Source organism: Episyrphus balteatus, chromosome 2 (assembly GCF_945859705.1).
Source record: "Episyrphus balteatus chromosome 2, idEpiBalt1.1, whole genome shotgun sequence".
In the NCBI taxonomy this organism is placed as follows: Eukaryota; Metazoa; Arthropoda; class Insecta; order Diptera; family Syrphidae; genus Episyrphus; species Episyrphus balteatus.
The window spans coordinates 55001018-55072498 of record NC_079135.1 but is presented as its reverse complement, the minus strand read 5'-3'; the positions used below and the strand labels follow the sequence as shown (position 1 = coordinate 55072498).

General features: G+C 31.4%; 6 protein-coding genes across 8 annotated transcripts; 1 reads left to right on the top strand and 5 right to left on the bottom strand.

Moving 5' to 3' along the window:
* Positions 1–1021: 1021 nt before the first annotated feature.
* On the bottom strand, positions 1022–4569 carry LOC129909122 (zinc finger protein OZF-like). Of its 2 annotated transcripts, XR_008771410.1 has the most exons (6): positions 4231–4569; positions 3895–4170; positions 2714–2945; positions 1714–2300; positions 1460–1650; positions 1022–1170 (listed from the first exon to the last, which is right to left on the bottom strand). XR_008771410.1 is itself a non-coding variant. In XM_055986093.1 (5 exons), exons 1-5 carry the CDS (start codon positions 4345–4347, stop codon positions 1528–1530), a joined length of 1335 nt encoding a protein of 444 aa, XP_055842068.1. In that variant the 5' UTR covers positions 4348–4569; the 3' UTR covers positions 1264–1527. The 2 variants fall into 2 exon arrangements, 1 of the variants encoding a protein (XP_055842068.1); XM_055986093.1 differs by lacking the exon at positions 1022–1170 and having other exon boundaries at positions 1264–1650.
* A 17475-nt stretch (positions 4570–22044) lies between these two features.
* Positions 22045–22674, bottom strand: LOC129909128 (bis(5'-nucleosyl)-tetraphosphatase [asymmetrical]). Its single transcript, XM_055986101.1, has one exon. It carries the CDS (start codon positions 22552–22554, stop codon positions 22132–22134), a length of 423 nt encoding a protein of 140 aa, XP_055842076.1. The 5' UTR covers positions 22555–22674; the 3' UTR covers positions 22045–22131.
* A 6686-nt stretch (positions 22675–29360) lies between these two features.
* Positions 29361–30611, bottom strand: LOC129909126 (uncharacterized). The gene is made up of 4 exons (XM_055986099.1): positions 30521–30611; positions 30090–30451; positions 29875–29985; positions 29361–29575 (listed from the first exon to the last, which is right to left on the bottom strand). The coding sequence occupies exons 1-4, from the start codon at positions 30581–30583 to the stop codon at positions 29428–29430; spliced, it is 684 nt and encodes a 227-aa protein (XP_055842074.1). The 5' UTR covers positions 30584–30611; the 3' UTR covers positions 29361–29427.
* Positions 30612–31905: 1294 nt separating this feature from the next.
* LOC129909124 (uncharacterized) lies at positions 31906–39149 on the bottom strand. Of its 2 annotated transcripts, XM_055986097.1 has the most exons (5): positions 38789–39149; positions 38658–38722; positions 38269–38567; positions 33926–34036; positions 31906–32119 (listed from the first exon to the last, which is right to left on the bottom strand). In XM_055986097.1, the coding sequence occupies exons 1-5, from the start codon at positions 38796–38798 to the stop codon at positions 31933–31935; spliced, it is 672 nt and encodes a 223-aa protein (XP_055842072.1). In that variant the 5' UTR covers positions 38799–39149; the 3' UTR covers positions 31906–31932. The 2 variants fall into 2 exon arrangements, with proteins under 2 accessions (XP_055842072.1, XP_055842071.1); XM_055986096.1 differs by having other exon boundaries at positions 38658–39149.
* On the top strand, positions 39059–56137 carry LOC129909125 (uncharacterized). The gene is made up of 5 exons (XM_055986098.1): positions 39059–39228; positions 53697–53810; positions 53875–54047; positions 54658–54768; positions 55792–56137. Exons 1-5 carry the CDS (start codon positions 39082–39084, stop codon positions 55955–55957), a joined length of 711 nt encoding a protein of 236 aa, XP_055842073.1. The 5' UTR covers positions 39059–39081; the 3' UTR covers positions 55958–56137.
* Positions 56138–58579: 2442 nt separating this feature from the next.
* LOC129909129 (thymosin beta) lies at positions 58580–71206 on the bottom strand. The gene is made up of 4 exons (XM_055986102.1): positions 71032–71206; positions 61825–61962; positions 59829–59942; positions 58580–59625 (listed from the first exon to the last, which is right to left on the bottom strand). Exons 2-4 carry the CDS (start codon positions 61952–61954, stop codon positions 59486–59488), a joined length of 384 nt encoding a protein of 127 aa, XP_055842077.1. The 5' UTR covers positions 61955–61962; positions 71032–71206; the 3' UTR covers positions 58580–59485.
* Between the last annotated feature and the right edge of the window lie 275 nt (positions 71207–71481).

Sequence of the window (71481 nt, the reverse complement as noted above, 5' to 3'; positions counted from 1 at the left end):
TATTATGATTTTATATACCAGAAGTAAAGTTTTCCCTGGCGTTATGTTTTCTCCGTGATATAAATTTGCTAGTCTTTGGGTAGAGACAAAAACTGGTTTCATCGCCAATTAATATCATACTCTAGTCATAAATGGAAATATGTTCCTGGTCAATACTTTTCAAATAATTTTAGAGCTATTCAAACTATTTTATAATGCTCTCTTGTCTAAAAACTGCTGTTCCTTGCCTGCTAATGTTTTCAGCTTCTCTCAAAGCTAGAATTGGATTTATATAAATCCTTGTATCCTCTATGGTCTTTGATCTGTTTTTTGAATTCATTCCTTATAAGATAGCAAGTTTAAAAGTACAAAAACACTTCAAATTACATTAAAAACAAGGGTGTCCGGAAACTGAATCTAGTTTTTCAGTATCCGGACACACATATTTGAACTTAGATAACCCTGTCCGAATACTGAAACATTGAGATAGAAATGCAATTCTTTTGCATTAAAACCCAAAATATGTTCCAAACTACAATTTAAAAGCTTAAAAAAGCGATTTTTCCTTTTTCCTCATATTTTCAGTATCCGGACACTGTGTCCGGGAACTAAAAAAAGTCTTAAATTTTAGTTTTAGTATCCGGACACTAAAAAATATAATAAAAAAAAACTTTTTGACTATTTTATTAATAAATTATCAAAATGTATCATATTTACTCAAAACTAACAATTTCCTCTTATAATAAAATTAATAAACAGGTCTGAATTTTCTTAGTTTTTTAAAATGCTTCCACTATTTTTTTCTTACAAAAAATCATTTTCACAACCTCACCCCTGATGTCGGACACTTAACTGAAGTATATCTCTTAAACCCGTCAGGTCATCTGCTTGAAACTTTGCATTTATATGTGAAATACATCAGAGAAAGTATATTTGTGGTTATATTTGAATTTATTAGGATGATTTACCTATTAATCGCAAAAATATCACAAAGTGTCCGGATACTAACACTGTCCGGATACTGGTGCCTTTACCCTAATTATTATTTATTTTTCTTCAAAATCTTCAAAATAATTGAAATGAAAATTTGCATCCATCAGAGAAAAAAAAATCGCATTCAAATCCGCAAATCCTCTTTGGACTCCCTCTTGCGAAAACAGTTGGGACAGTTCTTAAAATTTCATCCGTAATCTGAAATGTTAGGTCCAATTTTAAAGCATTTACATACGTATACATATACATACATTACATATATATTTCAAACATTCGATTTTTTCATTAATTTTTGTATGTAAGTCCCTATGTACATTTAAATTTAAAAAAAAATGGTCAGATGGCTGTTTAATGCATATTTATTGGTTTTCTAAGAACTAGATATAATAGAACATTCCTTTTTTAAATATTTAATTTTAATCTTTATTGATCACACTTTTTATTTTCAACATAAACACAAAACGAATTCACATTTACACTGAATTACCTTAGACGCGTTTCGATAGAACTTGTCTATCATCATCAGCGCACACGACTGAACATTCCCTATTTTCATTAAATTGAAACTAAAGCAGCGAGTGTCCAAGCTTGATTTAGTTCGGAATGCATTGAACACTGATTTTCTTGGTCAACATGATCTGTAACTGAACCGATGCAGATTTGCTTGTTTAATTGAGACTAAAAAGATACAAATTTGTAATTTAAAAAAAGGTCAATATTATAAGAATTAGAACCCCTTACCTTTAAGTTCGTTTTTGAAGAAAATGTCGATGCATATTGATTACATGCAATCGGTTCCTCATAATTGCTATGATCCCTGGAGTAATTTGAGTTTTTAAACGAGTTGCTGAATTTTTGCCCAGTATGATTTCTTCGGCGAATCGCTAATTTATCGATTTGAGAAAAACTCTTATCACAATTTTCAAACTCACAACTATTATCGTGCAATCGCATATGCGCATGTAAACTCTTGGCATTTGCTAAACCTTTCCCACATTGGCTACAAAGGACATTCTGTTCTTTGTTGTGGATTCTTCTGTGGATTGTTAAGTAATTTCGTTCTCTAAATTTTCGTCCACATATGTTGCATTCAAATGGTTTCTTATTACTATGTGATCGTACATGTTTTTTTAAATTAGATGAATTTGTAAAGCTTTTATTACAACTAGGACAAATAAAAGATCGATCTCCAGTATGACTTCTCATGTGATTTTTTAATGTGGTATTTTCTAAGAAGAACTTCGGACAAGAGGGGCAGTACAAAAGGTTTTTTCCCGTATGAAGTTTAGTGTGCTTAGAAAGTGAACTTGCATACTTAAAGGTTTTTCCTAGAAACAAAAATTAATTAAGGTAAGAATCAATGCGTGAAATTTCCAAAAAGTTAAATAAAATCTATAAAAGACAATCCGTATCATTGTATCTTGTTGAAAAATATAAATACATATTAAAAATCACTGCAAAAATCACTGCACGTCGCTAGCATTGAGCATCAATGCTAGCGACGTGACCCTTCCTCTAGAAAAAGAAAAACTTTTCAATTTCGGATGTTCTGGAGAACAAAATTTATATTAGTGTATTCTTCTCTAAATGCCACTGCAACAATCACTTTGTGCCGAATATTGGTTGATTAGTTCTTATAAGGTCACATAGACATAAAACATTAAATTAAGAAAATCTTTTAAAAAAGGATTTTTTCTCTATTCTCCGAACAGATACGATGATAAGAATGAATACGATTTACCGCAAACTGAACACATATTATTTCTTAGTAAGGCTGTATTTAATCCACCAATATGTTTGAGCTTATGATTCTTTAGATTACAGCTTTGTGAAAACGTTTTATTACACTCTAAACATTTGTGGGCCTTATTGTTATCGTGAATTTTCACATGGCGCACACGTTGCTTTCGCGAATTGAATACTTTGTTACAAATTTTACATTTAATTATATCAATTTCAGATGTAGCAGTTGTCTGAAAATATAAAAAATATGAGTTTGAGCTATAAAATAATACATTATATTAAGAGCCACAGCATACTACAAATTTTTATCGGTCGATATTTGGGACGACACGGCTACAATTGTGGGCAAACAGTTCCTACTAAATCGTGGGGTAAGTAGTAAATACTTTTGTTTATAGAAAATTGTATAGCGTAATAAACTTTTTTAAGGTCCGATACTAAATCGTTGTTGCCCACTTACATACGTTTTCATACTGATTTAGAGTTTGACTTAACTATCGGCCGACAGAAGATTTGTAGTGTGTGGGCTCTGTAAATAAATAAGCTAATTTTGTAATTGCTTTTCAGTCTAATTACTTAAGTTAGTTATGGAATGCCCCCCTTATATGGTTTTAGAGCTCACTATAAAATCTCCTCACTCTCTGTCTAAATGATATTTTTCAACATTCAAGAAAGCAAGGTGTTACGCCTTAAAGCCTATTATGCAGATCGATCTAAATTTTAGCTCCCATACAAATTATAGAAAAAAATTAGCCGAGCTAAAAATTATCCCATACAAATTATCGAAAATTTGTAATTTGTTCGATCTGCGTACCGCGGTCGAATTACGGCATACGTTTGTTAACGTATGGTTGCTATGTGTCCCTATCTTTTTCTACTAATCAAATATAGACAGCAATATTCAAAACGTTAACGTATGATCGTAATCGTGTGCCGTGATTCGATCCCAGGCTTACCTATAGCTTTAATTGTGGGATCTATAAAAGTATTTTTAAAGGTTTTCTGATATTTAAGTTATAGTGCGTTTTATGACAACGATTTGTTTTTAAATCCCGAATATTATGTAGGTATGTAATTTATAATTTACCTGAATATGTCCACAAAACCTCATTCTATTTATAACGTTTAGTCCACAAATGTATACCAACAAGACTTTCTTTATTTATAATAAACACTCACTTGATCTCTAAGTAGATTTTCAACTGACGAATGCCCTTCTTGTTTGTTTGAAGTCATTTCAAAACTTTTATCATCTTCAATATTAGAAACTTCATTGTCATTTTCATCGCAACAGCTTTCAAATTCTGCACCATGTCCATCGGTTAGGGCGTTTTTGATATGCTCAAGTATTGTTGTATTCGATTTTTGGCATTGCGTTTTAAAACGAAAAGCTCTACTTAGCTGAAGAACGCACTGAAAGCATATAAGCTCAGGCAAGCCATCATTAGGTTCTACCTAAAGAAAAAATAATTCATGAATTGATAGACTAAAAATAAATGTAGGTGATAAATCCACCTTTATACCAACAAGAGAGCGAAGCATTTCATCTAAAGAAAATCCATAAAGTGGTTTCATTTGACCATTGCTTTGTAAACAACATCGACAGATTTTGTCTAATTGGTATGTTTCCATTATATTCCTATTATCAATTGATTGATTTTTATTTCTGTGACACCTTTTGGTATAAACCTTATAGAAATGCCATTTTTCTACTACCACTTTCTGTCATTTCAGCATCAGGTAGCAGTATAATACTGATGAAATATCTATATACTTTGGAATTTATAAATGTATATACTATCACCATGGTGTCGTAAAACCTTTTAGGTTTGTTCGATGCTCATACTTAGGTGCACAAAATTCTTTTTTTTTTTTCTGAGTTTGGGTACAAGCTAAGTTCTACCACACCTAGATTATTATTTTTATTTGATATATTATAAACAAAACATTATTTGCTTACATAGGTGAAATTCACAAATTAAATTCAGATCTAAACGATTTATCAAGCTGATATATTAGTTGACTTATAGATTTTAAGAAAATTTTAATTTCGTAAAAACAGCTTTCACAATTCCATACAAATAAATACAAATTTGAAATAAATCTCTAAACTCGTTCAGCTTGTGGTAATGTTTAGAGGTCGACACGGACGGAATTATCAAAACCACTTTTTCGGACTTCTGATTGAACTCGCGAGCTAATTCCAAAAAAGTTGGGTCTCGGGATTCTAACTGATTGATTGATTTTTTGTTTTTAAAGCCTACTACCCCGATCGAGCTAAATTTGATTCCCATACAAAATTATCTCCAAACTTTAGAGAAGATCAAATTTATCTAAAAACATTCAGCCAAGTTAAGCTCAGATTTTGTATCGGTCACAGTTAAGCTCATGGGAAAGAAGTGAAAACATACGGAGAAAAAAATAGTGTAACGTTTTATTACGGGTTCACAATAAAACTTATTTAATTTCCACTTATATTTCCGTTCAAATAAGAACACACTTTATTTCAACTCAGCTTACTTTTATTATTCGCTCAAACAACACACACTTTTAAATCACTTTATTTACTACTAACAATTCGCAACACTTTATTTCACTTCGTACTGTACTCTTTCACTTTCAAGATTAAACTGTCCCGGTCGGTGTCCACGCTGCCCTTTTATACCTGAAATTCGGAATTCGAGAATGTCTTCGAAGGTTCTCGTCTTTGCTTCTCGAAGCTTCCTTTCCAAGAGGGGGCGCTTCATACTTCCAGTCCAGTGGGATATTTTGGGATATTCAGCAGTCGAGGGAATTTCTTTGGATGCGTTCAGAGGGTAGTTTCTTAATTACTAAAGGTCCGTTCACATTTCTACCTTTACTGTAGCAGGTAGTGTGTTCAGACTTTTATCTTAAAAGTAGTTCGGTAATTCATCGTTACATTGCCCCCCTCTTAGGATTGTTCGTCCCGAACAACTCCATTGCTTCTTTCACCATTATAACGATGTAAACGGTCACAATGAACTACCTTTAATTTGCCTCTTACCCCTCTCTGTATACGGTAAACCACGTCGTTGATTCTGGTTATTACTGTGTAAGGGCCTTCCCAGTTTTGTTGTAGCTTCGGTGATAGTCCCTTTTGTCGGTGGGGGTTGTAAAACCACACAAGTTCTCCTTCTTGAAACCCTGTTGCTGTCGCTCGCGCGTCATATCTTGTTTTCATCCTGTCACTAGACGCTTTTATATTTGTCCTTGTCCGTTGGTGAATGTCAGCCAGTGTTTCTTTCAGGTTATCAACATACTCATCTATTTCCTGTGGCTCATTTGGAACACATCCGAATTTTATCTCACTTGGCAGCCCAACTAGCACAACAGCTTCTATAAATTGAGATCTCGCAGGTTCTGCTTTGTATACAGCTTGTATTGAGCTTGCTTCAGAATTTAATCGCTTATAGAAGTTCGGACTTGTTTAACAACTTCTAATAAGTTGTTTAAATACTGTTAAAGAAACTGAAACGAAGAAAGCTTGTTTTTTGGATAAGCTTGCTTAGTGAATTTATAGAGGCTTTACAGAAATTACCAAGTTTTTATTTAATTTTTGGTTTTGATATTGAATAATCTAGCTCGGACACTTTTTGGTTTTGACATTGAATAATTTATCTCGGACATTTTTTTCTTTGACATTTCTGCTATTTGAACTGATTAAGTTTTTGATTTCATTAATGAATATACTAGGATGGCCGAGTGGGTAGAGTGATGGACTACTACCAAGCAGATACGAAGTTCGATTCCTGGGTGTGGTAAAAAAAATTATCTACTTTTCAAATTATTATTAATAGATAAACTAAATACTAATATAATGTTATATATAATGTCAGGTCAAAAGATAAAATTCATGATTTAAAACCTGCTAAAAAAGAATTCTTTTTGGTTTTTGTAGTTGTTTTTTTTTTTTTAATTTCGATAAGACATGTATTAAAGAGCTATACAGGCTGTTCCGAAGCTATCTGTCAAATCTCAAAGCTTCGGTAGAGCTTCGGTAAAGCTTCGTTTAAGATCCTTATAGAGAGTCAAACTTGTATAACGTTCTCCTTTTTCCATGCCCAACAAACTTACTAAAGTTTAAAAGAAGCTGAAATGTAGCTTTTGTAATACCTTAACCGAAGCTGAAATGTTAGTTGGGAGCCGTATTGTAGAACCAAAAAGGACTTCCGATGGTGTATGTCCAGTGGAACTATGTGTTGCACTTCTATAAGCCATCAAGAATAATGGAATATGTCGATCCCAGTCTCGTTGATTATCGTTGACTACTTTTGACAGGTGTTCTTTAAGTGTCCTGTTAAATCGCTCAACCATCCCATCAGATTGTGGATAAAGCGGTGTTGTTCGCGTCTTCTTGATGCCAAGGAGTGAGCAAACCTCTTGAAAAATCTTAGATTCGAAGTTCCTTCCTTGGTCGGAATGAAGTTCCATGGGTACTCCGAACCTGCTCACCCAATGAAAGACAATCTTATCCACAACTGTTTTGGTTTCCTGGTTTGGGATGGCAAATGCCTCAGGCCACTTGCTGAAGTAATCCATCACTACGAGGATATATCGGTTTCCTTTGTTGGTTTCGGGAAAAGGACCTGCCACGTCTATTGCAATCCTCTCAAAAGGTGTGCCCACATTGTACTGATGCATCTTGCTTTGCATTTTTCTAGCTGGTCCTTTGCTAGCGGCACAAGTATCACATTTTCGGCACCACTTTTCAACGTCTTCTCTCATACGTAACCAGTAGAATTGCTGGCGTACCTTTTCCAGCGTCTTGTTGATGCCTAAATGGCCTCCAGAAGTTCCCTCGTGCATCTCTCGGAGAACATCATTAACCTTTGACTGAGGTACGATTAGTTGCATTACATAAAATTTACCATCTGCGGATTCCCACTTACGCCTGAGTAACCCTTCTTGCACATGAAGTGAGTCCCATTGTGCCCAATATGCTTTGAGATTGGGGCTTCGGTCGGAGATGTCGGCCCATTCTGGTTTCTCTTCATGTTCCTTCCATGCAAGGATGGGTTCGATGTCCGAATCTTCCTGTTGGGCCATCCTGAGTTCTTCATTACTCCAGCCGCAAATGGGATCAGCTCTCGTTCTTCTTACAGCGACAACTTCCTTTTCCTCTAGCCGTGTGCAATGCTTGCAGTCTTGCTTGCACGGGCGCCGAGATAATGCGTCTGCATTTGAATGTAGCTTTCCTCTTCGATGTTGAATCTGACATTGATACGTCTGGAGTATCTCGATCCATCTTGCTACTTGACCCTCTGGATTTTTGAAGTTCAAAAGCCAATTTAGTGCACCATGATCTGTGCGAAGAAGGAACTTCTGTCCATAGATGTACTTATGGAAGTGCTTTGTTGCCAATACCAGAGCTAGAAGTTCCCTTCTGGTCACGCAATAGTTTCTTTCTTGTTTCGAGAGTACCTTGCTGAAATAGGCAACGACCTTTTCTTCTCCGTCATGAACTTGCGATAAAACAGCACCAACTCCAACATTACTTGCATCTGCGTCAATGATGAATTGTTTGCCTGGAGTCGGATAGGCCAACACAGGAGCTTCACATAACCGTAGCTTCAGTTCCTGAAAGCTTTTCTCACACTCACCTGACCATTTAAAGGGTTTACCCTTCTCCGTAAGCTGGTGCAAGCTTTTGGCGATTCTCGCAAAATCCTTCACGAACCGTCGATACCCAAGTAACAATTTTATTTGCATAAGGTCCATTTTCTTCGATTCGGCAAGCTATAGTTTGTATAAGTTTAGTTTAAGGCTTACTTACGCAAATCATCCATTTTGGAAACAAAGGAGGTCTCCTTAAGGCTATCTGGAAGTGTTTAGAAGAAGCCTTGTAAATATAAGTTAAAGAAGACCTTCATAAGACCTGTTTGAACCGTTTTAAAGAAGCCTTCTATTTTCAAGTGACAGAAGGCTTTCATAAGACCTGTTCCAAGAGGTTCTTGTAATTATGCAATGTTTTCATCTCTCAAGTATGCAATGTTTTTCACCAATATGTATGCAAAGCTTTTATCCTGCAGATATGCAATATTTGTAACACTTTAGAAAAAAACATTGCATTTTTATGTGAGGTTTCAATTAGCTCCCTTTTTGCCACTCATCTTTAATATTTGAGTATGGTCTACTGGTAAGTTGCTGGCTTAGTATGCAGAGGTACGTGAGATCGATTCCTGGCGGGGCCATTTGTGAAATAAAAAAAAATTTGTTCTTTTTCAATTAAAATAAAATTCTTCCCATTTCAGAACGACAGGAAAAGCATTGACATGGCCAAAAAAGAAGAAAAAACAAAATAGAAAAAAATTAAAAGAAAAAAAAAATCAATAAAATCTCTTTTTTTTATTCATAAATTCAACATCTTATAACAACCTCCATAAGGCCTTATTATAACATCCAATGCAAATGATAGTTTCCTTAGCGAAGCTATAGTTTCCCTAAAATGTTTCATTGTTTTATAAAAAGGCCTGCATAAGGTCGTTTTACGCTGTTCGTCACAAGCTATTAGCTTGTGGATTGCCTGTGGAAGAAGGTCTTGGGGAAATTCGGTAATGTGCGCCAAAATGATTTGCATAAGACCTGTCCTTCTTCTTAAACAAGTAAAAAAATAGCTTGCATTGACCCTTATGAAAGCTAAATTGTTACTTGGGTAGTACGTTGCCAGACCGAGGAAACTCCGAAGTTGATGCTTGTCCTGAGGGGTTGGCCAATTCTTCACAGTGTCAACTTTTTCTGGATCAGTCATTACTCCTTGGGATGAGATGATATGCCCCAAATATTTAACCTCGGTCTTGAAAAGTGCACATTTCTTTGGATTCAACTTAAGATGTGCTTCTCGTAGCCTTTGGAATACAGCCTTTAGGTTTTCACAATGGTCATCAAATGTTTTCCCGTAAACGATGACATCATCCAAATAGACTAGGCAAGATTTCCAGGTTAATCCATTTAAAACGCACTCCATTAAGCGCTCAAAAGTAGCTGGGGCATTGCATAGCCCAAACGGCATGACATTAAACTGCCACAGACCATTTCCTGTGGAGAAAGCCGTCTTCTCCCGATCTTCTGGATGAATTTCTACCTGCCAGTAGCCACTCTTCAAATCCAAAGTCGAAAACCATTGTGCTCCTTCCATTGCATCTAGAGTATCGCTGATTCTTGGCAGTGGGTAGCTGTCTTTCTTCGTCACATCATTCAGCCTGTGGTAGTCGACACAAAATCGAGTGCTTCCATCCTTCTTTTTGACGAGAACTACCGGTGATGCCCAAGGGCTTTTGTAATTTTCGATTAGCCCGTCTTTCTTCATTGTTGTTATCATTTCTTCAACTTCACCTTGTTTGGCCAAGGGGAGACGTCTTGCTGGTTGACGAATCGGCCTAGCGTCTCCTGTATCGATTCGATGCTGCACCAGTTGTGTTCGGCCGTATTGCCCGCTGGGTGAAGAGAAGATATCAGCATATTCATGAAGAAGCCTTCCAGCAACATTAAGCTGATGTTGACTCAAGTTGTCTGATTTGAGAATTTGTTTCTTTAGTTTCTCCGAGTTCATAGTCATCTGTGTATCCACCTCGTTGATCTTAGTTATTGCGGCCACAGATTCACATTGCCCAACAACTTCTCCTTTCTTAAGCTTGATTGGGTACGGTTTGATGTTAAGTATCCGTACAGGTACCATGTTGTTCTTTGGTGCCACAAGAGTCTTCCCGATGATGATGTTTTCGGAACTTTGCTCAACTTCTGGTTCAACCATGAGGTATCGATGGCTTCCAAAGTTCCCTTTTAACTTGGTCCACACAAAAACTTCTGAAGAAGGAGGCAGGCACATGTCTTCTTTGATGACAGTTCTAATTGTTGTCGAGTTTTCGCTGCCATAGACCATTGGAATCTCTACATTTCTGTATTTCAGGACTTGATTACCGATATCCAAAATGATTCCATGCTCCTTCATAAAGTCGATTCCAATGATGCACTCGTCACATATATCTGCCACCAAAAACACATGTGAAAACTTTAGTTCTGCTATACGGACCTCAAGACGAACTTCTCCGTACACTCTTGCTGCTTCTCCTGTGGCGGTCTTCAGACGGTAGCTGTTGGTGTTATGTAGCCATGTCATCTTCACCAAGTCTCTTCGTACAATAGAGGCAGTGGCACCGGTGTCAATTGTAGCCACGTGTTGGTTGTTGTTTATGGTTGCCTCCACTGTCAGACTTTTGTTGTCTTGTTTAGTCTGTGAGACTTGAATTGTGGTTCTGGGGCCATCGATACCAGAAACCAGCTTCTGCCCCTCGAAGTTGGTTCTTACTCGTTTCGAATGGGAATCAAGTTGGTTGTATCGCTTACCTGTTGTTGGGCAATATTCCTGTTTCCACAGTGTGTGCAAGCAGTTCTTCTTGGTGGCAATCTGCACTGCCGCTGGAGATGTCCTGTCTTGTTACAGTTCCAGCATCGAGCAGCTCCGTCTCGTTGGTTTCTTTGGAATGCGAGTTTTTGACAAGAGCATTCCTCCACTGCAACTTCTCTTAAACGATGAACGCCTTGAGAAGCCTGTTCTACTGCTTCCATAGTTAGTGCGAACGCTAATGCTTCAGGAAGGGAACGTTTTCCAGCTGTTCGTATAGCTCGCTGAAGATTTATGTCAGATACAGCACGAACAAAGGCTTCTGTCGCAAACTGATTGATAATGTCGTCTCCTGCTGTCGGATATGCAAGATAAGCTAACCTTTCAATATCAGCTTGGAGTTGTTGCAGAGTTTCTCCTCTTTTCTGGACTCTTGTATTGAGTTGGACGCGGAAGACCTCCTGCATTCCTTCTACTTTCTCGAGTTTTTCTTCAACTTTCTCGATTTTTTCTTGAGATTGTTTTGCAACGTCTTTTATGGAAGCATCAAGAGCAACAAACTTGTTTTCGATCATATTTAGCTTACCTTGGATGAGGGTTTTCTGTTCATCTAGAAGGTTCTTTTGTTCTGTGCGTTGTGTCTCTATTATTTCTAGAACACTACTCTGTTGTTTTTCTATTTGTTCGAGAACATTCTTCTGTTCATTCTTTTGCTCTGTGCGTTGTTGTTCCATTTGTTCTCTCTGTTCTTTGCGTTGTGTCTCAATTTGATCTTTCTGTTCTTCAAATTTTGCAAGGAGAACAGCCATCATGGATGACATATCGGAACTAGTACTTACTCGTTCTTCCATCATTTCAACTTCGAATTGAAATGTATCCAAATCTTCGTTTTTCTGGGTTAAATAATCCTGTAGACGAATAATGAGATCATTTTTCGATCCAGCAGTAGGAAGACCTCGCTTAGTTAATTCCGCCTTCAGCTCAGTCAAACTTAACTGATTTAGTGTTTTACCCATTTTAACTTTTCAAAACGCGAGCACTTTTACTTATTTCAAAATGTTTTACACTTTTTTTTTTATTGTTAAAACACACGCGCACTTTTTATTTTATTCGCGAAATTATCTGATTCGCACAAATAAATAAGTTTTATCCCACTTCTGACACCAATGTAACGTTTTATTACGGGTTCACAATAAAACTTATTTAATTTCCACTTATATTTCCGTTCAAATAAGAACACACTTTATTTCAACTCAGCTTACTTTTATTATTCGCTCAAACAACACACACTTTTAAATCACTTTATTTACTACTAACAATTCGCAACACTTTATTTCACTTCGTACTGTACTCTTTCACTTTCAAGATTAAACTGTCCCGGTCGGTGTCCACGCTGCCCTTTTATACCTGAAATTCGGAATTCGAGAATGTCTTCGAAGGTTCTCGTCTTTGCTTCTCGAAGCTTCCTTTCCAAGAGGGGGCGCTTCATACTTCCAGTCCAGTGGGATATTTTGGGATATTCAGCAGTCGAGGGAATTTCTTTGGATGCGTTCAGAGGGTAGTTTCTTAATTACTAAAGGTCCGTTCACATTTCTACCTTTACTGTAGCAGGTAGTGTGTTCAGACTTTTATCTTAAAAGTAGTTCGGTAATTCATCGTTACAATAGCAACGAAAATTTAGCGCAATCTGCGTACTAGGCAATTAACGATACTTGCAATATGACCAAAATAAAAAAGTTTTTTTTTTTTCAAAAATAACTCATAAGATCCTACTTTTCAAATAAAAAACATTTTTTGAACCCTCAACGGCACCTGCCATGGGTATGGGTATTGAAGTATTTTACAATCTGTAAAAAGTCCTGAAGTTTTCTCCATCTTCTAGGTCTGTTTTAGAGGGTCAAAAGCAGGGCCGCATTTAGGCGGGGCAACCGGGGCTACAGCCCCAGGCCCCCACAAAATCAAAAAAAAATAAAAAACAAAGAACCTGCATCATTAGCTGCATTCCTTTGGGAACATTTATCTACTGCTTAGTACTTAAAACTACTTTGAACTACTTTTGCTATATTGAAAAAGTAGTTCAAAGCAGCTTTCAATACCAAGCAGTAGATAAATATTCCCAAAGGAACGCAGCTATTGTCGTCATAAAAAATAAAATGCACGACTGGGTCGCACGAACTTGCTCTTAGAGTTAAAGTTGCTTAAATTTTTTAGACTTCTTATATAGAAATTTGGAAAAAAAATAAAATTCGTTTTTTAAAAAAATAAAATTAAATTGCCCTCCAAAACAAGTATGCAGTTTTGATTGATATATTTACATGCATTTTTAGAAAAAAAATTTTCAAAATCGTTAGAGCCGTTTTAAAAAAAAACTAATTTTTTATAAATAATTTTTTGGAAAAAAAGTTTTAAAATTGGTATGCCATTTTGTAGAAACCACTAATCAACATTTAATAACAAAATTTCAAAAAAAATCAATGTCCCGATTTCGAAAATTTGATTTTTCAAAACAAAATTTTCAAAATATTTTTAAAAATCCAAAAATTATTTTTTTGGAAATTTTATTTTTGGTTTATATTTAAATTATATAAATGCTTCTTCACAAAAAGTTTCGTTGAAATCGAATAAGCGGTTTCGGAGATAATCGGATTTGAAAAAAACCGTTCTATGGCAGGTACCGTTAATAATGATTCAATATAAGTTCAAGTGACCTCAACTCCAAAAATTTTATAAAGCTTTTCGCCCAGGTACGACAGTGGGCTCATCAGTTAGATCTGTCGTACCCTTACTAAGACGCCTCATTTTGGTCGATGTTTACCGACACTATATAAAACTCACAGCATGAATATACTGTGAATTATAATATTCTAAGGGAATTTGTTTAAATTCAGACACTTAGAAATAAAAATAAAAATAATTTTAATAATTTTTTATTATTTTTGTTATTTTTTTCTTCGTTGTTAATAATGATTTTCAAAAAAAAAATTTTTTTCATTGAAAGATAGACCTTAGCTTAAAATTAACATTTCAATTTTTTAAACAAAATCGTTAGAGCCGTTTTCGAGATATTTCAATTTTACTTAAATCGGTATATGACAAGTACCGTTATTTTTGGTCCAAAAAAATTAATTCCAAAAAAACCTCTGGAGAGTCGCCAAATAACGCTACATACCAAGTTTGACATTAATCGGTCCATCCGTTTAGGCTGTAGCTAGTTATACAGACAGACAGACAGACAGACAGACGGACTTTTAATGTAAAACTATGAGAAAAAATGTAAAATTCGTTCTTCAAAGACAAGAAACAACATCTTTAGTGAATTTTACCACCAAAAAATAATGATGGAAAAAAATAATTTTTGTTTTGTGAACAGTTTGAAATAAATTCAATTTTATTGGTTTGTACTTCAAAATAAGGCGTTTCGCTTAGGAACAACAGTTGGGCTCATCAGTCAGGTGTGGTTCACTTTTATAATAAAATAAATAAATACGAATAAAAAACAAATTTTCTTTACAATATTGTAATTTTCAATCAATACCGAAAACCAAGATTTTAAAAAAAAGCAAATATAGTGTTTCAGATTACGAAAATTATATTTCAAATCTTCTTAGAAAGCTCACCTCAACGTACATAAAGAAAAAAACCTAGTATGAGAGTTTTTTTTCTGAAAGTATTAGCAATTCAAAAAGCTATCTTAATATTTCAGAAATTCCCTTTTTTAACTGGAAGCCTCCAAACTTTGTCACAAAGTAATTCGAAATATGTAAGATATCCAGTCAAAATGAGATTTTTAATTAACCTCTCCTAAGAATAAGGTAAAGCTTTATCCAAAGTTTTCAAGTGCATAAATTTAATTTTATTTAAACTAAAAAGAAACACATATAGGAATGAAGAATAGCATTTTTTTATTACTACGTTATTTCTAAGCCGCTGATAGACTTTTTTTTTGCAACAAGTTTCTTACTGAGTCGATACAATTTAAATTTGAAGAGTTATATATGACGAAATACCTTGTCCCCTTCAATATTAAATGGATATAAATATTTTGATTGAGGCTCTGTGGGAAATATTTTAGCAATTGAATTTGCCCAAAGTACCTAACCCCATGAATTTGCGGCTTTCTAAATAAGCTCATAAAAAGTAAAGGAAAAAGATTTTTTTTGGATCCCTGACTTAAACGCTTAATATAAACTATTTTGAGTTTCGTCATTTTATATTAATTCTGTTCCCAAAGAAATGATTGGAAAAGCATCCCAGCACAATTCAAAATTTAAAGAAATTCCATGTTTAAGTAAAATTATTGGCAAAATGGAATTGAAGGTAAAAAAAACAGGGCTGGTACAAAACCACCTTTGAGTCACAAAATCATACCATTTTATGGTATTTATCTTCTATTCCCTATAAATTTAAAACTAAAAGGGGGGCCCCCACCTTTTTGCAGCCCCAGGGCCCCACAGCTTTAAATGCGGCCCTGGTCAAAAGTCACAAAAACCTATTACTTAGAAACGAATAGTTTAAGACAGTGGCAAAAAATTTATTTTTTTTTCTTGAGTTTACAAAACTTTGGAGCGAAAATAAACTACGGTGGAAAATTAAATAAAAGATTTTAATTATTTTCTCTAATAGAGAATTCAAAGATATTTATTTTGTTTGGAAATCCTTGCAATAAAGTGGGGCTAAAACCCAAAGTCTTTTTAATCTATAAAAAGATATACATGTGTATGTACAATGTAAATACATACATATTTTAAAAAATATCAATAAAAATATTTTCGTTCACTAACGAACTCCAATGAAGTAAAATGCACGACTGGGTCGCACGTATGTACATGCTCTTTGGATTCAAAGTATTAAAATATTTAAGATTTTTTTATACAAATTTGGTAAATGTATTTGAAAATTAAAAAAAAATAATTTAAAAATTATAAAATTCGTTCTTCAAATGAAAAAAAAAAACACCTCTTTCTATGAAACATGAATATCTTCACATTATGCAATCGCCAAGAGTTTTACCGCGATTTGCACATATACCATTGGAGAACAATCTTATTTTATTAACGCAATTAGGTTGTGGAACAATCTTCCACACAAGTTGCGAAGAAAAACATCGTCGCAGGGTTTTCGGAGGGAGTTGCTCAAACACATGGCGGAAAGATCTTAAGATATATCTAATCATTATTTACCAATAATTATAAACATATTAAAATCAATCAAATATTTAATCTTTCAGTTTATACTTTGTAAATTTAAATAATAAAATTTGTAAATATAAATAATATTTTTCGATTCAAAAATATAATCAGCCCTATCGGCAATACAATTTCCCTGGAAAAATTTCTCTATTCCGAAAAATCGGTATCGGCAATACTTTTTGAATGGAAAAATTTCCTTGGAAAAAATTCCCACACAAAAATACCTATCGGGAATGAAGTTTCTCCCCCGAAGTATTTCTATCATATTTTTTATGGGGAACAGATATTTTGAAGCCAAAATGTACGTGTTTTTCTTTCAAAATATTCTGTTAAAAATATTAAATTACTTACTTCCTTAATCCAACAAAAAGCAAATGATATTACAACTGGATAACGCAAAATAGTAGACAAAAATAAAATATAAGAAAACCTTAAAAAAAAGAAGCATGGAACTAAATGAGACCATTCCGAGAGCATTAGTTTGCTGCTTTGGTCGAAGAAATGATCAAATTATGTGGAATGCCTCAATTTATTTCAGTTATTTGTTTATCATGTCAAAAAAAAAACAAAGCTTAAAAAAATTTATTGATTGATTCTTTAATTAAAATTAAAAACACAAAACTAATGGGCAAAAAATAAAAAAAATTATTGAATAAAAATCCACAAATCAACACCAAAGAAAAAAATTATATAAATATTGACTATTAAACATTTTCATTGTTTTTGTGCACTAAATACAATCAAATTAGAGTTGTCAAAATTTTCGAAGACATGTGTTCGAAGGTTTTTTTGTTTTGTTGAGTACTTCTTTCCCGAAAACGAAATTCCGATGGAGATTGCCGATAAGGAGAAAAATTCCCGGGAGAGAAAACCTACTCCCGGGGAAATTTCTCACGTGAGATTGCCGATAGGGCTGAATGTTACAATCTACACCATTTATTTGTGACAGATACAAAAAAAAAAAAGAGCTCCATAAAAGTATGCATTTTAATTTCTTTTATAAAGATGCATTTTTAGAAAAAAATTTTCAAATCGTTAAAGCCGTTTTTTTAAATAGTAATTTTTTATAAATAATTTTTTTAAAATAAATTTAAAAATAAATTTTATATGCCATTTTGTAGAAACTTTTTATCAACACGTAACACCAAAATTTAAAAAAATTCAATGTTTTCGAAAATTTGATTTTTCAAAAAAAAAAAATTCAAAATTTTCTTAAAAATAAAAAAAAAAATTTTTTTTTCAAAATTTTGTTTCTGATTTATATTAAGGTAATATAAATGCTTTTGTATGAAAAAATTCGTTACAATTGAACTAGTAATTTGGAAAATAGTTTGAAGTTTGAAAAACGGTTCTATGGGAGGTACCGTTAATAAGGATTTTTGAAAAAAAAACGTCATTAAAAGATAGACCTTATAGTCCAAGAGCTAGTGGCACATTTGACTAAGGTAGCTCTTGTAAGGCTGAAAATTTGTACAGTGGTAGTTTTTAGCATGCTAAGTAAGAAAATCTTGGTCTGGCAGGCCTCAGCGGTGCACATCATATATATATATGACCTTGAAAGTTTAATTTTCAACTTTTTTTGCCCAAAATTTGACTTTGAAATCCATTATTTCAAAAAGTATTGATTAAAATAACTTGATTTAAAAACTAATATTAAGTGTAATATTCTGCCTTTTGAAAAATGTATCAGTCATACCTGTAGGTGTTGCCGTCGTTTTTAAATAATTTTTTTTTATTTTGAGTTACTTTTTTAGAAAATTGCCCCTCCCTCCTAAACGGGGGGAGATAGACCCCCCTTCCCATAGTAAAAAAATGCTTCTATTTAACTCCTCTACAAGAATCCGTTACTAATTTTCCCCGCCTAAGTTATCGTAAATTCCTCAAAAAATATAAATTCAAAAATAAAAATCTGAACCAAAAATGGTTTTCTTAGGCGGAGAAAATTAGTAACGGATTCTTGTAGAGGAGTGAAATACAAGCATTTTTTACTATGGAAAGGGGGGTCTATCTCCCCCCGTTTAGGAGGGAGGGGCAATTTTCTAAAAAAGTAACTCAAAATAAAAAAAAAATTATTTAAAAACGACGGCAACACCTACAGGTATGACTGATACATTTTTCAAAAGGCAGAATATTACACTTAATATTAGTTTTTAAATCAAGTTATTTTAATCAATAGTTTTTGAAATAATGGATTTCAAAGTCAAATTTTTGGCAAAAAAAGTTGAAAATTAAACTTTCAAGGTCATATATATATATGATGTGCACCGCTGAGGCCTGCCAGACCAAGATTTTCTTACTTAGAATGCTAAAAACTACCACTGTACGAATTTTCAGCCTTACAAGAGCTACCTTAGTCAAATGTGCCACTAGCTCTCGTACTATTAGGTATTTGAAAACTAAAACTTGATTTTTTTAATAAAAAACTTAGGAGCCGTTTTTGAGAAAATTAAACTTTTCCAAAATTATTATATGATTATTAAAATTAATTTTAATAACCCCTCTGTACAGGCTCCAAACCAAAAACTGCTACATACCAAGTGTGAAGTAGATCGGCCCACCCGTTTAGACTGTAGCTCCTTATAGATACAGACATACTGACAGACACACGGACTTTCGAGACCCATTCTCTATTATCGTAATATCATGGAAAATTGTTATCTCAACAATTTGAAGTATCCAATAAGTCGGTATACTTGTTGTGAAAAATTCCCATACAAACTTTGATAGTTTATGTACCATTTTTATAATTTTGCAGCATTACAACTATTATTAACTCATTTCTACGTCGCGTCATTCAGAGATTTATTTATTTATTTAATGTCGTTTTCTATTGACGAATCTCAGAATGAGATTTGTGAATTTGTGTAGAGGGGAAATAGTGGACAAATCTCAGATTTCATGATCTATTTGCGTCTTGAGATTCAAAAAAAATGACAAAAAAATGAATCTGAGATTCAAGAATCTGAATCTGGATTTTTAGCAAGATTCACGCATACAAACACACGTACTTTCACACACACTCCTCTGTTTGACATTTGTCTGAACATTTGTTGTTGTTATATTTTTTTATACGCACAGATTTCGTACACAATTACAAAACTAGATTTCATATTCTATTTGCAGTGGAAAATCTGAAATTTTTACACAAAAATCTCAAAAGTCAATAGAAAACGACATAAGCTTAGCAGAGATCTATAATATTGACCCTTATCGTGAATCTTCAGGAGAACTTTGTTTCCCCTGGGGATATTTGTTTGTACCTAGAAAATGGGACAACGCCGCACACTGGGGCAGCTCCATAGAGATCAGTGCGCAAAAGTCCACTTTTAAATGTTGTCGAAAGAAGAAAAAACTTTTTCTTTTCTGAAAGTATACAGTATTTATGATATGAAAAATCCATTTTTTTTTATTTTCATGCCTTGCACTATGTTAGACACGCGATCAAAGTTGACAAAATCGTTGTGAATTTTGCAATTGGGAAATAGTACATAAATAAGCTCCTTTTGTTTTTTTAATAACTTTGTTATTTATCGTGCCAATAAAAATATAAAATATGTCCATGGAAGGTAAAGATGTGAAGATTTATTTTTTCATGTTAAAAATGAAAAAAAGAATTCTTGTAATTAATTAAGGGATATGAAGTGCGAGTATTTTTTTTAAACGTTGTTTTAGTTTTTGTACAATATCTTCCGTGGCGGCAAAAGTTTAGCAAACCTAATAATTGGCGAAGACTAAGACATACTTCCTTAGTATGAATGTGAAAGCAGAAGTGCTAAACTTCTGCCGCCTATATTTTTTTTTTCATTTTAGAAAAATAGTGTTCGCGATGGGGAAAATACGATAATTTAGGCGACAAGAATTGATAACGGTATTTTGTAGAAGAGTTCAATAAAACCATTTTTTACTGTGGGAGGGGGGGTCTATCTCCCCCCGTTTAGGCGGGAGGGGCAATTTTCTAAAATATGACGAAAAATAAAAAAAATTATTAAAAAACAACGGCAACACTTACAGTTATGAACGATACCTTTTTCAAAAGCCAGAATTATACACTTGATTCTAATTTTTAAATCAAATTATTTAAATTAATTGTTCTCTAAATAATCAACCATAAAGTAAAAATTTGGGAAAAAAAATTAAAAAAAAAACACATTCAATACTATTTTTACCAAGACTGTGAATTTAAATATGAAATTAATCGATGAAATAAACTGCCTCAATTAATTTCTTATCAAATTCTGAAAACCATATGCTTCTATGACTCCTAGTTTTTGAGAAAATTGAAAATTAAAAAACTACCTTTTTATCAGATTTGTATTTTTTAGCTGTTTTCGTTTTTACATAAACATAATGTTTGCAAGCAGTATGCCCCCTAGCAACTCCCCTACTTAGGCTCACTATTATTGTATTTCAGGTGGGTGCGATTTTTTGTGTAGGCAAATTTTCTTTAAAATTTAAGTTTTTCGAATCCAAAAGAAACTTTGTACATACCTAACCTTGTCCCCACCCCAAATCTTTTATTGTGCCCAAGCAGGGGGGTTGCAGGGGGACAGCATGCGGGACAAAGAGGGCCCCAAAAAGGGAGTTAAGTCAAAAAGGTGTTAATATTAGCGAAAATAGCCAAGAAAATGAAAATCTGATACAAAGGTAACTCTCTTATTTTCAATTTTCTCGGAAACTAGAAGGCATTGAAGCAAATAGTTTTCAGTATTTGAGAAAAATTAGTTGAGGCAGTTTATTTCATCGATTAATTTCATATTTAAAGTCACAGTCTTGATTAAAATAGTATTCAATTTGTTTTTTCAATTTTTTTTCACAAATTTTGACTTTGAAATCGATTATTTCAAAAACAATTGATTGAAATAACTTGGTTTTAAAACTCAAATTAAGTGTACAGTTTCTGCTTTTGAAAAAAGTATCATTTATACCTGTAAGTGTTGCCGTTGTTTTTTAATGATTTTTTTTTAATTTTTTGTCATATTTTAGAAAATTGCCCCTCCCGCCTAAACGGGGGAAGATATACTCCCCCTGCCGTAGTAAAATATAATTGTATTGAACTCTTCTACAAAATACTGTTATCAATTCTTTTCCCCTAAGTTATCGTACTCGTGCCTTTTTTTCCTGTGTAAACACGCAAGTTTATGTTTAACCAACTTTGTCTTTTATTAGTAAAAATTAAATTTGAACTCATTTTTACTATTTTTTATAACTATTAAACACAAAAAGTCACTTTAGACTCTTCAAAATAATTTATCGCACAAAACCACTACTTTTGCCCCACTGTGCGCCGTGCAGCCACCTCGTAATTTTTCAATCGATTGAAAAATCAGCGTGTAGCCAGCCACTTAAGTTCCCGAAACCGTGGCCATGGTTGGATTCCCCCAATCCGGCGAGGTAACTGCTGAAGGTCGTACTACGCCAACAGTACACTTCCTTTGCCAATTTCACACTCATTAACCTTACCGATACATCTTCGCTCTTCTTGTCTAAAAACAATAATTATGTTGATGTTGCAATTTAAACAATGGAAAAAAATAATGAAAATTATCTTTATCTTTAAGCGGAGTGATTGAAAATAATTCAATTAAAAAGTTTAAGTAACCTCAACTCCATATGCGTTTCACCCAGGTATGAAAGTGGGTTCATCAGTTAGATGCTGTCATACCCTTAAGACGCAAAATTTCGATCCATGAATACAGACACTTAAAAAATCACAACCTGAATAGACTGTGAATTTTATGTTGCAATTAAGTAACAATTCGTTTTGTAATAGGTTTACAATTTGTCGGTATAGGTAAATTATATTATATATAATATCAATGGATTAGTAATCACAAAGTATAGGTACCTAATACATTTAATACAAATTTAACTTAAATTAGGTATTTTTTTGTGGAATTCTTCAATTAATTTTTGGTTATCCTCAAAACCAACTGTTGCTTTAGCCTCTTCCATTGGCAACCATTTAAGTTCAGTGTGTTCTTCTGATAGAACAGGTTCCTTTGAAGGATCTTTTAACTCTGCTAGCCAATATATTACAGCTTTGGGTTTGCCTTTCACTTCGTAATGCAGAGTTGATGTTATTTCTTTGTATATTATTAAATCGTCTTTAGAATAGCCGGCTTCTTCCTGTGTTTCTCTCAAAGCTGTAGTAAAATCATCTTCACCTGGATCGACATGACCTTTTGGAGAGCTCCAGTGGTAATCTCCATAAGACGCTTTCATTAACAAATACTGAATTTCTCCACATAACCGGCGAAAGATAATTAGACCTGCAGCTCTTTTACCCATTTTGTATATCAATTAATTTTTTATATCAAATTATTTAATTTATTTAATTATAATTCTCCACGAAAAATAAAAGCAATACCTAAAAAAAAAACAAAACTCAAAAAACAAGGGAAAAAGAAGAAGGAAAAGTCAAATTAACCCTTCAAGCAAGAAAACGGAGTCCAGAAAAGACAGTCCGACCTCCGACCGAGAAAAGCGGGGTTGCACTTACACACTTGCAACTTTTTGTGTATGAACACAAAGTCTAAGAGAATCGTGGTGAAAACTGAGAAAAGGAAAAAAAAGTAGACAGACATAGCCAACAAGAGCAAAAGCGTCATTTTGTTATTTTTTGTTGAAGTGTTTAGTCGCGTCGTGTCTCGTGTCGTTGTTAATAAAATATGAGTATAATTATAAACAATTATATCAAACTATTAACAATATGGAAACAAAAAAAGGTATGTTGTATATATCGCTCAAAGTGTTTGGATTAAAGTGATGTGTTTCTGTTTATGTTGTAGATGTAATCTCTAATGATGAAGAAAAAGGCAGAAGGTGAAACATGCGATTGGGCATCTAAAGAAACACCAACAACAGCAGCAACAACAAATAAAATAAAATAAAAAAAATGTATTCTATTTTATATTGTATATATTGTGAAAATTTCGTTTGCCAAAATTAAATAAAAAAAAACAGTTTCAGTGAAAAAAAACAAAAATCTACTTCTTTTTTTGGTCGCAAATGCGAAACGTCATCCCTTTTTTATTCCTCTTTTGGTAGGTTTTCGCTGCTCCGACTCAGGTCCGCCTTCGGCTCCGTTTTCTCGGAATGGAGATTTTCACCACACTAATACATATGCAATCGACTTCGCGGTGATTATAATTTCCATACTAATTTGAGCCGCCTTCGGACCAGTTTCTGATCCGAAGTCGGACTCAGCTCCTCCTCAGGCGGAGCGGATTCGGACCGAAGTCGGACCTGTTTGCTTGAAGGGAAGCTTCATTTAAAAGGTCTGTTCAATGAGGTTGCTCAGAATCTATTTACAGATCTATTCAGAATCAGAAAATTTGAAGTAGGTTTGTTCAAGTTTTTATAGCGTCGTTGAAAATGTTCAAATTGTAGCAAGAAAACCTAATATATAATAGCTGCGTTCCTTTGGGAACATTTATCTACTGCTTAGTACTTAAAGTAGCTTTGAACTACTTTTTCAGTATAGCAAAAGTAGTTCAAAGTAGTTTTAAGTACTAAGCAGTAGATAAAAGTTCCCAAAGGAACGCAGCTAATGTCGAATTCCTTTAAAAAAAAGAATCGAATTAAAATCGATTTTTCGTTCTGTCAAACATGCTCGGGATATTATAGGCTTTTCACACCAGACCTAAAAACGCGGTTTATGGCAAAAAGTTTTCAAAAACCTGAAAAGCGTTCACACCACAAATTTACAGGTTTTTGTTTGAAGTTTAAAATTTTTTTACATCTAAATGTGAAGTTTTCGATGGGATTTAATTTTTGTTGTTTAAAGGCTTGGCCACACTGGAGGGTATGCGGTAGCGGTACGGGTAGCGGTGAGGGTACTTGTATGACAAAAATTCCAAACTGACACATCAACGTTCAGGTGTGGAATTTTTTTAGTACAAATATCGTTACCGCTATACCGCATACCCTCCGGTGTGGCCAAGCCTTAAATCAGCTTGAGCTCACAAAATTGGTCAAATAAAATGAACTCTGACAATTTAAATATATTTTATTTATTTGGTCGTTAAATTGTGTAGTTTTATTTTAATTTCTTCCGGAGAATAATATTTTGGCAGCCCCTCAAATTCTGTAGACATTTTGATGTAAATATGACTGTTTTTTCGGCTCCCTTTGAGCTGTGGCTCCTTTTCAGCCCAAAGTTCCAACAGGAACTCTTCATCTTCGATCCCTCATTTGCTCTGCCATTTTCTATAATTAATTAAAGAAATAAAAAAAGAAATTTGATTTATATTATCAAAAAAATCAACAAACCGCATTTTTTGTAAGACAACTAGTTATCTTTGCCTGTAAGTTCTTTTTTTTTTTTTGTCTGCTCTGTCAGTTCTTTTTTTTTTTTTTGTCTGCTGTCAGTTCTTTTTTTTTTTGTCTGCTGAATTGTTGCTGAATTCCTCAAAAGGTTTGGTTATTTCGTTTGGAGTTGAATGTTTTCATTTTCAGGTTTTTGGCGAGTTTAATCAAAAACTTGTGTTTTGCGAAAACTTGTGGTTTATGAAAAATGTATGGAAAAACTGTGTTTTTGATATAGGTTTTAGGGTTTTTCGCAAAAACCGCGTTTTTGGCTTGGTGTGAGAAGAAATTAGTTTGGTAGCACAAATTTAAAACTGATCAAAAAGTTAAGCCCAGAGAAATCTCCGGGCTAAACAACTAAGCCCAAGGGGCTAAGGTGTTGTTGCATTTAACATGTAAATTGCTTAGTCCCGACTGCGTTCTTTTTTTGTCCAGTTAAGACCGGTTGTAATAAAAAACACACCTATTGGGCTTTTAAGCCAAACGTCAGTGGTCGAAGAAAAAATTAAAAAAAAAAACAAAAAAAAAAAAACAAATGACATTTCAATTCTGAGGAAAAGTGGCGTGTATTATGCATGTTCGCTTTTGTTTTCCTCATAATTGACTTGGTTTGATTGGTTGGTTTTTTCTTTCTAGTTATGATAGAAAGAAAAACGACAAAGACAGATTGCTTAAAAGCCCAATTGTTTACGACACGTAAACGCATCGATTTTAATTCGTTTTTTTTTTTTTTTTTTTGTTAAAAGGAATTCGACATTAAAAAGTACAGTGTACAGAGGCCCAATCCCGCAAGAGTGAGTTTTTCTCTGCTTTATTTCTAAGGCAATTTACACGTTTTTTCGTATACACAGAGGAATTCACTCTTGCGGAATTGGGCCCCAGGTTGAAGAAACCAGTGCGGCATTTTTTTTTTCATTTTTACAAATCTGTGTTAGTAGGTCTGTTTGGGTACTGCCTAAAACAGAAATATGTGCAAAACCACACCATTCCAGAGTACCTACATAGGAATTGGGCTATAAAATTTAAAAAAAAGTAGAAATGTTTCTGTCTAAGGCAGTACCCAAACAGACCTAGTTACACAAACAAATATTATGCATTGAACCAGAGACGGAGTGCAGTAAGATGGTTGTTCGCAAGGCGGAAACTTAGGTATCTTGGATAGGGTATCTGTGCGTACGTGAACGCACCCATTCACGTGAAAATTTATATTTTTTATGAAACACGTTATTTATGGTTTTTTTTTTTAATAAAAAAAATAACATTGACATCATTGAATAATTACATTGAATAATTACAAATAGAAGTGGACACCCAGGGAAACTTCCGCTGTAAAATTGTCGTCGCTAGTATCGTGCGTTGAATTAAAAAAGCAAATCCAACAATCCAAAAGCAAAGCCAACAATCCAAAAGCAAATCCAGCAACCCAAAATCAAATCCTAAACAGCTTATACATATAGATAAAAGTTTTCCTGTTTCAAAAAGTGGAGATAGCCTAGAGGATAAGGTGAATGTCTGTTGAGCTTATGTTGATAAAAGTTTTCGTATATTGAAAAGTCATATTAGTCTAGAGAACAAGGACGATTCCTTTTACTCCTAGTGGCCTAGGTTCGAATAAATAGGCCAGTAGGAGTAAAAGGCATCGTCCTTGTTCTCTAGACTAATATGACTTTTCAAAATACGAAAACTTATATCAATATAAGCTCTTTGAAATGTATAATAATAATTATTAATTTTTTTATGAAGGTTTAAAAAAATTATTAGTTAAGACTCAACTCGAAAATACATGATAGTTGAGGCGCAAACATGTAGTTCATCTATCTTCCGGTACTCTTATAGTCGCATGAGTAATCTGCGGTGTCACTTCTATTTGTAATTATTCAATGATAATTACAAATAGAAGTGACACCGCAGCATAAACAACAATCTCAATTTCAAGTCGGATTCGAACCCAGGTAGGTAAACTTAACAGACATTCACCTTATCCTATAGGCTATCTCCACTTTTTGAAATAAGAAAACTTTTATCTATATGTATAAGCTGTTTAGGATTTGATTTTGGGTTGCTGGATTTGCTTTTGGATTGTTGGCTTTGCTTTTGGATTGTTGGATTTGCTTTTTTAATTCAACGCACGATACTAGCGACGACAATTTTACAGCGGAAGTTTCCCTGGGTGTCCACTTCTATTTGTAATTATTCAATGTTGACATTTACCTAAGCATTAACTACATTGGCTTAACAGTGTAAAAGTACAAAAGTGAAAATTTTCAAACGTATTTCAGAATGGAAAACTTAAAAAATGATGCAGAAAGCTTAATTTTTTGATCTAAAAAACAATTTATTACTCTTTCACAAAAAAAAATTTCGCTAGCGAGAAATAAAATAACAAATGTAAAGAATAATTTCACATAAGAGCGCCCGGCGGCGGTTGCAGCGCCTTACCATCACCAAACAAAATTTTGTTTGTGAGATTTTCAGTTTGACAGTTCTGGTTTTAAAATATCCAAGAAGACACTTTAATTTTAACAAATTTTATTATTTTTATGACTTAATTGTACCTGAAACCAATTCTAAATTATTCTGCGATAATCTTTTTATATGAATAAATTCACTTTACATACATTTATGTTGCAAATAAAGTGTACTCACCTGTGAAAGGAAAGGGTCTCTGAAGCTCAAGCCCACGTAGGAGTTAAAATTTAATGCAATTTTAAAAAAAATTTAAAATAATTTATTTATATATTTTATTTTCTGAATTTGCATTTCTTTATTTTTGTTTTTGTAATACATCCTTTAAAAATAAGCAGAATTTAAGACGCTGATGATATTCAAAATTTTTGTTTCTTACCCGAAATGATGCTGTGTTTAATATTAACACTGACGACAAAGAATTTGTTATTGAATTATTGGCTGTGTTGGCACCTAAGCCAAAGTTGTAACTAGCATTATTTGCACTTTGTTTACATGCACTGGTGGCGTATACGTGCTCTTTTTTGAATAATTTATTGGATATTTTTTACTGCATGTGAAAGATTGAGGGAAGAGAAGACGGAAATTGTATATTCATCTTATCTAGTTTATATGTCACTTTACGTTAAACTATTTTATAATTCCAAATGGAACGAGAACTTATGTGACCACTTTTGAAAAAATTATATGTTCACGTGAGGTACGTGTGAATTTTTGTTTTTCTTATGTAATTTATTTTTTTGCTTAAAATTTCATGCCGGGGTAAATGCAAACATTTTTCTCGGGTAAATTGTAAGAAGTTTTAACTACGTTAAAACTTGTTTAAACTGATACAAACGAATAAGGCTACGGCCACGTCCTGAGCGGCTGAGCGTCAATCCTGAGCGACGAGGTGGCCACGTCCTGAGCGGCGGCGATCCTGAGCGGAAATTTCAAAACCCTACAAGTGCAAAATATTCGATGAGTATTCGGCTCGCACGCGGGAGTCCCAGGTTCGATTCCTAGAAGTGCCTATTTTTTTTTTATTTTATAATTCTAAATTAAATAAAGTTGGTATGCCATATTGTAGTTAATATAGATCAACACCTAAAACCCAAATTTCAAAAGAATTCAATGACCTGTTTTGGAAAATTTGATTTTTCAAAAAAAAAAAAAAAATTCATCATTTTTTCAAAAATCCAAAAATGCATTTTTTTGAAATTTTATTTTTGATTTATACTAAGACTATATGAATGCTTTTGTATAAAAAATTTTAATAAAATGTAATAAGTCGTTTGAGAGAAATTCAGAGTTAAAAAAAAACGGTTCTATGACAGGTACCGTTAATAATGATTTTCGGAAAAATCTTTTTTTGTCAAAAGATAGGCCTTGTCCAAAAACCCACACTTAATTTTTTTTGTTTTAATCGTTAAAAGAGTATTTGAGAAAATTATACTTTTCTAGAATGGGTGCATCACAGGTATGGTTAGATAATGTTCTAAAAAAATTAATTCCATAGAATCATCTGCACAATCTCCAAAAACTGCTACATACCAAGTTTGAAGAGAATTGATCCATCCGTTTAGGTTATAGCTTCTTAAACAGACAACGATTCGAGTCCCAGGTTCGATTCCTGTCGGGGCCTTTTTATTTTTTTTTTATTTTAACGAAAAAAATTAATATTTTTTAAATATTTTTCTTCAAAAGAAACCATAATTTTCACCATTTACTAAAATGTTCGTGGTAATTTAGTATATAATGTAGTTCGTCGCTCAGGACTAAAAAAAAAAAGAACAGAGCTGAGCGACGTCGCTCAGACGCTCAGGATTGACGCTCAGCCGCTCAGGATTGCCGCTCAGCCGCTCAGGGTGTATGTGGCCACCCCCATACATTTTCATACGTTCTAATTTAGTTTTGACGCTCAGGATTGACGCTCAGCCGCTCAGGACGTTGCCGTACCCTAAGAACTGTGGAGACATGGCTTTTTTGTTATTTATGTTTCATTATAGTTCCTATTACGTCCAATAAAAAAATGTACTAAAATTTGACCTTTAGGTTTTATTTGTCACATAGAATGAACGTACTTTTTTAAGAATATTAAAGGAATAGTACAGTACCGAAAAATCTTGTGAATGTAATGCAACACTTGTGAAAATAAGTAAAAGTGTTTTAATATGATAACCAAGAGCCAAAAGAGTTTGTACAAATATCCAAGATAAATGTGTTTTTTGGACAAAAATAAAAAATTATGAATTTTCCTTAAATTCTTTTTCATTTAATGCAGGATTGATTAATATCAAGAGTATTAAAAAAAAACGGGGGTTAAGTGTGTAAGATACATTTTTGTAACACTATATACCCAATAATATAATACATGATAGTATCAATTGTTTAAAATTAATTCCGTCTCTATAATTTATTTGTAAATATGTCCATTAAAGATCTTTTGCAATCTTTGAATATAACATCGCAAGGTGCTCCAGATTTTCCCAAAACTTCAGCCTGAAAGTATTCGTTATCTGAGTGCGAAGATAATTCATCCACTGATGATGAAGGTCTTAAAATAAAAAATACAACAAAATATATTAAAAACTTTAAAAAGAGGTACAAATATGTACGTATGTACATATACATATTTATATTATCAGATTCTTTATTTTTTTTTTTTTTTTCAATTTATTTTTGTATAAAATTGTAAGTAAAGAATACAGAATTCCGGCAGAAAAGCCAGGTCCGTATATTCTTTAATTAAAATTTTGTACAAAACTAAACTAAAAAAAAAAAAAAATAAAGAATCTAATAATAATAATAATAATAATAATAATAATACATTATGTATGTATTTAGTGTACTTACGTTAAAATAATGTGTATCAAATCCGCAATAATGCCATTTTGATAATGAAATGGTTGGACAGCTGCTTCACATATGCTCTTAAGTACGCATGTTCGTCCTGAAAGTCCTTTTCTTTTAAATAAACAGAAAACGCAATTAACAAAACATACACACTAACATAAAGTAAAGTAGTACATACGTAATAATGTTTCTGTATGTAGGTATACCTTACCTACCTATTAATTGCAGCCTCAAGCGCGCTGTAGATGGCCCATCTATACTTAGAAAGATGTTTTTGTTCATTTTCCTGAATCTCAGATAGCTCATCAAAATCCGTATTTATTTCATTCAATCCATTCGCACTTATTTCCAAATTCGAATCCAACTCATTAGTATCGAACCCAGATTCAATCTGTACTGCTTCAACACTATACTTTTCAATTTTATCGGGTATGCTTCTGCCAGCTATGTTCAGTCGATCTGGGACATATAATTGAGTCACATTCGATGGTAGAAAGTACTCATACTTAAGAACCCATCCATTCGTAAGAGATTCAAAATCTAAATCCTCTTCAGGGATACCAACACCAAAAATCAGCTAGATAAATAATTATGATTGTGTAATATAAAATACTTATCGTTAATTAATTTGATTCTGTTTCTATACCTGGACACGAGTCGGAGCTGTTGGTGGAAAAACTATTGGCGGAACAAATCGTTTGCTCTGCATATGCACTAATCCGTGAATAAATATTATTTTCTGGATGTTTATAAGCAAAACAATCAAACAAAAGTATTTCATTCTTTTAAATTTTAATGGAACTTAAGAAAATCAAATAGAATGATGAATGATCATACTCTTTAAGAACTCCAAATAATACTAAAATTTTGTTTATACGAAAACTTAGCATATTCTGAAAAGATTAAAGATTAGCACCCACTCTCTTGGTTGATGTTTCGACGAAATTGGAGCATCGAATTCATAGTTCGTGAATAGGCAATTAGTATAGCAAAAGTGATGGTGTCCTAACGGTTAACCAAAAATAATTGTTAATTTTATTTTAAAATAGATAACAAAAGTGGTAAGTATAAACATCACTTGTGAAACCTAGACAGAGACCTCAAAATGTTCATATTTTTATTGACTATTGTTAACAATATTGATTTTAAAACCAATAAATTGTCATACAATAGCTCTCTTTACTAGTAATTTATTCCTTCTCTTTATCAAAACTTATTAAGATGTTACCGTTAAAATGATTCAGTATAATTTTTCTCAAGTATTATGCAAAGTATTAAAGTATTTTAAAATAACGAGGTAAATTTTGTATAACCTGACCTGACTGGTAAGTATATTTTATGTATGTTCATCTGTGGCATCATTGCTTCTCAGCTAGTTATTGTAATTTGTCAAATATGATATCGATGGAAGCGTCTTGTTTGCCCTCTGGTCAAAGGCAATGTGACGTTACATGAAATTGATTATGATGCCCTCTAAGGCAAAAGCTATGAACAACTGTGTATTATTTTCTTTTTTGAATATAGAGACTATGATTAACTTTATCACGAGACCCAAAACTAATATAAATGAAAACAAAAAAATAAGTTCAAAGACTAACTCCTGAAAACTCCAAAATTTCCTTCTAAAAAATATTTTAGAAATATCATCTAAAATTGTTATTTGGTGCACGTCGATAGTCGTTATGGTCACATGCCACTTTTAAAAAATTTCTGATTACACGAAGTCAAAAATTCAAATCCAATGTAGTTTTTTAATGCCAAGTAAACTTGAAACACACATTTAGAATTTGAATCTAAACGAATATACGATTGATAAGTTTAGCTTAAGTTTTTTTATGTTCATTGATATAAAATATGGCAGAGAAAAATTGATCAGTACCTATGTTGAAAGTTTAAAATTAGGATCCGAGAAGGTCATAAAAAAGGACTCTTATCTTTGTTTCTTGCCTTGACCTCTCATATCTTTTTTGAGTTAATATTTCAGTCTTACCTGTTTCTTTTATTCCATACTAAAGTAAATTAAGAACACAATCTTTCTTAGATGTTGTATATTTATAATTAATTGAGTAATGAAGTCTTAAACATGTTACGAGAAAAACTAAACACTGTCGAAAATTGTTCCAAAAGAGATTGTTGGCACTCAGTAAACAAACGTGAACAAGCACCACCAGAACGACCCAACATTTCTGCATGAAGATATTCGTTGTTGGAATAATGGTTGAGCTCATCTACAGATGCCGATGGTCTGCATAATCATAAATTTATAAATTGTTATAATTATCATATATATGTACAGATGTACATAGTACACACATAATACATTTATATTGTTTATTACTTAAAGCATACATTGGAGCATGAATTGTATCGAATCAGTTGCAAGGTATTTAGATATGGATGTATCTTAGAATCTAGAAGTTTATTATAGCGAAAAAAAAGAGAAGCGTAACCCTTAATAAATATAATTGTTTGGAAACAAAAAATAGTAGTAAGTAGTGCTCATTAAAAACTATCGCCACCTTGCAAGCGTTTTGCTTGGAGTTATATTTATGTTAAACATATGTTATGTTTTCAAACTTGGGAAACGGGCGACCAATAAAAAAAAATTAATGTTGAAAATGGATCAACAATCAACTATTCAGATGGCAAAAGTACAAAGAGCTGGAGTTTTGCTCAAATATGGAATTGAACTGATCCAGAAACTGATAAGTATACTTATTTAAAAATGATGATCTGTCGGCCTACAGTTAAACTGATCTCAATATAAAAATAATTGTTATTCTACACGATTGCCTTTAAACTAAAATATGGGCAAACTTTTGGTCGAATATTTTATGAAGGCCCACGTAAACTATACCGATTACTTCCAATCCGACTATTCAATCGTCCAAGTATGCACATAAACAACCAAAACCAAGTAGAAATTGACCTGATCGATATCGAAAATATTTCAAATATCGATAGCGATTATAATTATCTACCATTCTTAAAATTTTGTTTAACTAGTTTTTAAATGTTTTTATATTTATAGTAAATGAGCGCACAAATTGAAGCAAAAAAAGCACAAATAAAAAAAGAGAAAAGAAAATAAAGTTCGATGCTCAGCTCTTTTGTCTGATGAATTCGGACGCGGTACAGAAAAGGTTGTATATACGGCAATAAAGTTCCATTAATAACATAAAATTAACTTCGCAGATTTTCACTTCTTTGTTTGCGCATTTTTCTGAGAAGAGGGTTTTTTTCAATTAAATATAAAACTTTTAAAATAGAACTTTTAATGGAATGCGAACGTTTCGAGACTAAGAATAATTTTCTTCTTTATTAATGTAGTAAAGTGATAAATATATGTATCGAGTATCGTGTATTTTACATTTTATAAAGGATATAGTTTTAAATTGCGTTTTAAATGCAAAATGCTGATGCGCTGTCATTTTCCCTAAGCCTGAAGACCCTAATCTTGGATATTCGACCAATATAAACCAGAATATTATAATATTTTTAAACAATTTTATTTTTTTTTAATTTTTTGTTCGTTTGAATCATTCAAAAAGTCTTAAAAAAAGACTCGATACTGTTGGTTTAAAAAGTTTATATTATGAGTTCTTTTGTCCGGATATTCTAGATTAATGTCTTCCGGCTTAGGAAAATGACAAAACATCATATTTCTGTCAAATATAATTAAATTTATCCTTTACACATTCCACGATTCATTTACACAATATACATACATATATGTATAAATAGTGCATATATCTTATATTCTTAATGCAGCGAAACGTCCATAGAAAAAGTTATTTCTAAGTTATAGTTATTTGATTTGATACAAATTTCATAATTTTCTCCGAGCATTGGGAAGCTGAAACCTGACACCGCATGAGCGTGTTTACGAAATAAATCCCAAGCAATTGCAGTATAAATTAAGGATTATTCAAAACGTCAAAAATACCATACGTACAAAAGTACGAAATATGTTTTAATGGTAATATGTGTGCGTACGTACGTTTCAAAAAAGAAAAACAATATTGCATTTAAGAACAAGACGGACACTTACGTCATTATAATGTGTGCTATTTCTGCGAGAATTCCACTGGCATGATGAAATGGAGCACTTGCTGCTTCACATATACTTTTGAGTACACAAGCCCTTCCAACCAGACCCATTCTGCAATAGAAAAAAAATAATAGGTTAAAAAACTTAAATCAGGCTCTAAAAGTATTGAACATGAAAAAAATATCATCTAATTTTTCTATTAGTTCAGTCAAAAGGAAAAAATCTAAAAAAAAGTTGTAACGTCAGCTATGTTTTGATGCAGCATTGAAGACGGGTTTCTTCTAAGTATAAACCACACTTTGCGTATTAATTGGTCTTTTGGAGCGTTCGCCATTTCGTGTGCGACAAGACGTTCTCGAGATATTGAGACTTACGCGTTTTTTGTTTACAGCGAATCCTAGCGGCTGTGTTTTACGTAAAATACCCAGTAGCATTGGTATAGGCAGGTACTCCCATATACTGCTGTGCTATATTTTTGAGACCAAAAATACGCTCAAAACATGTCAACAACAAAAAAAATACGAGTGTTAAAATCACATTTACAGTTAATCAAGTACGTTTCTGATCTGAACTAGAAGCTTACTCCTATCATTGAATAATTATATTATAGAAGTGACATGTGACACCGATAGTTTCTAGCGCCAAACAATTTTATTTTTTTCAGCAATCAGATGTACTGAAAAATCCCAGAGAGAATGGGGCTTGTCCTAGAAAATTATTTTTCCAAAAATTTGTTTTAAAAAAAGGAAATTCCACTAATACAAACATAAGGAAACAAATATCAAATTAAAATAAATCGTATCCACACGTCGACATACTATAATTAGGGTGACCATTCGTCCCGGTTTACCCGGGACTGTCCCGTATTTTTATAGCACTTCCCGGGTTTTTATTTAAGAAACCCGGGAGGTATAAGTGTCCCGTATTTTGTAATTTGTCCCGTGATTGTCCCGTATTTGCACATTCTCTGATTTTTTTACTCAAAATTTTAAAAACTTTGTACGACAAACAATAAAAACAGTGGTTGGAACTTAAAAGTTTTTCTAATTTTGCGGATAAAAGCACTAAGTCTAGTACGCTGCTGAACCAAATCAAAAATTTTTCTAAGTCTCCAAAGTCAAACAATTCATTTGGATCAAGAAAAATTACAGTTCAATGTGAGGACAAATGATTAAAAACTCTCCAAATATTCTAGCACAGGTAAGAATTTCGTTGGTAAAGCCAAGTACGCTGCTGATGCGAAACAAAATTTTAAGTCTCCAAAGTCGATAGCGAAAATGCTAACGCAAGCAAAAATAAATAAATTAAAAGTTAAAAAACCGTCAACACTGCTCTTGGAGTTAAGAAAAATGCACTGGACAGTAAAAAGTAAGTGACAAATGAGTGAAAACTCTGGTATTTTTTGCTAGAGTTTCGTACTGAAAATTGAAAAGCAAATCGAAATTTTTCGTTCAAGATTTCGTTAACGAAATTTTCTATGGAAAATTTCGTTTCGCTTCAGCTGCGTACTAGGCTTAATGGTGCAACGACTTCGTTGTGCTGATTTTATATGAAAATTTTCGGATCGCCTCTAGGCTAGGCTTTAGTTAAATTTAAAAACTTTTAAGGTCATGTTAAAAGTTTAATTAAAGATTATACAAATTCATTTTAAAATTTAATTTTATGTATATTTTTTTTGAAAATTAATATTTTCAAAATGATCCAACGAATTTTGTATCTGTCCCATGTTTCGCTTCTAGAAATATGGCCACCAAAACTATAATAGAAAACAAAATAATTAAATTTTACTCACACATAAAACATAAAACAAATATCAAACAAAAATAAATCGTATCGACACATCGACATCCTATAAATGAAAAAAGAAAATAAGGAAATTTTACTCATACATACAAAACTACACAAATATCAAACAAAAATTTGAAAAGTTAATTGACATTATAAATGTATTCATAGTAACTCGAAACTAAAAAAATTTTTTTATTAACGACGAGAATTTGAACAAAATTAAATATTATTGTTGTATATCCTATTCACGTTAAGCTTATAGGGCATGAAAGTTACCCTTGTTTCAATAGTCCTATTAGCGTAGGTGACAAGGTGATTGCTCTTTACTTTTTCTCTCTGAGTTCGTATCCCCACAGAGATTGTTATTTATTTTTATATTATATTTTTTTGGCAATATTATGAAATGCGTAACAATTAGCGCCGTTTTTTGCTGAATCGAAACTTACTGGTTGAACAGAATGAAAATTCGCTTGTAGCAAAGAAAAACGTCGTGGTACAAGATGTCAAATAAATTCGCTCAAAATGTAGAAAAGATGAACAGAATTATGTGGCGTACAAAAATGTCAATTGCATTGAAAAAAAAAAAATTTTAACTGAGTAACCACATTAGAAACGTCAAAAGTCATTCCGCTTGTAGCTAGAAGTAAAAGTCGACTCGACTTGTACCACAGCGAATTTCCTTGCCACAGCCACAGCTACGTATTCTGGCACCAATATACTAATTTCATACTTTTTAACTTTGACAGCGACACAAGACACAAGCCACAGCTACATCATTCTGGTCTACCAGTTAAGCTTTTAATTACAACATAAATCCTTATGTGATAGTTTACGCCGAAGAAAAAGTAGAGCATAAAAGTTTATGTTCAAAATAAATTATTTAAGGCCCTTAAAGAAAAGCGTTAACAAAAACTCAATATTGTAAATCAGGTAAGAGCTCAAACCAATAAGTCGATTTGGCTCAAACCTTTTGTTTATTTTTGATAAAAAAAGAAAAAAAAAAAGAAAAGTATCAAAAATGGTACGAAAGGATTTTTTTTTTTTTCAAAATTTAACATTTTATAAAAACTTTAAATTTTCATTGAACAAAGCCGTATATCAAAAGTTCTTCGTTCCATACATACATAAATCAGTTTAAGCAAATAAACGAGGTAGTTTCGTATTGTATTAAAATACTTTGAAATATGTATTAAAATACTTTGAAATATGTATTAAAATACTTTAAAATAATATGTAATATGGCCATATTATATGAACTGGATCTTTACCTACTATTTCATTTTGCGGTTTAAGAAAATAGTAAGTATGTGCCACAGTGCACCGAAGAAAATCTTCTTGTCGTTAATAAAAACAAAATCCTTTCAAATATACATAAGAATCAAACATTCAAAAATAAATATTCAATTCAAAATTACAAAAATTAAAAATAAATTCACAAAACAAAACTAATACAAATACACCAAATATAAATAATATTGTAGTTGTGGTAACTTAGTAACCAAAAGTCCTTTTCAGGAATTTTTCGGCCATCGAATACACAATCCTAAAACGATTGTAGCGCCACTCCTGAAACGATTGTAGCGCCACCTCTCAAATATAGCGGATGTTTTTTCCGGTGTCACTTTATTCAATGCTCCTATCTTAAATTGTTTGTTCCTATAAAGCAGCAGCGGCCAAAGACTATCATCTTGATTTTGGATTTAGGTTATAATATTTTGCCAAATTTCTTTTCAATTTTTAGAATCGCCACCAAAAAGCCAATTTTTCGGATTAAAAATAAAATGAACTGTTTTGGTGAATTTTTAGAAATAATTAATTATTTATTCATCACCATTGAAATTGAAAATCTATCATATCTCATTAAAAATTCCTTTTTAAAACCTTAAATATAATGGAAAGTAAAATGTACTAACTTTCTGGCCATTAATTTCTAAAGTTCTACCAACACTTGTCCTTAAGATGTCCGAACTTATGTCACTGTTCGGGTATATTCTGGCTCTTAGTTGAGGACAAAAGTAACTAATAAATTACACAAATTAAAAAAGGGTCCACATAAAATTTATTTTGAAAATTTTTTAAAAATAACTTAATTGGTTAACATTGTCAAAGCGAATCAATGCATTTGTAGAGCTTACGTGTGTATGCACGGTAAATCGAAATCGTTATTAAAAACAGTGATAACACACATGTTAGCTCAATAATGCATTGATTCGCTTTTTCAATGTTAACCATCAAGTAATTTTTTAGCAATTTTCAAAATAAATCTTGGGTGGGCTCAATTTTGTTTTAAGAAGTTTATATTTAAAATTTAACCTAAAATACAAAAAATTGGCATTAAAGAGAATTTTGGAAGACTGAAAAATCAAGTATTCGAAAGATTGACTATATGAGAAGAAAGTGCGTGTTTGTATACCTTTGGTACCGACAGATAAAGATATTTACTGCTGTAAATTTTCTTTAATGCATTTAAGGAACACAAAGTATCAAAATCACAAACACTGTCACAAGTTTCAGCATAATTGATGTCACAACTAACTGAATTTTTTTTTACAAACCTGTCACCAAGTGTTTCCATTGCTTTATAAATGGTCCATCGATATGTAGATAAATCATTTGGTCTATTTTGAAATAGATTTTTAGTTGAATTGAAACCAAACGATTGATCTATTTCCGTTATTTCTGCATCATCATACTCATCCAATATACTTCGTCTGTGAATTGTCTGAGGCTTAAGGTAATCTTTATGTAGCTGCGTTGCATTTGTAGGTAGAAAATATTCAGCTTTGAGGACATAACCAGATGTTATTGATTCAAAATGCAAATCTTCTACAGGAATTCCGATACCGCAAATGAACTTAAATCACAGAAAAAAAAATAGAAATAAAAAATGCAAATGAACAAACAAAAATTCTTCTTTTATTTGTATAAATGCGTAGCTAGGTACCTGAAGCCTAGTTGGTGTAGTTGGAGGGAATATTAAAGTTCTACCTTCGCCGAGTTTGTTAGAGGCTTTTACGAATTTTAAATAAAATATGATTTTGTACAAAATTATTAAACAAATCAGATTTTTCTTACGGAGATACATTTTTTATACCAACACGATGGAAGTTGAAACATTACTATGGTCTTCTTTCTCAATATGTTCATAAATGGTAATTTATTTTCCTTTGACTTCTCACGATGTGTACATTTAAAATTATCGAGTGAAATGTAAAGTTTAACACCATTACAAATTCAATCAAATAATGTCGTTACTTGATTCTTCAAGTTAAAAAAAATGACTTATTCCGATCATTTCACTCACAAGCCTTGACATTTTTTCTAGATAAGTTATTGTTTGAAGTTATACTGATATAATTCTTTCCGCTATGAAGTGTTATTTTAGTTTAAGGAAATCAAAATTCACATATTATAATATAAAATTATTAGAACATTTTTTCTTGATTGCCTTTTTAACAATCATTGAAATAAGGACTGGTGACGCACTCGTTTACACAGGACACTCAGCATATGGGGTGAGTTATTTGTTTTCCAAAATAATTAACTTTAAGTTAGGCACAGGTTTGCGTAATTTTAAAGTTTAGTGTTTAGGTGACGTGGGAATAAAAAAATATATAAACCAATAGGTTTAGATTAATTGATGCGTAGTTGTACTTGCTAAGGTTTCTTCAATCCTCGAAGTTTGATATATTTTTTTATTTTGTATTATTTCTTATAAGTAGGTATGTATTAAATTAAAATTATATATCGAGCCCTTCCCGCTAAATTATCGTTAGCGACATGGCGCTAACCATGCTTTAGGTTAGTAAAATCTTAATTATCTTTTGTTCTTGTTTTTATAGGGGACAATTTTTATGTGAATGTTTTCTTGGGAAATTGTTGATTTGATAAACTCAGAAAAGTTAAACCTTTTTCGTTTTTAGTGTTTGATAATTACAATAAATTATATGTGGTCCATAATTCATAATATAATTTGTCACTATCATGCACAATCCTTGTTACTTGCTCTATAGGGCAAGTATTGGTTTCGTGTCGAAAAAAAAATTTGAGGTTTTAATCGAAACCAACATTACGATGATGGAGAATTTGGAAAAAGTGGGTCTCGCAATTCCGTCTGTGCGTCCATCTGCAAACATTGGGTGCGTTCACGTACCGATCCAAGGGTATCCGGATACATTTGTGTTGTTGTAATCCCATATAAAATCTCAGCTGATCGTAAACATGTGTTGACAAGCAAAAAAATCCAAAGGTATCCTAAAAATTTCTGGATTCTCGTGTATCTTATGGGAGATTTGAAGAACAGCTGATTCGTGTTTACAAACGTATCGGATACCACCCATTTCCGGGTGGTCGGATTTTCTTCAAATTTGGTACAGATGATTTTTATAGCATTTCGAAAGTTGTTCTTTTTTTGTTTTTTTTTTTTATATCTCGTTTAGAACGTATACCTCCCATACAAAAAAATACGATATTGCGAATTTCTCGAAAACGGCTATAACGATTTTGATTAAAGTTTGTATACGTATAATTTAAAGCAATGGCAATAAAACTGCCTTTTTAGTTTTTCTCAAAAAAGTCAAAAAAGTGTACCTCCGATACAAATATTTTAAATTATACCAAATAACTCGAAAACGGCTATAGCGGATTTATAGACAAAGAGAAATAAATTATAATAATAATAATTTGAATACATTTTAAGGCTCAAAAAGTAAAAAAGTGAAAATTTTGAAAAGCATTTTTTGATGGTTTATCCGATTGGAAAACTTACAAAAAAGATGCAGAAAGCTTAGGTTGTAAAAACAATTTGTATACTGTTTTCCACAAACCGATTGCGATAGGGAGGAACCAAAATATTTTTATTTTTGTATTTTTGTATAAAGTGGTCAATGTTGTTAAATGATAAGAAATATCTGTCTGTAAATTTTGAAAAAAAAGGTTCAGCGCTTGATTAATTTAACGAGATTGACTAATTGACTGTCAGTTAGACGCTGTTGTACCCTATGAGCCCTAATGTTGTACCTGGGCGAAAAGTATTGGGACAAAGATCACAAATATTTTTAAATTGAATTTAATTCATATAGTCCACTATACATAAACAATAATTTATTTTCATTATTTAGTTTTCTTTTTTCTTATTAAGATCATTATAGGTACCTACATACATCAAATATTATCGTTGATTCGTTTGCTATGTTTGAACATATAGAAAAATCTTAAACAATGTGATCAACTTCATTCTAACTCAATATTGAGTTCAGAAAATATTTACTACATAACTACATTGCTTCAATTCAAACACAATGGAATCAAATTAACATGCATTTTTTTAACATATAAAATGTGTTGAGAATTTTTAACATATCATTTTACACCAGATATCTAATTTAATATTAAAAGTGTTTACCTACTTTTTATTTAAAATAGGTAGGGGAAAGGTGCGAACAGTGAGACAGTGCAAACAGTGAGACAATCCATTTTTCTCTTTTCTGAAAATAAGCACAGTAACGCTAGTTTGGGTCAAAACGTTTATTTCCCCGTCTGCGTCTTTTAATTTTGTCCCGACTAAATTAAAGCTGTCCATTTTCCTACACCGTAAAATATCAACCAAAATCAGGTGAAAGTAGTTTTTGGAGTGTTATAAAAGGAGTGTATAACACAAAAAAATCTGGTTAGTGGACAGAACTTTTTTTACATATGTATTATATTTATATGTTCTTTCATAAAAAAATATCATGTAATTAGAATTCCTTCTCGTTTTTTCTAATTTTATATTTTTCCGAAAAATGTCAAAAAGTAAACAGTGAGACATTTTGTAAAAGCAAACAGTGAGACATAGATTTTTTAAAAAGCAAACAGTGAGACATATAAATTTAAAAAAAAATTTATTATTTTAGCATGACTTCAATATAATTTCGAAGTGTTTTTTCTTTCATTTTTTTGGGCTTTTTGTTATTTTTATTTGAAAAAATGGGTTAAAGTAACATAAATTAATTAATTATGTACTTGTCAATTACCTAATTATTTGACATTTTCGTAAATTTATTTTTCATCTAAGAATGTCTCACTGATCGCAACCCTTGCAAACAGTGAGACGTTTTGACTTTTTCTACATTTTAGTCCAATGTGATGCTCTCATTCATTCTTTAACTACAAGATTTTTTGCAACATTAAGATAAAATGTGTCTTGAACTGTCTTCAAAGTTTTGTTAAGCTATCTTGAAAACATTCTAAGATATACAAATTTGAAAAAAAGGTGTCTCACTGTCCGCCACCTTCCCCTACAGACAAAATCTTCTGCAGCAAATCTGATGATGATTCATTTCTTTAAAACACAAAACAGATATTCGAGTCAATAGCCGTGTATTTTTGGCATTGCTATTCTTAATCTACAGTTGGAGGTTACATATGTAATACAGAACCAACACACAACAGGCGATCAGTATAGAAGCTAAATCCAGTTGCGAACAGAGTTTTGACAAATTACACTGTTTTACAAAATAAAAATCATGTTAATTACTTTGGAAATGACTTAGCAGAGGTTGTAGGTATTACTGAGTACATCATATTTCATAGTCAAAAAACCGTTTTTCAATGTTTTCAGATTTCAACGATTTTTTACTCAGCCATTTTTCGGTCAATTTCAGATTTTTTTATAGTGCTAAACATAGGAGTACTTGTTCTTTTCTTTTGAAAATATTTTTTTATTATGCTCAAACACCAAATTGGGTGTAGATTTAATGGGATGAATCTCAAAGTACAACATTTTCTCACCTTTTTTTAGAGTTCGGAGACCGTTTTGTGTTTTAACAAAATTTTTTTATAAATAGTTTTATTGTTCTATTTATGCTGAATAAAAAAAGTTTTATTTCATCAAAATTAGTGGAAGTTGTGATTTTACTTGCGATATAGGTACTATAGCTATAGGGCAGGTTTAGGATTCGTAAAAAAAATCGAACTCGAGATAACAATTTTACATGACATTACGATGATGGAGAATGCCAAAAAAGTGGGTCCGGCAATTCTGTCTGTCTGTCTGTCTGTGTGTCTGTCTCTATCTGGAGCTGCAGCCTAAACGAGTAAAGTGATTTTCTTCAAACTTGGTATTTAGCAGTTTTTGGTGATTCCCTAGAGGGGAAATTGGAATTTTATTTTTATCACCAAAACTAACGGTACCTGCCATATAACGGAAATAGAAAAGTTAATTTTTTTCAAAAACGGCTCTAACGATATTGATTAAAATTTTTGTGTGAAGTATTACACATAAGAGCCAACTTTTGAAATAAAAAAATATTTTTTGTACCGTTATTAACGGTACCTGTCGTATAACGGTTTTTTTGATATATGAATATCTCGTACAAGACTTACCCGCTTTCTTTTATACAAGAGCGTTAAAGTAAAGGTAATATTAAAATTTAAGAAAATTTTTAAAAAACACACTTTTGGATTTTTGAAAAATATTTCAAAAATTTTTTTTCGAAAAATCAATTTTTTGAAAACGGTTTGACGAAAAATCTTTAAATTTCGTTTTTATGTGTAAATTAATTATTATTTTTTCAAAATGGCATACCAACTTTTTTTTGAAAAATGTTAGAAAATTTTTATTTATAAAAAATTATTTTTTTAAAAAACGGCTCCAACGATTTTCGAAATTTTTTTTCTAAAAATATTTACCTTTTTATATAAGAAATAAAATGGCATACTTGGTTTTTCGTAAAAGCTCATTTAAAACGGTGTTTAATTAATTAAAAAAACAGATTTCATTTTTTTATACTACTTTTGAAATTTCTTCAAAATATCAAATTTTAAATTTCTTGAATAAAAACAAAAAGCTTTAACATTAGAGTTACTTTAAGCATAAAAGCAAGTACGTGCGACCCCAGTCGTGCAATTTATTTTTACTCGTGAAAGAAATTTCAATTTTTTGGTACAATGAAAGAAATGAAAAATTAATTTCTCTGTTCATAATAATCTTAGAAAATTTTTTATGGTCTTAATTTTTAAGAAAAATGTTATTCTTTGTAATTATTTAAAAAAAATTGACACCGATTTTGGTTGCTCAGATATAATATTTTAAATACTGTTAATTTTTTCTAGCCCACACAAGCCAAAAAAAAGTGCCAATACTTTTGACCGGACCTGCTTATCTTTATGTATTTTGACGTGCTGAATCCGAATCTGAAGTCAATTTTGCCCAAACACCCTCAAAATTTTGATAAAATTTCAAAAAAATCATGAAAATTGAGGTTTTTTGCAATAAATTGAAATTTCTTTCTCGAGTAAAAAAACCATAACTTGCACAATTTCTAACTGTTTTTAATGAGTAACAGCTTTCTTGGTTCAGCATAAATAGAACAATAAAACGGTTTATAAAAAAAATTCCAAAACACAAAATGTAGCTTAAAACGGTCTCCGAACTCTAAAAAACGGTGAAAAAATGTTGTACTTTGAGATTCAGCCCATAAAATCTACACCTAATTTGGTCCTATAGCATAATAAAATAAAATGCACGACTGGATCGCACGAACTTGCTCTTAGAGTTAAAATTGCTTGAATTTTTAATACTTGTTATAAAGAAATTTGGAAAATGTAGGTACCAACTATTATACAGGTCCAAGAAAAATAAAAAAAAAATTAAATTCGTCAGACAGACAGACGGACTTCCGGGACCCACTTTTTTGGCATTCTCTACCATCGTAATGTCATGGAAAAATACTATCTCAACTTTTTTTTTGTACGAATTCATAATTTGATATACTGGGTGTCCCAAAAGTTAACGTCGAAACGAAAACGGTAGATAGAGTAGGTGGTGACAGTTATCAGAAAAATAATAAAAAAAATCGGAGCCATATATTTTGGGAGTTATGGGCATTTGAAAAAAAGTCGAAAAAATGGTCACCCTGTGACGGTTTTTCCTGTGCCGTGACTACAAATCTTAATTTTTCTCATTTTTTTCTTTTGTTACGGAACCTTGAATAACCCTGCTATCAAATGCATTCAAAAATTTTAACTCAGCTGCATCAGTTTTAAAGAAAATATTACTTTTTTACCCAACTTAGTACTTAAAAATTTTACATGACTTTAATTCAATGAGCCGTAGTGTAAAAAAAATGCACTACGATGTTTCGGCAAGTTGCCTTAAAAGTTGGTGTGTTCAATTCTCTTTTTAAAATTGTATAACATTGTTGGGAATATTTCATAAATAACCGAGATAAATTATTTTTTCTTAAGAAATCCGACTTTTTTATGAGGTAAATTTTCCATATTATTCAAGTTTTGTACCCTTTCAGAACCTTTCAGAATACAAAAACTTAAATAATATGGAAAAATTACCTAAAAAAAAGTCGGATTTCTTAAGAAAAAAAATTTTACCTCGGTTATTTATGAAATATTCCCAACAATGTTATACCATTTTGAAAAGAGAATTGTTCACACCAACTTTTAAGGCAACTTGCCGAAACATCGTAGTGCATTTTTTTTACACTATGGCTCATTGAATCAGAGTCATGTAAAATTTTTTAGTACTAAGTTGGGTAAAAACGTAATATTCTCTTTAAAACTGATGCAGCTGAGTTAAAATTTTTGAATGCATTTGATAGCAGGGTTATTCAAGGTTCCGTAACAAAAGAAAAAAATGAGAAAAATTAAGATTTGTAGTCACGGCACATAAAAAACCGTCACAGGGTGACCATTTTTTCGACTTTTTTTCAAATGCCCATAACTCCCAAAATATATGGCTGCGATTTTTTTTTATTATTTTTCTGATAACTGTCACCACCTACCCTATCTACCGTTTTCGTTTCGACGTTAACTTTTGGGACACCCTGTATAGTATACCAATATCGCAAGTAAAAATATTTTCAAAAAGAACAAGTACTCTTCTGTTTAGAACTGTAAAAAAATCTGAAATTGACCGAAAAATGGTTGAGTAAAAAATCGTTGAAATCAATCGGGAAAGGACCGATGGTGTTGAAATCGAACCATTAATTATTCCTTTGATAAAACAGAACTGTAAATACTATCTATGACCAAAAAGAGATGGTAGATTTATAACTTGTAATCTGTGGGAGTAAGGTACCGCCATCAACTTAGCAGCACTTAGTGGGGATTTTCAAAAATTTTTATGCAAATAATTAGGTGAGAATTAGGTGAAATTTAGTGAATCAATTTTACAATTTGGTGAATCATAGTTTAAAAGTTATTAACAAATTACGTAAGGCGTAAAGTTAGCAGCACTTGGTCATGAAATTCAAAAAAAATGTCTCCATAATTCAGTGTCAATTTAGTGAATCGTATTTCATCAGTTTCATAATTTGGTGAATCATAGTTTATTAAATAATAACTAAAATAGAAAAATTAACAAACGTGACGTAACGTAAAAAAAGCATTTGTTAATCATGGACACAAACCTCACGAATGAGAATGGCAGAGTTCAACACACCAAAACTGAACCTAAATTCAGATTTTTTCACATTGAACGCACTTAATATAAATGTATACTATGACAATGCGTTCAGGTGACGTTTTTCATTTACAAGATACACTTTGATTTGAAAATTTCCAATGCGAGTTACAAAAAAAATGCTATTTTATAATACAAAAAAAGTTTGTTTACATCTTCACTAGCTGAGAACTAACATTCAGTGGAAGTTACTCACAAGAAAGATTTTGTTTTTTTTTTCGCATGAGTCTTGGACACTGATCTGTCTTGGAACATTTTTGAACTTCCGCAGATGATTACTTCAAAAGTATGATTCACCAAATTCTGAAATTTGGAACATTTATTCAGAAAAAGACCACAAGCATTTTGGTACATAATTCATAATTTGGTGAATCTTAATTCAAGAGTTACATGCGATTTTCTTTTTTTCGCGTGCGTCTTGGAACATTTTTGAACTTCCGCAGATGATTACTTCAAAAGTATGATTCACCAAATTCTGAAATTTGGAACATTTATTCATAAAAAGACCACAAGCATTTTGGTACATAATTCATAATTTGGTGAATCTTAATTCAAGAGTTACATGCGATTTTCTTTTTTTCGCGTGCGTCTTGGAACATTTTTGAACTTCCGCAGATGATTACTTCAAAAGTATGATTCACCAAATTCTGAAATTTGGAACATTTATTCAGAAAAAGACCACAAGCATTTTGGTACATAATTCATAATTTGGTGAATCTTAATTCAAGAGTTACATGCGATTTTCTTTTTTTCGCGTGCGTCTTGGAACATTTTTGAACTTCCGCAGATGATTACTTCAAAAGTATGATTCACCAAATTCTGAAATTTGGAACATTTATTCAGAAAAAGACCACAAGCATTTTGGTACATAATTCATAATTTGGTGAATCTTAATTCAAGAGTTACATGCGATTTTCTTTTTTTCGCGTGCGTCTTGGAACATTTTTGAACTTCCGCAGATGATTACTTCAAAAGTATGATTCACCAAATTCTGAAATTTGGAACATTTATTCATAAAAAGACCACAAGCATTTTGGTACATAATTCATAATTTGGTGAATCTTAATTCAAGAGTTACATGCGATTTTGTCTTGGAACACGATACATGTGTGAAAAGGTATACAAATAGCTGTGTTCCTTTGGCCTTAAGTATCTACTGCTAAGTACTTTTGGTTGTAAACAACTCCATTTCTTCTATAGAAAAAATAGCCGTTTTTTATTATCACTTGATCCATATAGATCATTAATTAAAATGTATTACAACAACTACATGAGATCTTGCAAGATCGCGATTCGTGATCCTGATGAAAAGCAAGATCTCATGTAGCTGTTGTAATACATTTTAATTAATGATCTATATGGATCAAGTGATAATAAAAAACGGCTATTTTTTCTATAGAAGAAATGGAGTTGTTTACAACCAAAAGTACTTAGCAGTAGATACTTAAGGCCAAAGGAACACAGCTATTTGTATACCTTTTCACACATGTATCGTGTTCCAAGACAAAATCGCATGTAACTCTTGAATTAAGATTCACCAAATTATGAATTATGTACCAAAATGCTTGTGGTCTTTTTCTGAATAAATGTTCCAAATTTCAGAATTTGGTGAATCATACTTTTGAAGTAATCATCTGCGGAAGTTCAAAAATGTTCCAAGACGCACGCGAAAAAAAGAAAATCGCATGTAACTCTTGAATTAAGATTCACCAAATTATGAATTATGTACCAAAATGCTTGTGGTCTTTTTATGAATAAATGTTCCAAATTTCAGAATTTGGTGAATCATACTTTTGAAGTAATCATCTGCGGAAGTTCAAAAATGTTCCAAGACGCACGCGAAAAAAAGAAAATCGCATGTAACTCTTGAATTAAGATTCACCAAATTATGAATTATGTACCAAAATGCTTGTGGTCTTTTTCTGAATAAATGTTCCAAATTTCAGAATTTGGTGAATCATACTTTTGAAGTAATCATCTGCGGAAGTTCAAAAATGTTCCAAGACGCACGCGAAAAAAAGAAAATCGCATGTAACTCTTGAATTAAGATTCACCAAATTATGAATTATGTACCAAAATGCTTGTGGTCTTTTTCTGAATAAATGTTCCAAATTTCAGAATTTGGTGAATCATACTTTTGAAGTAATCATCTGCGGAAGTTCAAAAATGTTCCAAGACGCACGCGAAAAAAAGAAAATCGCATGTAACTCTTGAATTAAGATTCACCAAATTATGAATTATGTACCAAAATGCTTGTGGTCTTTTTCTGAATAAATGTTCCAAATTTCAGAATTTGGTGAATCATACTTTTGAAGTAATCATCTGCGGAAGTTCAAAAATGTTCCAAGACGCACGCGAAAAAAAGAAAATCGCATGTAACTCTTGAATTAAGATTCACCAAATTATGAATTATGTACCAAAATGCTTGTGGTCTTTTTCTGAATAAATGTTCCAAATTTCAGAATTTGGTGAATCATACTTTTGAAGTAATCATCTGCGGAAGTTCAAAAATGTTCCAAGACGCACGCGAAAAAAAGAAAATCGCATGTAACTCTTGAATTAAGATTCACCAAATTATGAATTATGTACCAAAATGCTTGTGGTCTTTTTCTGAATAAATGTTCCAAATTTCAGAATTTGGTGAATCATACTTTTGAAGTAATCATCTGCGGAAGTTCAAAAATGTTCCAAGACGCACGCGAAAAAAAGAAAATCGCATGTAACTCTTGAATTAAGATTCACCAAATTATGAATTATGTACCAAAATGCTTGTGGTCTTTTTATGAATAAATGTTCCAAATTTCAGAATTTGGTGAATCATACTTTTGAAGTAATCATCTGCGGAAGTTCAAAAATGTTCCAAGACGCACGCGAAAAAAAGAAAATCGCATGTAACTCTTGAATTAAGATTCACCAAATTATGAATTATGTACCAAAATGCTTGTGGTCTTTTTCTGAATAAATGTTCCAAATTTCAGAATTTGGTGAATCATACTTTTGAAGTAATCATCTGCGGAAGTTCAAAAATGTTCCAAGACAGATCAGTGTCCAAGACTCATGCGAAAAAAAAAACAAAATCTTTCTTGTGAGTAACTTCCACTGAATGTTAGTTCTCAGCTAGTGAAGATGTAAACAAACTTTTTTTGTATTATAAAATAGCATTTTTTTTGTAACTCGCATTGGAAATTTTCAAATCAAAGTGTATCTTGTAAATGAAAAACGTCACCTGAACGCATTGTCATAGTATACATTTATATTAAGTGCGTTCAATGTGAAAAAATCTGAATTTAGGTTCAGTTTTGGTGTGTTGAACTCTGCCATTCTCATTCGTGAGGTTTGTGTCCATGATTAACAAATGCTTTTTTTACGTTACGTCACGTTTGTTAATTTTTCTATTTTAGTTATTATTTAATAAACTATGATTCACCAAATTATGAAACTGATGAAATACGATTCACTAAATTGACACTGAATTATGGAGACATTTTTTTTGAATTTCATGACCAAGTGCTGCTAACTTTACGCCTTACGTAATTTGTTAATAACTTTTAAACTATGATTCACCAAATTGTAAAATTGATTCACTAAATTTCACCTAATTCTCACCTAATTATTTGCATAAAAATTTTTGAAAATCCCCACTAAGTGCTGCTAAGTTGATGGCGGTGAGTAAGGTGGTGTACAATTCTATCTGACCAGGGAGGGAAACGTAGACAAAATCTCATAAACCTTCTTTGAATGGGTTCTATAATCTGTTGATATGAGTGGCATAATAAGGTGCCCATACAACACACGCATATCCAAGAATTGATCTTACACAAAGAAAAATATGACCCGCTAAAAACTAACAGATTGCCATATTGTTTTACCTTCCATACATTTCATAAGGAAATCTTATTAAAATCAACGATTAATAAGGTTTTTTTAAGGAGATTTCTTATTATTTTTATAGAGAAAATCTTATTAAAATTTGACTGAAAAGTTGATTTTTCTTGCAACTTAGCACTAGAACAAAAATCGCGATCAATATTTTCATGGCAGGTTGGTTCAGGTGGTAAGGTGGGCGACTAATGATTTGAAGTCTCCAGTTCGATTCCCAGCCTGGTCATCGTTTTTTTTATTTTTTTGCAGATTTTAAAACAATAAGGAAAATCCGATTGTTTTAATAAGGTTTCCTTCTTGGATGAAAACCATAGAGAAATCTTATTGTTTTTGTTCTATTTTATGTGGTCTATTTTTCTCTGTGTACAAACGAAACATAGAAGGTTTTAAGGACGTAAAGGGTCATGAGATTCACGAGTAAAACGTTTAATAAAGCCAAGAGTGCCTTATTAGCCTTTTTTATTAAGTAGGTAATTAAAATGACCGGTAAATGAAAGCTTTGAATCTAATACTACTCCAAGATCGGTAAAGCTAGACAAAAAAAAATAAATCAGAAAAATTGGACAAACTAGTTATTCTTACGCGTAAAACACATTGTCTTGTACTTTTCATCATTTAAAAATAAACGATTATTATAATTGCACCATTTCCAGAATCTTTTCAGATCCTCTTGTAAAAGTTTGCAGAATCCTATTGCGGATAGCTTTTTCCATAAAACATGCCTATTGAATGTTTTCCCTTTGAAGTCCTCAGAAACTACTCCGATTTTGAGGTTTTTTTTACTTGATAACGTCATATAAATCGATGAACCCCGACTGCATTCACGAAGAGCATACAGCTTTAACTAAGTTAGGAAGGAATTTTTAAAATTCAATTAAGGGTTAAATAGAAATGAGATGGTAAAGAATTTATTTTCTAAACGGTAAGTCGTAGAGAGTTGAATTTTTTTAATCGATAGATTAATTTGTTAGAAAATTTAAACACTAGCCCCCTTATTTATAAATTTTGTATAACTTTATACAACTGTTTTAATTTGGATAATGTGATCAAAAACCTTGTTTATTGTTGTCTTATAGCTATCAAACTTCTACAAAAGAGTAGATTGTCTTAACCGCGAATAATGTGATTATTATTTTTATTAAATAAAACATATTTCCAACATTTAAAAAAATGTTATGTAGTGTATAAGTAGACAAAAATCTAATAAATACGACTGCTACGTTATTTTTAACACATTTTTTTAACCCACCGAAAAAAGCCCTCGGTTAAAAATTATTTTTCTGCGTGTACATAATAAAATATCATTTTAAATAGAACACTTACAAGACTTTATTCCGAAAGTAGAAAATAAAACCTTTAATCTGATATTCAAAAAGTGCAAAATTTCCACAAAAAAATACCTGTAGAAGTCGTTTGCCACGACCAACCACTAGTAAAAGAAGACCGTAATCCCAGTTTTAAATTTCATGGTCGGCTTTAAAAAATTGTATCTTTTTGTATGAATCATGCATAAAGGATTGGCATATAATTAAAGTTAAAGCTGAAATAATAAACTTTCTGGTGGTAGCAAATTTATATTAGGATTTCATGTAGGTACATAAAAACAATATGTTGTGCAAAAAAATGGTAATTTGTTTTATTTTTTCATGAAAAATTATATTGTTCATCAAACTAACCATTACTACAAGTCACACCTATTGACAATAGGAAACAAAGGCCGGATTTAGGAGAATCGGACTTTTTTATACAAAAACAACATTTCAATGACTTAGGAGTCTTATTTGATACAAAGCTGTCGTTCAACCCTCATATTGACATCATCACAAGCAAGGCAAGGAGTCGCCTCGGTTTTATAATGAGGTTCTCAAAAGAATTCAATGATCCTCATATTCTAAAGGTTCTCTATTGTGCTCTCGTCCGTCCCATCGTTGAATATTGTAGCTGTGTATGGTGTCCTAGCTACGACGTAGCCATAAATAAAATTGAAAGTGTTCAAAAACGCTTTTTACTTTTTGCTCTTCGACATCTCCCTTGGGACCCGAATATAAATCTTCCGTATAAAACAATTTTTCCTTTATATTTTCCATGAGAGTTTTTTAAAAATCTAATTATCTCCGCTTTTTTTTTTTTGAAAATATATTTTTGGAAAATTTTAATGGTAAATTTGATTATTAGTAAGGCCCTATGTCTCCGCCAAGTTCAAAAACATCAAAAATAAAAAGAAGTCAAGGTCAGATATTCGATAGAAATTCCCAATCGAATCCGATTCAATTCAAACTCTGAACCTGCTTGTATCAGTTGTATGCATGGAATCGAAATGATGATTGAGAATGAATGAATGAACGAAATCCGAGTTCTGAGACATTTTTTAGATGATTTTTGATTGTGAACGATTTGGATGAACAAAACGTTCTTTTCCACTTCGTGGTTTTTGATTGTGAACGATTTGGATGAACGAAACGTACTTTTCTACTTCGTACTTTCTTATTTTATGAACGAGATTGATATAAGGATTGATTGATTTGGTTTATAGTGATTGCAATCACTCAGAATTTTCGGTGAACGGGTCAAAAAGACCGAATCAATCACGATTGACACAGCTCTACAATCAATTCACCTTCTATCCTCAGCATGCTGAACATCAACACTCGCCCAAGACTTACTCGCAATCCTTCATTTTTGTATACTGCTTCATCCAGAGTTAACTATGGAATTAATGAGCCTGTTAATATTATGTGCATGGACTTTAATCAATACTATCAATGCATAGATTTTAATTTATCAAAAAATATTTTAAAGACAAAACTATTAAATTGTTAAATATGATTTCTTAAATTTTGTAAAATAACTATTGTTACTATTTTAACAACTTAGACACTTAGTCTGTAGTTGAATAAATAAATAAATAAATAAACATAAACAAAATATTTTTTTTAACTATTATTAACTTTTTTTTAACCATATCGAAAAATTAATGAATAAAGTACATTTTATTTCAAGAATTATTCGAAAATGTTGATATTTGACGTTTCTGTGCTTTATTTTATGAGACAGAATCCTTAAGAGGTCGGCTACTAGCAAGTCTACCCTACTGTAAACACTAGGTAGGTATACATAATAAAAATATCATTTTAAATAGAACACTTACAAGGCTTTATTCCGAAAGTAGAAAATACAACCTTTAATCTGATATTCAAAAAGTTCAAAATTTCAACAAAATACCTGTAGAAATCGTTTGCCACGACCAACCACCAGTAAAAGAAGACCTTAATCTCCGTTTTAAATTTTTTTAAAAATTGTATCTTTTTGTAGGTATGAATCATGCATAAAGGATTGGCATATAATTAAAGCTGAAATAATAAACTTTCTGGTAATATCAAATTTACTTTAGGATTTCATGTAGGTACATAAAAACAAAATGCTATGCAAAAAAAATGGTAACTTGTTTAATTTGTTCATGGAAAATTATACTGTTCATCAAACTAACCATTACTACAAGTCACACCTATTGACAATTTTTAATTTAACGTCCAACGATCAAGTTGTCTATGTTAAAATTATATATATCCCTACTTATTTTAATTTGAATTATTTACGTCCATGAAATAAATACATTATTAATTATAAATTATTCTTTCCAAGTGTTTTGTAGCAATTGCGGTGCCATTGAATATTCCTCATCATAATGCTTTTGTTTCGTATAATTTTGAAACGGCTTACGGCTTGCCTAAAACCCCGAAAGAACTGCTTCCAGATGTATGTGTTAAATAATTATAATACTTGTTATATATAAACTATTTCACTCATATATTCCTGTTAGTTTGCCGTTAAAGAGGAAGAAAATGAAAAATCAGAAGTATTAAAAGAGGGCAGTCGAAAAATTCCAAAGTCAGCAAGCAATTCTTCACAAAATAATGAACCAATAAAGGAGAACTCAAAATCACTTATATCAAAACGAGCTATTTATCAGATGTTTCAGGATAAGTTGAAAATGTAAGTAAAAATTTAAAAAAAATTGAAGTTTTGAAAAATTTATTTTTAAATATTTAATGGTCAACTCTTTATTTATGTTGCAATTAAATTTAATCTGCAAACATTATTTGCTATAAAAAAATGTATAATACCTTTAAATTAAAAAAAAATATAATACAAATATTTTATATACCTACCTGCCAACTGCTTGTTTTTAGTTCAGAGGATCACTCACAAATAACAAAAGTTTAAGAACGCATGTTTATAGATGTTTAAAGATATAAATAGATGCAATACTTCAAAAGTTAAAAAAGAACTTAACAAAGCTGCGCTGGCTGAGATTGAAAGAGTTGTTTGTCTGCAGGCTTTTCCAAATAAAAAATAAGATTATAAATTTTTATTATTTTATTTCATTTTTGCGGCTTGAAATCAGGTTGCGCAAAGTGAAGAAAACCTTAAAATAATTACATTATTTAATTGCATATTGTTCTTGATAAATATCACTGATATGGAACTGTGTCGTATGTGGAACATTTATTTTCTCGATTTCGTCTAATTTTTGGTGCAATTTTTTTTTTGGAATAGAATACAATTCAATACTTTTTAATATAATGTTTATATTTATTTTTAGATCCGGGTTAAAAGGAGAAGCTTGTTTGCTTAAACTTGTCTGCGAAATTAATTCGTCCAAATTTGGTGCTTATAATGGTGTTTTAGGAACAATATTACACATTTTGATATCGTAAGTATAAACTTCTTTTAATTATGAACGCTTTTATAAGAAAATGGTAATTTTTTTAAATTTAATGTCAGTTACTTTGTATAATATCACTGTGCTAGTTCAAAAAACCGACAGATGGCGCTCCTATCTACTAAAGATAATTCGAGTATGCTGAACACGATGATTTTTTGTAGGAAATAACATCAAAATAGTGTCATTTATTGGCCATAAGATAAAAAAGTGAAATAATAAAATTTGAGGAAAAACTAAGTAAAATATGAAGTATTTTTACAAAGAGAAAAGAGTTTTTTGTCAAACATATATGTTTAAAAGTTTCAAAATAGTCATTTTACTGATTAAATATCCTCTACAATATTTGGTCTATAAACGTCAATAAAAAAACAATAAATGCCAAATACATATGGGGCTTTTCGATGATTTTGGGCTTAAAACAGAAAATTTCAAACGCCAAAATCTTTCTTAACTGAGCCAACTTTGGAAAACTAAGAACGCCATCGTGTTCAGCATACTCGAATTATCTTTAGTATATAGGAGTGCCATCTGTCGGTAATAAAAAGTTGCATTTTCAAGCACAGTGTATCTAACCGAAAAGAAGTGAAAACAAAATTATTCCTATTGTGAGTTCCACGTAAACAAGATTTCACTCTTTTTTAATATTTCAATACTTTTTCGAATGTGAATTGCGAGAGAAAAGCTGTTTATAACTACTTACATATATCACGTTAAATTTTTGAGCGAATAAGAAACCAGCAAGTAATTTTGGTATAATCGAGTGATTCTCTCCAGTATTTTCCGCATAATTTGATTTAAACAATTTCTTTTAAATGTAATGTTGAATTTTTGGAACTATTAAAATATAAAAACAAAAGCTTTCAAAATTTCTAACGGGGAAAAACAAAAGATTTAAGTGCCAAACCTTCAGTATAACGTACTACCCATTTAATTGTAATGCATTATTTTCGTAAAGTTTATAAAAATATAGTACAAATATAATTTTTAAATTTTTATTTTCTTTTTTTTCAGACCTAGTTCTTCAAAGTTCGAGAATATCCCAACAAAATTTTACAAAGCTGAATTAAATGGCGCAGTCGGAAATTGTTTAAGATATGAAAAAAATTGCTCGTACAATCTACTAGATATATTTTCTATTTCAATAGAAGACTTCCTTATCAATGTTTTAAGTAAATAAAAACTGATGAAAAATAAACAACATTATACCCAAATGATAACTACCACTATACATCAAAAAATATTTTATTTATTTTATAGCATTACACGATTGAATTGTATGAATGATAAGTGAATTTCTGTTAGGTCAATTAAAAATGGAAATAAAGTGCATTTCTGCATGCTTTTTTGCCATCTTAAACCTTTATAGTTACTTCAACCTCAACAAAGCATCTGTGTGCAAACACAAATAATTAAGAAAAGAATCCTCTTAAATAAAGGTGACTATCCTTTTATTTCTATATAATCTTCTAATTTCAATAAGATTCAACATACAATTGATGAAAAATCATTTCAGCAAAATAAAAATAAACTTGACTACATTTTCTACACAGCTTTCATCAAGTTGCACATTCTTTCAATTGCATAAACTCTAATCGTATACGGATTTTGTTATCGTTTCGCAATTCGTAGAAAATCTCCGATACGAATGGAATTCCTGATAAGCCCAATTATTTTATTCATTTATTAAATTTTTTAATTTACTCAAAAAACTTATGGGTAGCCAATATAAGTTCAAGTGACCTCAACTCCAAAAATTTATAAAGCGTTTCGCCCAGGTACGACAGTGGGCTCATCAGTTAGATCTGTCGTTTCCTTACTAAGACTTATGGGTAGCTTTCGTAAAACGTAATCGCATTAAAACGATAACGAGATAGGTAATTTCATAATATAATTCATAAAAAAAGCCCCAGAGTATTTTTTTTTGCCGCTCGCTTCGTAACGAAGACCGTTTAGAGACTTCGATGTAGTTTCAAAGTTATTAAAAACAAACGAAATGTTCATTTCATTCGAAATTGAATATCGGCATTTACCTTCGATCGTATTGTTGTATTGTAGTTTTTAAGCGATATGTCAAAAAGTTAGGCAGCTGTAATAGCTGCGTTCCTTTGGGGGTATTAAACTTCTGCTTAGTACTTAGTAGAATTGCTTTCACGTTGCAACTACTATTATTCTATTGAAAAAGTAGTTCAAAGCAGCATTGAGTACTAAGCAGTTGTAGATAAATCGTCGGTGGAAATCAAATCCTATGGAGTTAGAAGAATTTTGCTTTCTGCAGACGAAATGTGCCCAAAGGAACGCAGCTAATATAAATAGGTGTGTACTCATCAATTGTGAGATCACATCATCGGGTAAAAAAGATAGTGGGCCTTAAGCCAGAACTATAATTGGCGGATGGAGTCGGAAGCTACTGTCAATTATTGTTGTTTTCTTTGACTTTTCGATAAGTTTTCATCTGTCGAGTGCGTTTGCAAGCGCTGTTCCCCTCCGTTTCATCCGACGCTTCAGTCAATTATAGTTCTGGCTAATAATCAAATTTAAAGCTCACTTTAATACACTAAGCCAAAAAATTAAGGGAACAAAAAAAAATCGTGATTTTTTTAGTGATCTTCCTGAAATTATTCATCAAGCAGTTTTTCTGTTGTGAGATGAAATAAAACACCATATTTCTGCAGCTCTAAATCACTTTTGCAGCTCTAAAGAAAAATCAAATTCTTTTGAGACTATTTAAAAATTTTATTAATAAAATTCGTTTAAATTTTAGAAAAATCAAAGAAAAACTAAAAGTTTTCAAAGAAAGTTAAATTTTGCAGAAAAAAAAAACTTTTCATACCATTTTTTGATATTTCAGATAATTAAGCCTCAGTTTAATCTTATCACCCATAGTTATCAAATAGCGGCACATTTTCTAATAAACCGTAAAAACGACTATTCTGGGGCCCTATTTTTTAAAACGATTATCGTTGAAATTACTTCGTTATCGTTGAAATGCGATTGGTTTCAACGAGAATCGTAAGAATTTTACGATACTCGTTAGTCCTTCTGATAGCTTTTCTAAATTGATCTCAAATGTAAGAAAACATTTTTTTTTTAACAAAGTAAGCTTAATTTTTCTGTAGAGAATTGGATGAAGAAGGATAAATGTATCCTTGAATTTTCGGTAAAGTGATCCGTTGTTGAGATATTGATAGTCAAATACAAAAGTATGGGTTTTGGTTTTATGACTGATATTGCAGTCAAAAAAAAAAATTGTAGAAGTTTGAATTGAAAAGAATCTTAAAGCCAAATAAATAACCTTTCTAAAAATAATAATTATGATTATAATCATTTCATCACAAAAATTGTTCCCACTTTTTTATTTGAAAAGTAAAAACAAAAACAATTTTGAAAATTTTGGTTTTTCGACAGTTCCAACGATTAAGCTATTTTACCGTTAGAAATAAAATATTTCTTCATAAAATCCTAAAACTAGAAGAATGTAGCTTTCACATGCTTTTTGTTTTGGCTTGATACGACCATTTTTTTACTGAGATACAGCCTATCGAAAATCCCTAAAAAAAATCACGATTTTTAATTCTACATATTTCACCAACATAAAAACCAATTTAATAGTTATAGTTGGGTTTCCCAACTATAAATTTTAACCGTATGGTGAAATATGTAAAATCCAGTTAAATATTAAAGTGCGCTTAAATTTGATTGTTGATAAGGCTTTCATTGACCGTTTTTTAAGCTTTTTACAGTCGTCGGATTTCGAATTCATCAATCTTATATAATTAATTAAATAAATGGTACATTTACATTATATAAAGTAAAAAAGCTTAATCTTTATTACATCAAATATCAATTACATTGTTAAGTATAATATTATGATTTGCGGAAATGTCACACTGACAATATAAATAAGGTGTAAAAATAGTATTCAGAGAAAATAGACGACTACATGATATTATTTCAAGTAAATTCTATTGATATAGTTTGGCTTCTTCTTCTATTGACCTTGTATTTGTTCTTTTAATCCACAAAACATTACTATTCTACGTTAAAATGTTAAATTAATGCACTTCTGCATTTTTTAATGTGGTGTGTTTTTATTGCAATTCCAGTTTGCTTTTTTTGATGTAAGAAAAGAAAATATTATGAAATATTGTAATGGTGTTACTTGAATATGAGTTGTAGGATGCAGGAAATATTGTATTCCCTACTTTTGTTTGATTTCATTTCCCTTTTTGTTTAATCATAATATTTTCATTTTGTATATAAAATAGTTAGTATGAACTTGTTGGTTATTTTATTATAAAAAAATATTTGTTTTGTTTGTATTTGAATATATTTTCCTTTCGATAGTGTTTTTTTAATATTTTTTTTTTCTTATAAAAATTATAAAATTCTTTTATTTTTTATTTTCTCTTTTAAGTTAAATTTTATGTTTTGATTACAAAATAAAAATAATAAAAATAAGTTTTCTTTGAATATTTTTTTAATACATGAATATTCAATTGGAATACATTTTTCTGAGATAATAATTCATGCCACACAGTAATACATAATTTTTTTTTTCAGTTGACAAAAGCATTAATACTATTTTCATATAATTTTTTTGTGGCTAAAATTCTAGTATGAATACCAATACAAAATAATAAATACAAGACTTTCGACATGAGAAATACAAAGAGAGCTTTATAATAGAATTGGATGATCATTCCATTTATGCCTTCTTTTCTTCTTCAATGACCTCTTTGGTTGGCAGAGGATTCTTTTCGCATGTCTCTGTGTGCTTCAACTTTGCGGGATCGAAGTTTTCAATTCCGGAAATGAAGTTGTTCTTTTCTTTCTCGAGTTCAATAGCTGTAAACAAAAATTATGTTATTTACGTTCAGATAATATTAAAGATTTGATCCAAACAATTAACTTGAATTAAAAAACGACTAATATTAAATACTTAGCAATTTATTTTAATAAAATAAATTGTTTTGTCAATTATTTACATTAAAAAAAGCACTTATGTGAACACAGAAACAAACATTTTTTTAAAAATGTTTATAACTTACCTGTTTTGTCTGGAAGAGGGTTCTTCTCTTGTGTTTCGGCATGCTTCAACTTAGTAGGGTCGAATGCAGCAATCCCAGCAAACAAACTTTGTTGAGTTTTTTCAGCTTGAACATCTATGGAAAAGATTTGAATTTTTGTTTGTATAGTAAATGTTAAAAATTTTAATGCACAATCAAAAAATCAGCAAAGATTTATTTAAGGCAAAAATAATAAGAATTGATTTAAAAAAAAATTAAAATAAATTATTCGAGCGCTTTGTTAAATGATTTGATGTAATTGTACATGTACATGATGAAATAAAGCCCGTAGAGAAGAAAAAATATATTTGAAGTTTCTAGAGGAAACAGCAGAAGTCCATTCCAAGTCATTTCGAGAAAACTTTAGGTCTCAGGGAGATGACAGGTGGTTGTATTTGGTATATTTTCCATGATTCATATTCCATCAAAAGATGGCTCTTCAAACTAAATCATTTATGCAAGTTTTGTGTTCTATCTTCAAAGTTCAACTTTAAAAAAAAATTGCGATTTGAAAATTGATCTACAGTTGAATTGTTGAGTAAAATTAGATTTTCTTGTAGTTTCTTGTTGCTAAGTCAATGGATTCTTATTTGAATCATTATTTTGTAGCATGTTTTTTTTTTATTGAAAATTGAATTGTTTTATGTTAAACGTTCGGTTACCTCTGGTTATTGCACCCTGCTTTGTTCAATAGTTCCAAAATTGGAAACAATGTTTCTTTTTTAATTTTAAAAATTCTTTAAAGTCAGTATTTTGCTGTTTTGTATATATGCTTGGGTCTCAAGAGGATATTGGCCAATTTAGCCGAAATATTTGTGTTGGTTCGAAAATAAAATTTCATTTCGAATATCAAATGTTATTTTGAAATGATAATTCAAAATAATAGACTATGTTTCAAACATGTATAACACTAACTATAGCAAAGTAGGATGTTAGCAGAAGCGTCAGACCTGCTTTAATAGATGCGCAAATGTTATTTTCAAAAATCCGATATTATGTTGTACGGATTCATAAAAAAATGGCTTTTTATGTGTTCTACTTGTAACTCTATGTGGGTTCCAGGTTGAGGAAAATACTGGTGTACATAATTTTAACAGAGTGATACAACAAGTTAGGAGCAATAACTGTATTTTAAATGTGTAAACATCTCATAGCTGTAAACAACTAAAAGTACCAAATTTAAATATAAAAACACCCAGACATATTCCACTTCACAACCAAGTAATAAAAATAGCATACGTTTTATAAACCGTTTAATACATTCCAAATGGATTGCTTCAACTTTAAAAATTGTTTCGTCATTTTTCGTCGCCGAAGGACAGACGCATGTTATAAATTTAAAAAAAATGGAGAGAATGATTTGCCATACACAAGCTGTTATTATAAAACACGCAAATTTGTTAAGTTTGTTAATACAGGTAGCTATATGGTATCTTTCATTATGATCTGTAAACACGCTCTTCAAAAAATGACACACACTTCTTAATTCAAACCTTCTGCCGTGGGAAGAGATAATTTAACAACGGTTTCAGTGTGTTTTAAACCACTAGCCGCGAAACCTTCCACATCATGTAGCAAAGATATATGTTGCTTTTCTTGTTTAATTTCTACAAAAATATTTTAATTTAATGATTAAATTAAGATACTATTTATTTAATTAAAAATATACATAAACAAAAAAGGGTCTTATTTAAATAAAAATAACAATACATAAAATATGTAACTGAATTTTGTCATTTCTATATGTAAATAAGATTTATATTCTTGCTTGTTTTTATTTCATAAATTTGAATTATAAACTAGTTCCCCCGACAGATAAAAAAGAGGAAGTGAGAAATATATGTATATCTATGTATATATTTGTATTTTTGTATTTGTATTTTTGTATTTGTATTTTTTTTTTTTTGTTCTCATTAAAAGTGAGAACAAAAACGTATTTGTACTCCAGATAATCGTTAGTTGAATTTTAAATATTTACCTTCTGCACTTGGGAGAATCACCTTCTCTTGAGTGTTAGCGTTCTTCAAATGATCAGTATTGAAACCTTCAAGTTGACTTTTAAGGTCGGTGGCGACTTTTGGGAGATCTTTAAGTGCTGGTGCAGACATTTTTTATTCTGAAATAAAAAAAAATGTTTCTTGATTTTTCAAAATAATAATGATAATTTAGGAAAACATTGCGCAAGCAGGAAAATAAATTTTCTTTTTAAAAAAGTGTGTTCATGGCCACAAAAGTTTATATTTTTTATGCAAAGATAATTAAATGCAATTATAATCAAACAATTGATCTAGCCGAATATATTTACCCTTTTAAAATACTAATGGCAGTTGAATTTACTGAGGTATGAATAATAATGAAAATAAATAAATGATAAAACAGTAATAAAAAACTAATCCCCTATTTCATTAAAAAAAAATAAATAATGCTGAGTATGAAGTGAATCAGTTCTATAACTTTTAAGGTTTTCGCGGTTGTTAACACATGACATTATTAGAGTTTTCGGATTATCCGCGTTATATATATATAAATATAAAGTGAGTTCACTACTGTACTCACCCCGAACGTTTCGCTTCAAATTGCAATGATCGTGGTCACCGGGAAACTGCCAGCTACAACTTGCGTAGCCAAAATCGCTTATAACATCTCGCTGGCAGTTTCCCGGTGACCACGCTCATTGCAATTTGAAGTGAAACGTTCGGGGTGAGTACAGTAGTGAACTCACTTTATATTTATATATACATATATGTATAACGCGGATAATCCGAAAACCCTAATAATGTCATGAATCAGTTCCGTTTATTAAAAAAAGAGAATTGGGGTAATTCAACGAGAATTACAATTACATATAATGTCCTGGAGCTACTCGAAACTGCCGGCAAAATGTATTCGAATGCGATTATTTTCAAAAATGACTACAAATAACATAACATAATTAAAAACATGAATAGAATTCAAATTATTTGTGTCACAAACAAAGAGCATTATCAATTTAAAAATCGTAACCTTCTTAGTCACTTTAATAAGAAAAAAACAACGAAAAATAACATTAAAAAAAATAAAATTAAAAAAACAAAAAATAAAATAAATTATGCTGATGTTGATTTATGTGCCACAAAGGCATTAGTCATTTTTCTTTTGAATTTTGCTGTTATTAAAGAAATGTAAAATAAAAGAAACCACAAATTTGATAACTAACCTCGTTAACTCAATTCACTTGAAAATATTCCCTTACTAAGTGAAACTGAAGCGCAACAAAAAAAAAAACAGCCCATACAATCAATGAATGACTTTGAATTGGCTCATTAAAAATGCTAACTACATTTTAGTTTTGCCCATACTTGTGACTTTTATTTTACCTCACTGTAACAACTTATGTATTTACAATTATTTTTTCATGTGTGTTAAGAGATTTAGCTTGCCATATAAATAACTAATGCTGTTTTACCAAATAAATCTAATCCCTTGCTTGATTATACAAATAATAGTTAAAATGCAATTGTCTGATGCGAAAAAAAAAACAAAACGAACATTTCGAATTTAATTACTTTATTTATATTGAATTATTATTATGAAGATCGTTGAACGAGTCTTGGGTAGCCGACTGCGAAAAATAATAAGGCTATCTGATGACCAGTGCGGGTTTGTTGCGGGTAAATCAACCACAGATGCAATCCAGAGTATAAGAATCATTATGGAAAAACATCGAGATTCCTTGGAGGATTTGCATGTGGTATTGGTTGATTTTGAAAAAGCATTCGATCGACAACCACGAGATCTGATATGGGTGGCCCTCAGACAACGAGGAGTTCCGGAAACCTATGTGCGGATAATTATGGACATGTATGATGGAGCAGTAACTAAAGTAAGATGTGCAGCTGGAGTCACCGAAGAATTCGAAATGACAGTAGGTGTACACCAGGGAAGCGTCTTGAGTCCTCTGCTCTTTATTACCGTTCTTGATTACCTGCTTGAAGGCAAAGTGACGGACCCAAAAGTGCATCAGTTATTCTTTGCTGACGATGGAGCCATCATAAGTGAAGACCCGATATCCCTGCAACGAGCACTTGATGTATGGGTGGATGTTCTAGAAGGTAGTGGGTACCGCATAAGCGCGAAAAAGACAGAATACCTATGCTGCCCATTTTCTGATCCACACAGGCCTATTCCTGACATTTATTTGAATGGTGTAGTGCTTCCCAAGTGTGAAAGGTTTAAATATCTGGGGTCTATGATAAATAACGAAGGTACTTGTGATGACGATATCAATCAACGCGTAAGCGTAGGGTGGATGAAGTGGCGGGAAAATTCTGCCATCTTCTGTGATCGAAAAATGCCCCCTAAGCTGAAAGGAAGACTCTACACCGCAGTTGTGCGTAAAGCACTCACATACGGTTCACAATGTTGGACAATGTACAAAAAGTATGAGAGTAAGTTAACGGCAGCTGAGATGAAGATGCTTCGTATGACAGCAGGAGTAACAAAGCTTGATAGAATTAGAAGTACGAAGATCCGAGGAAGCCTTCATGTTAAAAACACCATCTCCCAAAAAATTGAACACGACCGACTCAGTTGGTATTGCCATGTTCAAAGGAGAGATCCTGAGAACCCCGTCAAAAAAGCAATATCATACAACGTTCCAACACGAAATAGAAAGAAAGGTAGGCCTAAAAACTCCTGGTACAAGCAAATGCAAAACCACCAGCATTCAGTTGGCCTTAGAAATGGAACAATACAAAACCGGGAGGCTTGCCGCCGATTTCTGAGGTCAACCCGGCGAACCCCACAGGCGGATCACTAGTGTGAAGCAGTTACGTGGGATAGTTATGATCCCCTCGACATCGAGATAATAACAGCGCCGAGAAAAAGGAAGAAGAAGAAGATTTATATTGAATTATTATTGAAATATATGGAGCCAAAAGTTTATACATTCCTGGTTTTATGCGAAATAAAGGAACAAAACAATTTTTTCACATCTCAAATTAAAAAGAATAAAGTACATAAATTGAGCCAGTGAGATTCCATAATTCTACTTGTCTATCGTCCGTGTAAGTGTATAAGTACCCATTTAAGAGTTGATTTACTTGAACCTTGCCTTTCACTATTTTTTTTGGAAACGGTAACGAAATGGGTAAGTAAGGGAATTTCCAGAATATCGTTCCTTTTCTATTTAAATTTTGTTCCTTATTCGAAAAAAAACCAAATAGGAGCAAAATCTCCAACTGCTTTCCCGTCTTCCAAACACATTTCTCCGGGAGTTTTCATTATTCAGAATGGTCTAAATATCTTCAAATTGAAATGTTCCTACCAATTTTTCTACACTCCTACAAACTACAAATTCAAACTACAAATGAAGGTTTCTGCGACCGAGTCTGCCATATTATTTTCACTGATTTCTCTTGAAAGTGATTCATCTTTCAAATGTATGAACTTCAATCAATTATTTATAAATAAAAACAAACACTGATAAAAAAGATAAACCAATAAATATGACATCAGAACAAATAATAAATTTATTCGAATGTTTTGGGTATATTATTTAATACATAATGAAAGAAACTACTCATAGCTTTTTATGAAAAATTCAACACCTAAATAAATAAAATAGTAGACAAATCAAAATTTTGAACAAGAGTTAAACAAAAAAATTACCATACAATGTCCGTATTCTCTACAGGATGGACGTAGATTGGATATATGATTTATGAATTGAAAAGCCCAAGAAATGTGAATATGAAAGGGTAGAAATACATATGTAATGTACCAAACAAATTTGTATGAACAAAACAAAAATAATAATAATATTAAGATAGTTTTAGAATGAACATAATATATTTTAGATAAAGTCTTATCAGTGGTATTTTAAAAAAACGTTAAAAATATTTAAGAAAAAAATCATTTCCTTTTATTTTCATTAATTAGATAAGTTGAGACGATGCCAGATTGTAGATTAATATTTTTAAATAATTGTGGCAATAATGAATTAAAAATTAAAAAATACTTCCACAATATAAAATGAGAAATAACAGGTTCATGACGTGCAATTTCAATTCGAATGAATTTCAATTAAAAATTATTTTTAACACTTGGTATTTACAATGATCTATATTTGCATTCATATTTTAATATATTATACACATTAGGTGTAAAAATAAACAATGTATGTGCAAAAACGCGAAACTCAAAATATATTTTTTTTTTGTTTCAAGGACGTTTGTTATAATTTATTTGTTTGTCCACAGTGTTTGTTAATAAAAATAAAATAAAATATACTGCTGGATCAGACGTTATTGCTCTGTAGTATAAAGCTATACAATACGAGTAAAATGGTAAACCATGTGAGTTCAATGGAAAAAAGTCGAAAAAGTTTTATATTAGATGTTTTTTTCAAAAAGGGATAACGCCGGTACGGTCCGATTTCTTAGATTGAAAGAAAAGTGTTATCTCCATTGAAGTTCGATACCGTCATGCATTTATTCAATTTCGCTTTTTTGACCTGCTTAATATAAAGTGGAAAGTTAAAAGCAACGAAATATTTCAACCTAATAATTATATACATATTATATTATATTCACAAAGCATAATTATTAGGTACTTTTAATTTACGTCAATTGTAACAAACAATTCATTATTTGTTTAATTAATTTCATGAGTATCTTTAAATAAAAAACATTGTTGTATTGTTGCCAGCATACGAAAACATCCAAGATCAGCAACTTAAAGTCTTAAATTCCAATTCAATCAACTATAAACAAATGAACCAACAAAAATTAATCAGATAGTGCAAAGATGTTATTATCTTACTTTTCAAAGTTTTAATTTATGAATTTGCGTACAAATTTAATTATACAACAGTGAAATGTTATCAAAATTCACTAATTGTTGTTGACAATGAATTTTAGTTTATTGGGATTTTATATCATAGTGCATAACTAACTAGCTAAACATAGTTCAACTCTGATATTACCTGTTAACGGTTAATATCTTGGTCAAACTATATGTTTGTTTTAAAATGATACATTATATTTAATTAATGAAAGAAATAATGTATTCTATAAATCAAAAAGATAGAACTTAAAACGTCTATGTCACTAGTCGATGTTTTACTAATTTTGAAACTATAACCTAAATACAGCTTAACAATTACCTTTTTCAAATCTATGATAATACCCGGCTTAGAATTCCATATATGCAGCCTACCAGACCTCTCGGTCACCGTAGTTGTGCAACGTAAGTAACCTCTGATGCGTACCACCATATATGGTTAAACACGAATAGTAGAAAAAAAAATATTTAAAGAAAAGCAAAAGAAAACTTGTAGAACACAACACCTTTTACGGTTCTTGATTTCTTTCAAACGAATGTGTGTATCTCTCTACCTACATAAATCTTAAATTTTATTTTTATTTGCTATTTTAAAAACTGTACTATAAACAAAGTTTCAACGCCAATAATGGACACATATCAAATCCAAAATATATCAACTAAACAAATGTATAGAATCAAAGGCCGCAGACATTAATCTATCATTTACCAGACATATTGGGCTGTTTAAGCGAACATTGAGATGTTTAGGCCAAGTCAAAATGTTGACCTACAAATAAATGTAACTTTATTATAGGTATTTAATTGAAAATCAAATCTCGTTTGTATCAATATGTAATTTTGTTTTATTCAAATAGTGTTTATTTTTAGAAATCCGAAGAGTTAAGATATTTTCCACATATCGTAGGTAACGCGCAAATTGTGTAACTCCAGTTTATTAAATTTTGCAGGTAAAATAAACTTCCTTTTTTCAATATTAGTCGTGTTATTTTCATGAAATTTTAATCAAGAAATATTTTATTTATGAATAAAGTGGGAATTTCTGATTTGAGTAGTTGTAGAATTAACTTATGTCATAAAAACCATATTTTCGAAAAAAAAAATTGGAGATAGACACTTTACGCGCGTCACCTACGATATGTAAGTAAAAAGAGATCAAGCTTATTGATTTTAATTAGAGTTTTGCATTTCAGATTTCAAATTTATTGTATTATAAGATTTATTCGGTCTTATCACGAATTCAATTCGTATCGGAAATTTTCTACGATTCCTGAAAAAACAATCACGGAATCTGTTCGTTATGAAAAATTTCATACAAAACGGCAATACGATCGGGTTTTTTGAATTTTTTCGGGAATCGTAGAAAATTTCCGATACGAATCGAATTCGTGATGAGAACGATCAAAAGAATAAATCAAGGGTCCATGGGGAAAACAACATAAGTCCATTTCAACTTATTCCGAGAAAAACGTAATTTAAAATTTTGTTCTCTGTACAACTTGGTACAAAGGCTTAAAAGTAAGAATTCTTCTAAAAGTAAGAATTCCATCAGATAGTACTACTATTGATTTTCTTTTTTTATGTGAATTTCCATTTGCCACAAAAAATCAATTATTTTTGATTTTTGGCAAAAAAAAATACCGGGAAATACTGGTATCTCATATTTATTTTTAATCTCAGAACTGAAATCTAATTTCCCAGATCTCGATTTTTAACAAGATTTACACCTATTTGCAGACGCATTTTCAAACACACCGCTGTATTTGACATTTATGTGAACATTTGTTTATATAAATTCTTGATAAGGTTTTTTTCAAATGGAAAAAGTATTCCAGCTACGAATAAAAATAAATCAATTTGCAATATCCATTTGCCACGAGGGATCAAAGGATTTCCATTTGAAACAGAGATTTTTTTAGCAAATCCAATGATCTCTTGTGGCAAATGGATATTGCCAAATGATTTATTTTTATTCGTCACGCAGATAAATGGAAATTCACATTAGAGTGGCCACAAAAAAATCAATTATTTTTTATCTTCTGTCAAAAAATGCTTGGTATCTCAAATTTGACTGGCCAAAAGAGATCATTTTTATTTGATCCGATATCAAATTTCCTTGATCTCGATTTTTAACGAGATTTGAACAGGATCTTTCACACACACCGGAGTAGGTATTTGAAATTTATGTGAACATTTGTTTTTGAAAATTTTTTTTATATGGAAAATGGTTCACGCACAGTAACAAGCGATTATTGAATTTACTACAAAAATCTCTGTTTCAAATGGAAATTGACATAGGTAAGCCAATATTATCAGTTCTGTTTTGTAGTACCAAGTACCTACTGCTGCAAATTTGTTTTCATGAACTCGAGGTACCTACCTACTCACACGTTAACACTTTTTGCTAAAGTCATTTTATACTAATATGCCTGCACCTTTTATTTTGAGAAAGCAAAATTAAAACAAAACCAAATAATACAAAACAAATTATACCGCCGTGCTCTCTCTACTGATAAATAATAATAACGAACAAATAATATAAATCATCACCAATCGAGGTCATTCACAGCGAATAATACCGGTGGCGGTAACCATGACTCATACAAGTATGTACGTCGTGCATATGTATATACAACGCTGAGGAGTGCTATGAACCAACATCACCGTCTGCTTTTGATGCACTAAGTATATATATTGAACAATTTTGCTGTTACTTGTTTTGATTAATCACAAAAAAAAAAAAACTTTTCATTACAAACTCTGCCGTTTTTTTTTTTATAAAAATTCATTATCAAAAACGATGAATAACCAAAGAAAAAAAAACTTTTGTTTTATTTCTTTGTTATTCTTATATGTATGTACATATATACCCACTATGTGGCAAGCATACAAAGTTAGGTACATAAATATCTTGCTTACCATACCAATTCCGTCTGCAAAAAAAACAGTCATCCCACTCAAAAATATATTTTTTGTCTCTTCAGAACATTCACCCAATTCACGCTGCGACTTATAAAAGAAAAATAATAAAAAAAAAACTAAAAAAGGAAGTTTCGATAAATTTAGGATATATGTGCAACTCACTGCATATAACGTCTGTACTATGTACTTATATATTATATACATATGTACGTATATGTACGAGTATGTAAATAATTTGATTATTCCTGCATTTAGTATTCTTGATGATGATTTTTGTTCGTAAAAATGGAATATTAGTTGGTGCAATCGCTGTTAATGCATCAATCAACACTAATATATTTAATTTTTTTTTCATTGCCAATCTCAATGTGCAGACTAGCACAGTCAATGAATTTTAATGAGTGCAAAAAGTTGTATTTTTTTAGCAGCCGAATCAGCTAAGGAGTAGTACGAGAAGCTATCTAGAAATAGGTATGCCAATTGCCAGCAAACAACTACCATGTTATACGTAGATTAGTCATCTCCCAAAAGAAGAAACCATCTTATTCTGTTTGTAGCTCGTATGTACGTATGTATAGAATACAAAAAGGCAAAATCGATTATGATCGGATTCAGGATTCAGAAATTCAGATAAAGTTTACCACGCCCAAGTCAAATAAGTAAAACCACTTGGTTTTGAAAACAGTTGCGCCATTTCATGGTCAATGGTCATGGACTTGTGGATATCTTATCAAATAGCTACTGCATCCAATTCATATTGGAAACAATTTTTTTTTTGGGGTGTCGCGATAAGGAGGCAGGGAGTAAATAACTACATATATGTACCCACCTATCTACATTTTTTTTGCTATTTTCCTGTCTAGCAACTTTCTATTGTATTTTTATTTTTTAAGATAAACTACTGACATTTTGCAGTGAAAAATAATACGTGGAGAGAAGACGACTTAAAAGAAAGTGGTAAAAGATAATTAGATATATTTATCTAAAACAAAATGAACTTTAAAGCCACAACTTGTCCAAGTTGAATTTGGAAGAAACTAGGTACACAAAAAAAAAAAAAAACTTAGACAAAAGTGCACGAGCTTTAAATTGACGAGATTTTAATTATTTTATTGCGTTTTATATATTGTTTATATTTTTTCATCAGACTGCAAAGTATATTCAATAAACCTTATTGGATTTTAATTCATTCCATTGTTTTTTTGGTTGGGCTGCGGGCTACGCCCACAACAGACAAGCCGGTGTTTTTTAGGAACAATATTTGCTGCAGTCATGCACGGTTAAACAACTTTGTATGTAGATATGAAAATGATTTTGGACTTAACAGCAAGAGATTTTTTTTTTATATGGTAAAAAAGAAGATACTTACGTTTCTATTAAAGTTAAAATAAAGGATTTTTTTTAATTGAACTTGATACTTTTATTAATTGGTTTTACTTACTTATGATTTTTTTTTGGAATAAAAAGCAATGAAAGACTTGCAAAATATATATTTAGAAAATTGTATTCACTGAAGAAGTTGGGACTTGCGATTTGCGAAAGCTGGACGGCTGACAGCGATTGTTTTAACTGAGGGACAACTCAACCTGTAAGGGGAACGTTTAAAAATTAACTGAAGAAGTGAAGAATTCAAAACGGAAAAAATAAAATAGCGGATGACGAAGAAACAAGAAATTACAAATGTGTGTGTGTTTCAGATTTGTTCAGTGCTGCCATAAGCTTATTTTTATAAAGTACTTTTTGACACTCATCGAAGTCACAGTACACATAATAAGGTAATATATTCCGAACGTTGCGTTGTCAAAATTTGTTTGTCAAAAATGGGCACCAATCTGTGAGGTCGGCCTTTAATTTTTATATTTCAATCGCAGTAAACTGGAAATTTGTTTTT

What these genes read in the sequence shown, in the direction of transcription:
- LOC129909122 (XM_055986093.1), bottom strand. Translation starts at nt 4,347, where the DNA reads ATGGAAACATACCAATTAGACAAAATCTGTCGATGTTGTTTACAAAGC. An exon ending in TAATATGTGTTCAGTTTGCG is followed by an intron (nt 2,301 to 2,713) that starts GTAAATCGTATT and finishes TTTTGTTTCTAG; the next exon opens with GAAAAACCTTTAAGTATGCA. An exon ending in CTTCAAAAACGAACTTAAAG is followed by an intron (nt 1,651 to 1,713) that starts GTAAGGGGTTCT and finishes GTATCTTTTTAG; the next exon opens with TCTCAATTAAACAAGCAAAT.
- LOC129909128 (XM_055986101.1), bottom strand. Translation starts at nt 22,554, where the DNA reads ATGGGTAAAAGAGCTGCAGGTCTAATTATCTTTCGCCGGTTATGTGGA.
- LOC129909126 (XM_055986099.1), bottom strand. Translation starts at nt 30,583, where the DNA reads ATGCAGAGCAAACGATTTGTTCCGCCAATAGTTTTTCCACCAACAGCT. An exon ending in CAGCTCCGACTCGTGTCCAG is followed by an intron (nt 30,452 to 30,520) that starts GTATAGAAACAG and finishes TTATTTATCTAG; the next exon opens with CTGATTTTTGGTGTTGGTAT. An exon ending in CTTGAGGCTGCAATTAATAG is followed by an intron (nt 29,986 to 30,089) that starts GTAGGTAAGGTA and finishes TTTATTTAAAAG; the next exon opens with AAAAGGACTTTCAGGACGAA.
- LOC129909124 (XM_055986096.1), bottom strand. Translation starts at nt 38,798, where the DNA reads ATGTATCTCCGTAAGAAAAATCTGATTTGTTTAATAATTTTGTACAAA. An exon ending in ATGGAAACACTTGGTGACAG is followed by an intron (nt 34,037 to 38,268) that starts GTTTGTAAAAAA and finishes TTTCTATTGCAG; the next exon opens with AATGGGTCTGGTTGGAAGGG. An exon ending in ATAGCACACATTATAATGAC is followed by an intron (nt 32,120 to 33,925) that starts GTAAGTGTCCGT and finishes ATGATTATGCAG; the next exon opens with ACCATCGGCATCTGTAGATG.
- LOC129909125 (XM_055986098.1), top strand. Translation starts at nt 39,082, where the DNA reads ATGAAGTGTTATTTTAGTTTAAGGAAATCAAAATTCACATATTATAAT. An exon ending in CAGGACACTCAGCATATGGG is followed by an intron (nt 39,229 to 53,696) that starts GTGAGTTATTTG and finishes ATTCTTTCCAAG; the next exon opens with TGTTTTGTAGCAATTGCGGT. An exon ending in ATATTACACATTTTGATATC is followed by an intron (nt 54,769 to 55,791) that starts GTAAGTATAAAC and finishes CTTTTTTTTCAG; the next exon opens with ACCTAGTTCTTCAAAGTTCG.
- LOC129909129 (XM_055986102.1), bottom strand. Translation starts at nt 61,954, where the DNA reads ATGTCTGCACCAGCACTTAAAGATCTCCCAAAAGTCGCCACCGACCTT. An exon ending in GATTCTCCCAAGTGCAGAAG is followed by an intron (nt 59,943 to 61,824) that starts GTAAATATTTAA and finishes TCTTTTCCATAG; the next exon opens with ATGTTCAAGCTGAAAAAACT. An exon ending in CCCTCTTCCAGACAAAACAG is followed by an intron (nt 59,626 to 59,828) that starts GTAAGTTATAAA and finishes TTTTGTTTACAG; the next exon opens with CTATTGAACTCGAGAAAGAA.